The sequence below is a fragment of the Lolium perenne genome, chromosome 1 (assembly GCF_019359855.2).
Source record: "Lolium perenne isolate Kyuss_39 chromosome 1, Kyuss_2.0, whole genome shotgun sequence".
In the NCBI taxonomy this organism is placed as follows: domain Eukaryota; kingdom Viridiplantae; phylum Streptophyta; class Magnoliopsida; order Poales; family Poaceae; genus Lolium; species Lolium perenne.
In genome coordinates, this window is record NC_067244.2 from 193,558,150 (window position 1) to 193,630,238 (window position 72,089).

A 72,089-nucleotide genomic window follows, 5' to 3' on the forward strand; every position below is an offset into this window, starting at 1 on the left:
GCGATTGCGCGGCCTGGAGGAAGCCGAAAGGTTATACTTGCATATGCTAAGGAAGGCACGACCTGATCTGGCTGTGAAAGTTCAGCGAACCCTGGACGAAGAGGGTCGTCCACGGAAAATGGAGTGGCGTCCCAAGCAAAGGAAAGCCGATGATGAAACATCGGCTGGCACAAACATGGTGTTCAACCTCCTTGGAGTTCGGTGCTCCGAGGATTAGACGAGGCACCTGTGGCACAACTTGACTGCGGCCCACGGCCGGTTATCTTTGAGAAGCCACGAGAAAGAAGCTACAGACATCTGAAGGCCCTGTACTTGCGAGGTTATATCGATGGGAGGCCTGTAAATAAGATGCTGGTGGACACCGGAGCGGCAGTCAATATCATGCCATACTCTATGCTACGTCGGTTGGGACGCTCTAGCTCAGATCTAATCAAGACCAACGTGACATTGAGCGATTTCAACGGCCAAGCGTCTGACGCACAAGGTGTTTTGAATGTGGATCTGACCGTAGGAAGGAAAACTATCCCTACAACGTTCTTCATCATCGATAGCAAGAGCACTTATGCTGTTCTGCTAGGAAGAGATTGGATCCACGCCAACTGCTGCATTCCCTCCACTATGCACCAATGCATAATACAGTGGGACGGAGATGAGGTAGAGGTCGTCCAGGCCGATGACTCAGCCGAAATTTCAACGGCTGGCATGAACGCATGGGAAGCCGCAGGCCAAGAACCCCTCTCAGGTATCAATTTGGACGACTGCGAGCGCATCGACGTGACGAAGGGAAAGGTTAAGCTGGTTCTATCCACTGGCCTGACCATGTAGCTGAAGCAAAGCGATGAGCAAACGTGGCGAGGCTGATCCTTGTGATCGGCCCCAAAAATCTATGAAGGAACATTACAGAACCTTCAGTCAGCGCTTCAATCAATATGGAGGCCGATCCCAGCAATCGGCCAAAATTATCCTCACCACATGTTCTGCTTGTGTTCGTCATTGATCCTACCGGAGCCGACGTACGAATTACAGAGCCGATATCTGCCATTCCCTGACAGATTCGGCTCGGGGGGCACCTAAACACGATGAACATGTGAACATGTGCAGGAGAACATGTGTGCAGTGAAATATTGGGGCCGATAGGAAAAAATCGGCCAGTAAATTTTTTTTTTTTATAGCCGATGCAAGGGCATCGACTTTAGAACTAAGAGACGAAGCCGATGTGCAGCCATCGACTCTAGTACAATTATACGAGGTTTACCGGATCTCCACCAAATCCAGTTCAGCTGTGGGGCCCTCTGCTTCTTCGCGGGAGTAAAACAATGAGAACTTCTTCAGCTGCTTTGAGCCGATCCGGGTTCCTGAACCTTCTTGTCGAGGATTTTCAACCCTTGGTACTAGTTCAGCAGTGTTGACAGAAGGGGTATATCGGCTTTCTAAGGAAGAAAGGTGATCGGCTTTGTTGCATCCTCTCTGACATTCTCGCCCCGAGTAAGGCTCGGGGGGCAGCAGGCCTGGTGGACGCTCTGTTCAGGAGCCGATCGTTGATTGGGTGGTACCCCGCCTGGTGGTCGCTCTGTTCAGCAGATCAGACGAAAGAACATTGCCCTAAATATAATTCAAAACACATTCATGACCTAAGATTGATCTGTCTAGTGATTCTAGCGCCGTATAATTCGCATTAACCATAAGATCTATAATGGCTCTGGGAAAGTTAGCTGTATCTTTTCCCTCTTGCATATCAACAGACTTGATGGAGCCTGACTGGGTGTTGGGGATAACACTGCAGTAGGTTGGGAAATCCTTTAAAATCCCCATCCGTGTGGATGAGAGGCTCTATCGTCTATGAGAGATTGTCCATAGTACACCGAGGGTAAATCCGTATGATCGGGAGATGTCTACCGGGGGTGTACGGATGGACAAAAGGGTGGGTATGCAAGGTCGCGGAGAAGGCAGTGATTGGCTTGGATCTTACACCTGGCCCCACACCAAGGAAGTGTGGACGAGAAACGCGTCTCGGTTGGTATCAAGGATAAGTTCTCTTATGGGAAAAGTAATGCACCTCTGCAGAGGGTATCAAACTGTGGCAGTCACTCCTTGTTCCGGGAAGGGAACTACGAACGCGGCAGGAAAGGAACTCCATGAAGTTCTATTCAACCTGTGAAGACTGGCAGACATAGTTTTCTGAATAAAATAAACCTTTTGAAGAAATGTTTGCGAAACATGCATTGACCTGAGATTTCCTGGTCAATGGTCGTAGTTAGTGCATCAAACACATTTTCCCTTTTGATCTTGCTGAGTACCTCTGTACTCACTTTCTTTCGACACCCTTGCTAGACTGTGAGAATGAAGTGGAGGCCACTGACGGAGCACCAGAAGGCGACTACGAGCTGGTCTATGAAGAACCTGATCTCCGGAGGAGTGGAAGGCGTGGACTATGAGATAGTCTACGGGCCCGACAACAATGAGGCGGAGGAGTAGTGTCATACCCTAGTATCATTAAGCCGAGCAACGTAGTAGATTACCTAAATAAGTTGCTGAGCTCAGTTTACTATTTATGCTGGGTTGTAATGAACTTAAGTAGTACCTTAGGGTGTTCTCATCAGACCTGTGAGAATACCAACTTGTTAAGTCTGTGATTGTAATATAATCTCGAGTGTTATGACCTGCAATGTTTCTGTTGTACCACTCTGAGGGATGTGATATTTGTGAAGAAGTCCCTTCATGAAGATCATATCAACGACTTGTAAACTAAAACATACAGTGGTATGCTGGGTAACCGCATTAACCACCAAACATCTCCACTAGTCATCATCTAAAGCAAACTTCCTCCTACTAGAGCGCATTACTAGAACATGCCACCTATTCCTCATCGATAACATGGACCGAACATCTCCACTAGTTCTTTGATTGAAGTTGTGTCATGGATCTCTTCCCAAAATTTCTTGAATGGTTGCTTATCCCAACAAGTGTTGATGACGCCATGGAAAGTACAAATCATTGTCCTCATCCTCACTCCATTTTTCCTCTCTCTTCCTCTTGCTACTAAACTAAACGAATACTCATCATCTTCATCCGCCAAAATTCACCAAAATTCACTAAAGAAAAATGGGATAACACACACCTTAGCAGATCGGCTGCCGGTGTCGGCGTGGTACTAGTGCAGGGGCTGCTGCCAGTGCTGGATTTGATGCTGGAGCCGGTGCTGGTCCTTCAACCCTAAATCTGGTGAGTTGCAGCGGCACATGGAGGAAGAAGACGTGTCAGAGGTGCGTGGCCATGCGAATCCAGCTATACCTCGACGAATCCCAGCCGTAGACACTCAAATCCGTCGACGAGAGATTTGCTTGAGGTTGCGCTACCCGATTCCGACGATATAGGCTGACGGTGGGTACGCAGAGAAGGTAAGAGTGTCGGGTGATACGTCTCCAACGTATCCATAATTTCTGATGTTCCATGCTTATTTTATGACAATACTTACATTTTTTGCTCGCACTTTATAATGTTTTTATGCGTTTTCCGGAACTAACCTATTAACAAGATGCCACAGTGCAGGTTCTGTTTTACTGCTTTGTTTTTGGTTCCAGAAAGGCTGTTCGGGCAATATTCTCGGAATTCGACGAAACGAAGACCAAACATCATAATTCACCGAGACGGACCAGGACACCGAAGGGGAGTCAGAGGGGAGGCCTGGGGCCCCCACACCATAGGGCCGCGCGGGCCAGCCCCTGGCCGCGCCGACCTATGGGGAGGGCACCCTGTTGCCCCTCCTGCGCCGCCTCTTCGCCTATATAAGCCCTTTCGACCTAAAAACTCGATACCGATTGATGAAACTCCAGAAAGACTCCAGGGGCGCCGCCGCCATCGCGAAACTCCAATTTGGGGGATAGAAGTCTCTGTTCCGGCACCTTGCTGGGACGGGGAAGTGCCCCCGGAAGCCATCTCCATCGACGCCACCGCCTCCATCATGCTCCGTGAGTAGTTCCCCCATGGACTACGGGTTCTAGCAGTAGCTAGTTGGTACTCTATATCCCATGTACTTCAATACAATGATCTCATGAGCTGCCTTACATGATTGAGATCCATCTGATGTAATTGGTGTTGTGTTTGTTGGGATCCGATGGATGATACATTATGATTAGTCTATCTATAAAGTTTGTGAAGTTATTGTTGCTGCAATCTTGTTATGCTTAATGCTTGTCACTAGGGCCCGAGTGGCATGATCTTAGATTTAAGCTCTATACTTATTGCTTAGATTGTATCTACAAGTTGTATGCACATATCACTGTCCGGAACCAAAGGCCCCGAAGTGACAGAAATCGGGACAACCGGAGGGGATGGCGGTGATGTGAGGATCACATGTTTTCACGGAGTGTTAATGCTTTGCTCCGGTAGTCTATTAAAAGGAGTACCTTAATATCCAGTAGATTCCCTAGAGGCTCGGCTGCCACCGGCTGTTAGGACAAAAGATGTTGTACAAGTTTCTCATTGCGAGCACGTATGACTATATATGGAAAACATGCCTACATGATTAATAATCTTGATGTTCTATCTTAATGCTTTGAATCCTATCAATTGCCCAACTGTAATTTGTTCACCCAACACTTGTCACTTATTGGAGAGTTACCACTAGTGTAGATCGCTGGGAACCCCGGTTGACATAGGCATCCCAAATGGGCCTACCGAAGATAGTACCCGGGGTTTACTGAAGGCCCACTACCCGAAGAATAAGAAGATTCGGGAGCCCAAGATGTATTTAAGGAAAGATAGAGTTGTAATAGGAAGTGTCATTTGTAATCTTACGGGATGAGTTAGAAACCTTCCCGGATTATGTAACTTGTACTACACGAATCCCTCGGCTCCGCCTCCTATATAAGGGGGAGTCGAGGGACGAGGAGATCATCGAATCATTGTTTACAAACTCTAGTTTTCATAATCGTCGAGTACTTTCCGGCTGAAACCTTCGAGATCTACTTGCCCTCTACTTCCAACTAAACCCTAGCCTACAATCCATAGGCATTGACAAGTTGATACCTTGTCAATTGGCGCCGTCTGTGGGAACTAGAGGCGTAAGGATCTGATCTCGATGGCACGTTCAAGATCTTCGACATCATCAACCGCAAGCAACGCAATGGATCGAGGTAAACAGATCGCTGCTGGTCCTGTCGATTTTGTTCCTCACCCACCCTCCCGTTTGGATGCATATGCGTATCTGGCGGAGCCTATGGAGATGACGTTCGGAAGGTTTCGCTTTCGCATCGAGAAGGAAGGATCGTATCGTGTCGAAATTCCGATTTCGTCGGGATCGTCGGCGGTCGATTCCGATTTTTCAAGCTATACATCGTCAACCGAATCAGGAGAAGAAGAAACTTCGTCGACACGCTACGTCAGCACCAGAGCAAGAGAGAAACTCGCCAAGATCTTCAACGACATGTCGTTTGAGTCATCTGCGGACTCATATATAAGCGATGGCTCAAGCGATGTCGATAGTTACGACTTCATCGACAAATCCATCACAGTGGGCAAGGTCTTCATCAATCTCAACGATGATGTCACCAAACCCAACATAGATCTGAATACAAAGTATCATCAGATTTATGCCATTGAAGATCAAGAGGAAACGTCTGAGGCTTTCGACGATCTGGGAAATCCATACGTCGATCCCTCCAATCTACGACAAGGCCTGGGCAGTAAATACGTTGGGCCACAGCCGCGAGACAGAGTTCAACTTTCGCAAGCAGCATGGGATAGAGCTGCGAGAGCTATGAACGGTTCAGAACCAATGGCCACCACAGCCACACCAGAGGAGTTGCAAGCATATCAATATAGGCTCGCACGAGCTGCAAGAGAATTGGAAAAACAGACAGCTGAGTTAAACAGAAGAAAGGAGACAGCCTCTGCATCTAGCAGGAGAAGGGCAGATCTAAGTCGACAATCTAGAACTTCGGGTGATAGCCACAGGGAGGCGCGGAACAGAGCAAGATCAAGGTTGCAACATATACCCGAAGCAGAAAGAGAGCACTTGGTCCAAAACCTCGACATGTCCTTTATGTCAATAGATACAAGAGGAAACATCATCCCTAAGACACCAGAGGCTGGGTATATGGCGACACATGCTTTTATCCTTGCATCTAAACCACCTCCAGGTGATCCAAGGGAAACACTATACAATATGGCGGTAGCAGGAGTTGGAGCTATGGGGACAGCGTTTGTATCAACGCCTCCCGAAGGAGCGGCAAGGCAAAATAGTCCGCGACCTGCAGCAGCAACAGCGGCAGCACATGAAGGCCCAAGTGGAGCAAGAGACACGGCAGCACAAGCAAGGGTCGATAGAGCGCGGCAAAGCAGAAGGGAACATCGGCAGTCCCCGGAGCTCAACGACGAAGATATGTGCGGCTTGCCATGTTTCACGAGGAGAGTCCGAAAAACTCGAGTCCCTTCAGGATTCAAGTTACCCGACAACTTCAAGAAATTCGACGGCCTTCAAGATCCAGAGGATTGGCTAGTTGATTATCTCGAGACAGTGAAGCTCACAGGAGGAACCAGAGCAACAGCTATGCAAAGCATCCAGGTGCATTTGAGTGGAGCCGCACGATCTTGGATAAAGAAACTTACTCCAGGATCTATCGACAGCTGGGAAAGCTTCGAGGACGTGTTCGTCAAGAACTTCAGATCCACATGCAAAAAACCTGCGTCGTTAGAGGAGTTGAGAGCATGTCGACAAAAGCCAGATGAGCCAATGAGAAAATATATCCAAAGGTGGAACATCATCAAAAACTCGGCAGAAAATATATCTGACGAGAGAGCAATAGATGCGTTTGTCGCAGGAATCAGGCGTGGAGATTTTGTCGAGGACTTGGGAAGGACCAATCCAAAGACAGTATCCGCGTTAATGGAAATAGCAAACAGATGGGCAGATGGAGAAGATGCTGTACACAACAAACGACACAGGTCGCCAGAGGAGGACCGTGGTCGAAATTATCAACCGAGGCGACGATTTCCTTGGCAGTACCCGAACTACGATGCCCCAGGACAAATTTCGGCAGGTTTTCGGGCGAACACAGGAGGGAGCAACAGAGATGACTATCAGAGAAGCAATGAGTAGCGAAGCGATAACAGGGACGATTCTCGCAACAACAGGCAAAATAGCGGGCCTAGGTTCCCAAGGCCCTTCGTGTCTCCTGAAAAGATGATGAACGGACCATGTCAGATGCACTTTTTCCTCGACAGCAACGGAAAAAGACAGTCAGGGCACCTGCAGAAAGACTGTCGTAATTTTCAGGCAATGCTAAGGTATGCAGAGCACGCTAACGCGCGGGCAACACAGAGAAATCCTCGAGAACCCAGGAGCGAGATTCACTTGCCGCCTCCTCCCGCGATTACAGACGACAATCGGCATCAGCTCAGAATAGCGGCAGCACCTCCACCACCACCTTATGTTGATCCTAACTCCAACGGAGCGGTGTCGATGATTCAGAAGGGAAGGCCATCCAATAGAGCTCAGAAAGTAATCTCACGACAGGTGTTTATGGCAGAAAAAATGCCTCCACCAACAGTCGAGTATCTTAATTGGTCAGGACAAGATATTGGCTTTACCATAGCAGATCATCCGCAGCAAGTTCCTCGACCAGGGCAGTCAGCACTTATTCTGCCAGCAGTTATTGCGGGATTTGATGTCTCTCGAGTGTTCATAGACGGCGGCAGCAGCCTAAACCTTATGTATGCAGATACATTGAGGAAGATGAACATATCCTTAGCAAACTTGAAGCCAACAGACACAAGGTTCCACGGCATCACACCGGAGAAACCAAGTTATCCATTGGGGAAGATCAATCTCGATGTTCAGTTTGGAACCCGAGAGAATTATAGAATCGAGAGGCTGGAATTTGAAGTCGTGGATTTTCCGTCGCAATACCACGCTCTGTTGGGACGACCAGCATATGCTAGATTTATGGCGGTGCCACATTATACATACCTGTTGTGGAGGTTGCCTGGACCAAAGGGACCAATCACAGTCAAAGGAAGCTTCGCCTTAGCCGATAAATGCGATAAGGATTTTCACCGACTATCAGAAACTTTCGGGATGCAAGCGGAATACCTGGCGTCAAGGAGTATGACTGACTACGACGTGCTGCCAGACGTTGGAAGGCCAAACAAAGAATCAACTTTCAAATCAGAGAAAAATTCTAAGGAGGTGCAGATTCACCCAACAGACCCGAAAAAAACGACATCCATCGCAAACGACATGGACCTCGCATAGGAAAGCGCGCTCGTCGAGTTCCTCCGTGAGAACTGGAAAATCTTCGCATGGTGTCCAGCTGACATGCCAGGAGTACCCAGGGAACTTGCCGAGCACCACCTAAACTTGGATCCATTAGCGAGACCAATCAAACAACCCTTGCGGCGTTTTTCGGAACCAAACCGCAAGGCCATGCTGTCAGAAATCAATCGACTACGAGAAGCTAGATTTATCAAAGAAATATTTACAGAAGCCACATGGGTAGCAAATCCTGTGTTGGTGCCAAAGAAAAACACTAAGGTCCTTCGCATGTGCGTCGACTTTACGTGTCTCAATAAACATTGTCCAAAGGATCACTTTCCCCTCCCGAGGATCAACCAAATTATCGACTCCACGGCTGGATGTGAACGTCTTTCCTTCCTGGACGCATATTCTGGTTATAACCAGATCAGGTTGAAAGAAGAAGATGAAGTAAAGACAGCGTTTATTACACCTTACGGCGTGTTTTGCTACAGAACAATGCCCTTTGGTCTAAAAAATGCGGGAGCAACATATCAGTGGATGATGCAGAAGTGTTTGGCGATACAGATTGGGAAAAACGTGCAAGTATACATTGACGATGTCGTCATAACGTCGAAAAAGGGGACAACACTGATCGAGGATCTCAAAGAAACTTTTGACAACCTTGACAAATTCTGCCTGAAGTTGAACCCGACGAAGTGTTCTTTTGGCGTCCCAGCAGGAGAACTTCTGGGGTTTCTAGTCTCAGCAAGAGGGATTGAAGCAAATCCCGATAAAATACAAGCTATCGTAACAATGAGAAAGCCAACAAAGTTGAAAGAAATACAACAGCTAACTGGGCGAGTCGCAGCTTTGAGCAGATTCGTCGCCAGGCTGGGAGAAAAAGCGTTACCATTCTACGCTCTGATAAAGCAAGGAGATAAATTCCAGTGGAACGAAGAGGCCGACAGAGCTTTCGAGGATTTGAAGCGCACAATCTCGACACCACCAATTTTGGTGGCGCCGAAGGAAAAGGAACCTCTCCTGCTATATATTGCAGCCACGCCCCAAGTGGTGAGCACGGTGCTAGTTGTCGAAAGAGAAGAAGAAGGAAAACTCCATGGAGTGCAAAGGCCAGTATATTTCACCAGCGAAGTTCTGTCGCCTTCCAAACAGCGGTACCCACAGTACCAAAAACTAGCATATGGAGTAATTACAACGGCAAGGAAGTTGCGCCACTATTTTTCGGCACACCCGATAATAGTAGTCAATGAAGCACCTCTCTCAAATATACTGAACAATCCAGAAGCTACAGGGCGTGTCTCCCTTTGGGGAATAGAACTTTCCCCTCGGGACATCACGTATGAAAAAAGAAAGGCAATCAAGTCGCAAGTTCTGCCAGATTTCATTGCAGAGTGGATGGAGCTACAAAACACGGGACCCCCAGATTTGTCGAGAACCTGGACCATGAACTTCGATGGGTCCAAAAGAGTAGAAGGAGCTGGTGCAGGAGTAGTACTTATATCACCTGAAGGCGACAAGTTAAAGTACGTCCTTCGGATGACGTTTCCTAATGCATCTAACAATGAAGCAGAATATGAAGCCCTCATACACGGGATGAAGATGGCGAAAGCTTGCGGTGCAACTCGACTAAAAATCTTTGGCGACTCACAATTGGTGGCTCAGCAAGTTATGAACCAATGTGATGCAGTCAATGATAGCATGATGGCATACAAGGAGGTGTACAATGAGCTTGAGAAGCTGTTTGATGGATGCAAGGTAAATCACATCAGTAGATTGAGCAATGATGAAGCCGACGTTCTCGCAAACATTGGGTCGCAGTGCCTCCCAATCCCGCCAGGAGTATTTTGGGAAGAAATAGCGGAGAGATCCACGAAGCCAAAAAAGGTGCAGAAAAAAGCAAAAGAAGAGAAAACTTCGGCACCCCTCAAAGAAACCACGGAGGAGGAAGAGGACCAAGAGCTTGTGATGATGGTACAAATTCCTTGGATGCAAGCATATATATCATACATCCTCAGGAAAGAAATACCCGATGATCCAGTTGAGGCAAGGCGAGTTATTCGACGATCCAAAGCTTTTACAGTGATCAAAGGAGAATTATACAAGCGAAGTATATCAGGCGTCCTGCAAAGATGCGTCACACCCGAAGAAGGAAGAATAATTCTGAAAGATGTACACGAAGGAGTATGTGGCCACCATGCAAGTAGTCGAGCTATTGCAGCCAAGGTTTTTCGAGCAGGATTCTACTGGTTGACAGCAATCGAGGACGCCAAGGAAATAGTAAGAACTTGCGACGCGTGTCAAAGGTTTGCCGCAAAACCTCACTCTCCAGCAGCAGAGCTAACACCAATACCATTGTCATGGCCTTTTGCCCAATGGGGACTTGATATGATGGGCAAATTGCATAAAGCTTCGCCAGGAGGATATGAATACTTGCTGGTTGCTGTCGATAAATTCACCAAGTGGATAGAAGCAAAGCCGATAAATTCACCAGATGTAGCATCAGCAATAAAATTCGTGAAGGACATCGTTTTTCGGTTTGGAGTACCTCATAGCATCGTTACAGACAATGGCAGCAACTTTACGTCAAAGGAGTTCAAGGCGTACTGCGCAGAGGTAGGCATCAAATTGCACTTCGCGTCAGTTGCACATCCTCAAACCAATGGTCAAGTCGAGAAAGCCAATGGCATCATCTGCAATGGCATCAAGAAACGCCTATTAGGACCACTGGAAAAAGCTCGACATACCTGGCCAGAAGAACTACCAAGTGTGTTATGGAGCATCCGAACAACACCAAATACAGCGACACAGGAGACCCCGTTTTTTCTTGTTCATGGAGCAGAGGCAGTACTGCCAATAGAAATAGAGCACGACTCCCCTAGAGTCACAGAGTATAATGAAGAAGCTTCCAGGAAGGCATTGGAGGACGACGTCGACGCACTCGACGAAGCTCGAGACGAAGTATTATCAAGGGTAACTAAATATCAGCAGGACCTGAAAAATTACCACAGTCGACGTTTGAGACCAAGATCTTTTTAAGTCGGAGACTTAGTTCTGCGACTCAATCAAGAGCGCACTGAAAAACTCGAGTCGCCATGGTTGGGACCTTACGTTGTCACAGAAGTCATCGACGGAGGCGCATATAGGATCAAGGACAAGAAGATGGGGGTTCCCGAGAAAAACCCCTGGAACGTAGCACAGCTCAGGCGGTTCTACGCCTAGAGTCGAAATATAGTCCTCTTCTGTAAAAATACAATGTACTGAAATGCCCGCGAGTTTTCAGACGCACTCTTTTCCTTTTCGGGGCACCGAGTGGGGCCGGAAAGGTTTTTAATGAGGCTGGCTCGCGGTGCTGCAATATAATAAAGATAGTGGAGATATATTTCTTATTCTTCGACATGCTCGGGGGCTCAATGCCTTCAAGTTTTCAAAATACATACAATATAGATATATTAGACTTACCAAAATATTTCGCCTTGGTACACTAAATACCTCGCTAAATATCAGAAGCTAATAAAATTATAAATATAGCGTACGCGCCAAAGACTTATTGCTTTGGTCCAAGAACCTCACAACAGAAATATAGAACTTTGACATCATGACACTCGGGGGCTTTCCACCCATCAATGAAAAAACAGAGATATCTTATTATGACAGGAGGAAAAATCTTCGAGATGGAAAAAATAGTACAACTCTAGCCAGAAGGCTCGGGGGCTCCAAACAATACAGAGCAGTTTACAAGATACAACAAATTTCTTCGGGAATCAAAAAAGATATAGATATAATGTTGTTCAAAATAGTACAAATCAGTCAAAACCTAGAATACTATCTATGGACAAGCCTCTGGTTGTTTTATGCTCAGCATAAGACCCCTTGATGAAGAATTCTGAGTCCATCCGAAGGAGTTCATCTATCATCGACTCAGCCACAGGAGTTACCATCTCATTGATCGAGTCAATGTCATTTTTTCGCCGCGATTTCTTGGCCAGGCAATCAACAACAATCTTCGTCAGGTCTAATTTTGGATGGCAAATATTTATCATAATCATGGCGAACCTTGCTCCAGCAGTCAACTGAGCTCGCACAAAATTATGAATGCGGGGAGCATCTCTGAAAACCTCCAGCAATTCAGGAAGAGTCTTTGGAATTTCATTCCGAGGAAACAGAGTTTTGTAAACAAGGGTTAATGTTGTCGTGCAAAAATTGAGAAATTCACGCACTTGGCAAGCACGATCTTGAAACCTGACAATTTGCTGGGTTCGTTCAGGGGAGGCCCAGAATAAACAGCCATGGTTAAGGGAAAGATTGATGAGAAGATTTGTTCTCTCGAGTACTCTTTGATCTTCGGCGGCAGCATCAAGAACTGAGCCTATTAAAGCGACAAGGCAAAAAAAAATTTGAAGGGGGGCACAGCAAAGTAAGGAGGAGGCATTGCGAGATTAGAAAAACATACCTAACATATCTGTGCTAGCCTCTAACATTAGCTCGAGCATGCTATTTTCTCGGGTAGCGGCTCCCTTTGCTTCTAATACAGCAGTATCCTTGGCAGCCACAGCTTCTTTGGCTTGTTGGAGAGCAAGTTTTTCTTGTTCAGATGCTTTTCGAGACTGTTCAATCATTGCGAGAGTTTGCTTCTTCATGGATTGAAGTTGCTGTCGAAGTTCTTGCAAATCTTCTGACGAATGTTTGCTTGAAGAACCTTCAAGAGGGTTATCAGCGATTGGCATTTTCTTCGAGAAGGAAGAAGCGGGAGAAGCATCGGCGGAGCAAGGATTGGTCAAATAGTTGTCAAATATTAACTGGAAAAGAAAGCGCCAGGATCAATGATAGTGCCAGAAGGAATTTCATTAATTTCTAGAAATATTTATATAGGCATTACAAAAGAAGTTTCTCCTAAAGGACTACCAGGATAATTGTCGCCACAGCTAAATTGGCGACAAGGGCAAAAGAAACAGAGAACGAAAAAACAAAGAGGCATGCAACTAGACCTCCGGCCTTGATGAGCTAGGAGTTGAAGCTGGTTTGATCCCAAGATAGGCCAGGATTTTCTTCGTGTTGGGCTTGGCTGCCTTAATCAATGACCTCCATCTTGACTGCTCTATCTGATCGGTGTCGCCAACCTTCATCCAATCAACAGTTTGTTGGCTGTCAGCGACAGTGGCAACATGATACTTTAAAGACAATCTTCATGTTTTCCTGGCGCATCTTCAGTCCAAGGTCCTCTGATGAATTGAAGCTCTTGGCAAGGGCAAGGAAAGTCGGGGGCTCCTCTTTCTTCGGGAAGAAGTAGGGAAACAGCGACGACAGTCCCGCATTAGCATTCGCCACGCCTTCATGAATTTCGGATCCATGAAGCTCCAGATAAGAGAGTGCATCAAGGAGAGGATCATTGTCGGGATTCTGCAGATCAAACTCTTGGTTTGTTTGGTCTGCCACAGGAAACAAAACGTTGGTCAAAAACAAGAAACAGCGGGTCTCATAAAAATAGATAAGGATCAATAATATTACTTTGGGTGCGTCGACTTTGTGATTTCAGGCGCTTGAGGATCCCCTGCTCACGAGCAGCCTGTGCAGCTTTATGCTCGTTTAAGGCAGATTCAGCATCCTCAAGTCTTTTCTGCAGTTCCTCGACACTAGCAGCTTTTGCTTTGGCTTCATCAGCCTCGGCTTTGGCTTCGCTAGCAACAAGTTCAGCTTTCTTGCGAGCCGCCTCACTTTGCTCCAGTTTTTGAGCAAGTGCGTCGGCACGTTTGTTGGCCTCTGCAAGTTTCTCTGTCGAGATAAAAAAAAGAAAGATCAAAAATTGCGACAAACAACAGGAGCAAAAAGTCAGAAAGAACGGCAAGCATAAAAGTTGTTACCTTCAGTTCTGCTGGCATACTCACGGTACCCAATGAATTGGGATCCAATGCGGATAAGTTCTTTGATCATGGGCTATCAAAGAAGAACAAAGAAAGAGAAACATCGGCATGAAAAAAAGAGTGAAGGCGTAAAAAAGCAAAATAGAGGAAATACAGAAATCGGCAAGAAAATTAAAAAAAACTTACATCATCCAAGAGCAGAGTAGAAGAGCTACCCAATTGAGGGGCAGGCTCAGTGATCGTCTCAATCCTTGTCCTTTTTGGTGAAGGAGCAAGGGGGCTTGATGGCGGAGTAGTGGTGACGACGTTTCGTTGAGGAGGCGAGGATTCTTCTCCTTCAACTAACGTGTCCGAGGCAAGTAAAGTATGTGACGTGCTCGTCCGAGGAGCCACGTCAACAGTTGGTATTTCTTCCTCATCATCGCTGAGATTAAAAGTCGACAGTATAAAAAGCAAGACAAGATAAACATTTCGAGTATAGAAATAAGGAGAAGTAAAAAGGACTTACGAGCTGACGAGGGATTCAAGATAAGGATCGTAAGTTGCCTTCTGACGTGAAGGATCAACTTCTTCAGCTTTGGAAGTGCCGGAATCTTCGACATCTTTCCTCTTCCTTTTGCTTTTTGGGGAGACAGCGGGAGGAGGAGATTGTGCCGACGCAGTGCCTTCGGAAGAACCCGCAGATTTTCAAGAATCTACGGGTTCATTCACAAAAGATGGGGCTTCTTGATTGTCATCAGTGACAATCGCCCTTTCTTCGACTTCTCCACCTTCAGGGAGAGGAGGAAGCGAGACAAGATCTGGATGATCCTGTGCACAAAAAAATAGGGAGAGACGTCAGAAAAGGAGTTACAAAACAGTTAGCAAAGCAACACCAAGACAATAGGTAAAGATTACCTGGGGGAGTGGATTGGCGGCACTGAAAGGTTTTACACGACAAGAAGCAGGGACAGGATCTTTTTTGTTGAGAGATGAGATTTTTCGGACAAGTTTTTCCAAGCCCTTGACCTCCAAATCCACCGACAGTCGATCTACATCCTCGCTGCCAGCATATCTCCATAGAGGATATTTGCGAGCCTGAAGCGGCTGCACTCTAGTCCTAAGAAAATATGCAGTAATTTGGATACCCGATAACTCCTTGCCGCGAGTATTTTGCAACTCGTGGATACGAGTCATCAGGGCTTCTGTCGACACCCGTTCTTCTTCGGTGGCCTCCGCGTCCCAGGAGCGGCGGCGGAAAATTTTCTCGGCACCATCAAAAGGCGGGATGTTGTCCTCCGCACATCCATGGTTCTCCTCCTGAATGTACAACCACTTCTTGCGCCATCCTTGAACTGAGTCGGGAAGCTTAACGTCGAAGTAGTTGACAGTGGGTCGAACAGAAATCACAACGCCGCCTATATTATAGGCGACATTGGGCGAGCCATTACGGCGGCAAAAGAAAATGCGCTTCCATAGCGCCCAGTTAGGCTGGACGCCAAGGAAGGCCTCGCACAAAGTGATGAAAATGGAGATGTGGAGGATTGAATTCGGCGTGAGGTGGTGGAGTTGCAAACCATAGACAAAAAGAAGTCCACGGAGAAAAGGATGGATGGGGGCGGAGAGACCGCGGATGAGGTGGTCGACAAAGCTTACCCGGTACCCCATTGGAGGGGTTGGGTAGCTTTCCTCACTGGGAAAGCGCAATGCCTGGGGTTTCTTGCTGATCCCCAGCCTCCTAAGCATGTTGATGTCCTGAGCGGAAATCTTGGATCTTTCCCACTCCGCCGCTCCGAGATCCACGGCGGCCATGGAGGATTCCGGCGTGCTGTGCCTTGTCAAGCGACGAGGTGGCATCAACAATGGCGCAGGATTCGCAGTTTGGAGGTAAGGAGCTCAGGAGGTTGTGGATTGCAAGGAGAAATTTGCAGATGAGAGAAGGAAGACGGCGCGGGCGGAAGTGTCCAAGGAGGAAGAAGATGAATTTATATAGGGGTGCGGTGAAACGACGAACCGTTGGATAAGGAAAATGTGTGACAGATGATAGCCACGTCGCATCAAGGGTAAATAAGTAATTCAACGTCGCGGAAGTTACAGTGTGCGTGCCAGAAAAAGCGGAGGACGTGTGTCCCCCACTTGCACGACGTGTCAACATAGTGGATTAATTGGGCCCGCATGGCGGCGAGAAAAGGCTTGTCGCAAATTTTTGACAGGCAATCGTGGCTATCGTCAGCAACAACGTCATCTTGACAGAAGGAAAAATTCGACTCAACAGCTTCATAAAAGGCGACACGGAAAAATAATGATTGAGCTTTTGATCAAATACAAGTTTCTGATCAAATGCTCGGGGGCTACTTTGGAAAAAAGAAAAAGATCTGGAAAGACAAAATAGAAGTGGCATGAGCCTATGATCAAATACAAATATTTGTTCATAGCCTCGAGGGCTACTCCCATCGGGAGCGCTGTTCGCGCACCCGAGGAATTATAAAATTTCGGGAGACAAAAAAGAATATAGCGGCATGAGGCGTGGAGCCTACAACCAAGAACAAATCCTTGGCTGTAGCCTCGGGGGCTACTCCCATAGGGAACGCTGTTCGCGTGCCCGATGAAATTATAAAAGAAAGAAAGAAAGAGAAAAAAGAAAGATAGAAGAGTAAAAGAGTATATTTCGAGTTATAACTAACTCTACATATACTCCCATCGGAGAAACAATATAAGTCATCTTTGACTCGATAAAATGTGCCATTCCAACAGCCGGAAAAGCACTCGACAATATATTCTCAGAACGCCAAAGTTGCGATCAATTTCTGAATGCCGCAAATTTGCGAAGGTAAGACCCCAGATCCGTTCTGCTGGGCGTGGCATCGCCGAAGACTGCGCTCTGCTACTTTTATCCGTATCAACAGATACGAAGAAAAATCCTAACGGACGCGTTAGGTACCCGATAAATTTGACTGGGACTCGACAGAATGGTAAGACCTTAAGCGGCACCTGTCGAAGTTTACACCAGTATCCCGAGATCACGTCCAGGGACGTGATCTTGAAGTAGGTTTTTGCGGATTGCCACTAGAGCAGTTAACTAGTACCTGATCCGTCAGATGAACTAGCCCCAACTACCATTATCCCTGTTCAATATAGAAATTTATGTGAAGAAATATAGAAAAGTTAAAGTTGTCGAATAAAAATAAATAGTGGAGATTTTCCCTGACTATACGATTCAAGCAAAATCTCGGGGGCTACTGACATAGGCATCCCAAATGGGCCTGCCGAAGATAGTACCCGGGGTTTACTGAAGGCCCACTACCCGAAGAATAAGAAGATTCGGGAGCCCAAGATGTATTTAAGGAAAGATAGAGTTGTAATAGGAAGTGTCATTTGTAATCTTACGGGATGAGTTAGAAACCTTCCCGGATTATGTAACTTGTACTACACGAATCCCTCGGCTCCGCCTCCTATATAAGGGGGAGTCGAGGGATGAGGAGATCATCGAATCATTGTTTACAAACTCTAGTTTTCATAATCGTCGAGTACTTTCCGGCTGAAACCTTCGAGATCTACTTGCCCTCTACTTCCAACTAAACCCTAGCCTACAATCCATAGGCATTGACAAGTTGATACCTTGTCACCGGTCCATCTCTCATCATCATATACTCGTTCTATATGTCATTGGAAGTAGTATCAACTATTTTCTGGTGCCATTGCTCTCATATTCCTATTACTGTTGCTGTGTTACTATTACTATTGCTCTCATATTACTGCTACTTTCACATCACCCCTGTTACTAGTGCTTTTCCAGGTGCAGCTGAAATGACAACTCAGTTGTTAAGGCTTATAAGTATTCTTTACCTCCCCTTGCGTCGAATCAATAAATTTGGGTTTTACTTCCCTCGAAGACTGCCGCGATCCCCTATACTTGTGGGTTATCAAGACTGTTTTCTGGCACCGTTGTCGGGGAGGCATAGCTCTACTCATAAGTTCACCTGGGGAGTACACTCTACCTCTATCTCTGTTTTTATTTTATTTTATTTTGTTTTGCTTAGTTTACTTTTATCTAGTTTATTTGTGCTTAGTTTATTTCTGTCTAGTGTTATTTTGTCTAGTTTCTTTTTGTCTTGTTTTATTTTTCTCATATACCCAAAAATCCATAAAAATTTGAAAAACCTAAAAATTAAAAACTGCTGTTATGGGAGAACCCACAACCTATTTGGAGCTCATAGAATATTATAATAATTATAGAGAATCAAGAACGGGTAAAGTAATGAGTGCTATGATAGAAAAATTGAATACAATTGCTAAAATTTTGCTTAAACGCCATGATATAAATTGTTGCTCTAAAGAGGATACTAAACATCTGAAATTTCAATGTGGCTTTAGTGAAGAAGTTTTAATTAAGAACTATAATTGGAATAACTATATTCATCTTGGGTTCGAAGAGGTAGAACAATTTGTCATATTTATGGGAGCCTCTGAGATAGAATCCTTCATGGTTAAGAATTATGAAACTTGTGTTGTTTGTAAGGACCTTAAAGATTATGTCTCTTCTATCCTTAATTTTTGCAATGAAAGTTACAGTGATAATCCTTATATCATTGATTATAAAGAGAGACTCATTAATGCACAAGAATGCACTCACAATTTGCAGGAACCTGTGGAAGAAGAAATTGATGAACCTAAAAGCTCATTGGATGAAAAAGAAGAGGAGAGTGATGAACAAAAGGAGGAAGAATGGATTAGCTACCTATGCCAACCTTCTAATGAGAGTAACTCTTTATCTCTTACACTATTTGATTGTCCTCCATGCTTACCGAAAGAGGTTGAATGTTATGTTCCTGTGGATTCTCTTGAAATATTCCCTATGAGTAAAACTTGTGAAAATAATTATGCTACTGTTATCTATGATAATCCATGATTTTGATAAATCTTATGATAATGCTTTGTTTGTGCCTGATGTCGAAATGCATGATACTAAAGAGTTTTGCGTAGCAAATGTTTATGATAAAGCTTTAGATGATGGTCCTATGTTACTTGATAATATTAATTGTACTACTAATGAAAATGGGATTGGAGAGTTCTTGACTTTATCTAGGAGTCCCATATCTCTTGAGATTGATCAATCATCATGTTATATTATTGATAAAAGTGGGTTCGAAAGTTTTAATCCCACTATTTTTGAGCTTGATAAGAATTATGTGTTTATGGATCATGAAAAACATGCTTTATGTGATAGTTATATTGTTGAGTTTGTTCATGAAGCTACTGAAAATTATTATGAGAGAGGAAAATATGGTTGTAGAAATTTACACGGTACTAAAACACCTCTCTATATGCTTAAAATTTTGAAGTTTCTCTTGTTTTATCTTCCTATGCTTGTCACTTTGTTCTTCATAAATTTATTTGTGTACAAGATTCCTATGCATAGGAAGTGGGTTAGACTTAAATGTGTTACGGATTTACTTTTTGATGCTCTCTTTTGCTTCAACTCTTATTTCTTGCGAGTGCATCATTAAAATTACCGAGCCCATCTTGATGGCTATAAAGAAAGCACTTCTTGGGAGATAACCCATGTTTTTATTTCGCTACTGTTTTGTTGTGGCTTGGAAGTTGTTACTATTGTAGCAACCTCTCCTTATCTTAGTTTTGTTGCATTGTTGTGCCAAGTGAAGCCTCTAATCGAAGGTTGATACTAGATTTGGATTTCTGCACAGAAACAGATTTCTATCTGTCACGAATTCTGGTCAGATTCTCTGTAGGTAACTCAGAAAAATCTTCCAATTTACGTGCGTGTTCCTCAGATATGTACGCAACTTTCATTAGTTTTGAGTTTTCTGATTTGAGCAACGGAAGTACCTCTTTAAAATTCGTCTTTACTGGCTGTTCTGTTTTGGCAGATTCTGTCTCTGTTTTTTGCATTGTCTCTTGTGGACTTTAAGCAAGGCTTTCTAGACTTGGAGAGCTGTAGCTAATGTTTTATTAAGTTCTTGCAATGTGTCACTACAGGACCAAGGTGGATTCAAATTTTTTGAGTACTAACCCCTCTAATGAAGTTTATGAGAAGTTTGGTGTGAAGGAAGTTTTCAAGGGTCAAGAGAGGAGGATGATATATGATCAAGAAGAGTGAAAAGTCAAAGCTTGGGGATGCCCCCGTGGTTCATCCCTGCATATTTCAAGAAGACTCAAGCGTCTAAGCTTGGGGATGCCCAAGGCATCCCCTTCTTCATCAACTTTCAGGTTTCTTCTATTGAAACTATATTTTTATTCGGTCACATCATATGTGCTTTACTTGGAGCGTCTGTGTGCTTTTATTTTTGTTTTTGTTTGAATAAGATCCGATCCTAGCAATCCTTGTTTGGGAGAGAGACACGCTCCGCTTTTTCATATGAGCACTTGTTCTTCGTTTTACTTTTAATGTTCAATGACAAAAGTTGGAAGCTACAATACTTATGGTTATTTGGTTGGAAACAGAAAATGCCTCATATTGTCTTGAATAATTTGACACTTGGAAATTGTTTTGAGCTCTCAAGTAGATTATGATTAAGTTTTTTTTCATGTAGTTTAAATCTATTAGTGGAGAACTACTGTAGAGCTTGTTGAAATTGGTTTGCATGATTGGTCTCTCTTAAGGTCTAGATATTTTCTGGTAAAAGTGTTTGAGCAACAAGGAAGACAGTGTAGAGTACTATAATGCTTGCAACATGTTCTTATGTAAGTTTTGTTGTACCGGTTCATACTTGTGTTTGCTTCAAATAACCTTGCTAGCCTAAGCCTTGTACTGAGAGGAAATGCTTCTCGTGCATCCAAAACCTTGAGCCAAAACCTATGCCATGTGTGTCCACCATACCTACCTACTATGTGGTATTTCCTGCCATTCCAAAGTAAATTGCTTGAGTGCTACCTTTAAACAATTCAAAATTTATTACCTCTGATTTGTGTCAATGTTTTATAGCTCATGAGGAAGTATGTGGTGTTTATCTTTCAATCTTGTTGGGCAACTTTCACCAATGGACTAGTGGCTTCATCCGCTTATCCAATAATTTTGCAAAAAGAGCTGGCAATGGGATTCTCAGTCCCAAATTAATTAACCAAAATAGACACTCCTCCATGGTATGTGATTGTTGGACGGCACCCGAAGGATTCGGTTAGCCATGGCTTGAGAAAGCAAAGGTGGGGAGGAGTGTCAGCATAATAAAACTAAAATAAAAGAGCACTCCTTCAAGGTATGAGATTGTTGGCAGGCACCCGAGGATTCGGTTAGCCATGGTTTGTGAAAAAAAGGTTGGAAGGAGTGCCACCCAAAAATAAAATAAAATGGGAGCCGCTCTTTGAAGGTTTGTCTGGCAAGGGGGTTAGAGTGCCCACTACCATTCGTTGACAACAACAAACACCTCTCAAAACTTTACTTTTATGCTCTCTTTATGTTTTCAAAACCAAAGCTCTAGCACAAATATAGCAATCAATGCTTCCCTCTGCGAAGGGCCATTCTTTTACTTTATGTTGAGTCAGTTTACCTACTTCCTTCCATCTTAGAAGCAAACACTTGTGTCAACTGTGCATAGATTCTTACATACTTGCTTATTTGCATTCATCATATTACTTTATATTGACAATTATCCATGAGATATGCATGTTGAAAGTTGAAAGCAACTGCTGAAACTTAAATCTTCCTTTGTGTTGCTTCGATGCCTTTACTTTGAATTTATTGCTTTATGAGTTAACTCTTATGCAAGGCTTTTGATGCTTGTCTTGAAAGTACTCTTCATGAAAAGTTTTGCTATATGTTATCTATTTGTTAGCAACTATAAATCATTGCCTTGAGTCACTTCATTCATTTCATATGCTTTGTAATAGTATGATCAAGGTTATGTAAGTAGCATGTCACTACAGAAATTATTCTTTTTATCGTTTACCTACTCGAGGACGAGTAGGAACTAAGCTTGGGGATGCTGATACGTCTCCAACGTATCCATAATTTCCGATGTTCCATGCTTATTTTATGACAATACTTACATGTTTTGCTCGCACTTTATAATGTTTTTATGCGTTTTCCGGAACTAACCTATTAACAAGATGCCACAGTGTCAGTTCCTGTTTTCTGCTGTTTTTGGTTCCAGAAAGGCTATTCGGGCAATATTCTCGGAATTCGACGAAACGAAGACCAAACATCATAATTCACCGAGACGGACCAGGACACCGAAGGGGAGTCAGAGGGGAGGCCTGGGGCCCCCACACCATAGGGCCGCGCAGGCCAGCCCCTGGCCGCGCCGGCCTATGGGGAGGGCACCCTGTTGCCCCTCCTGCGCCGCCTCTTCGCCTATATAAGCCCTTTCGACCTAAAAACTCGATACCGATTGACGAAACTCCAGAAAGACTCCAGGGGCGCCGCCACCATCGCGAAACTCCAATTCGGGGACGAAGTCTCTGTTCGGCACCTGCCGGACGGGGAAGTGCCCGGAAGCCATCTCCATCAACGCCACCGCCTCCATCATGCTCCGTGAGTAGTTCCCCCATGGACTACGGGTTCTAGCAGTAGCTAGTTGGTACTCTCTATCCCATGTACTTCAATACAATGATCTCATGAGCTGCCTTACATGATTGAGATCCATCTGATGTAATTGGTGTTGTGTTTGTTGGGATCCGATGGATGATACATTATGATTAGTCTATCTATAAAGTTTGTGAAGTTATTGTTGCTGCAATCTTGTTATGCTTAATGCTTGTCACTAGGGCCCGAGTGGCATGATCTTAGATTTAAGCTCTATACTTATTGCTTAGATTGTATCTACAAGTTGTATGCACATGTCCTTTGTCCAAGAACCAAAGGCCCCGAAGTGTGAAATTGGGACAAGCTGGAGGGGATGGCGGTGATGTGAGGATCACATGTTTTCACGAGTGTTAATGCTTTGCTCCGGTACTCTATTAAAAGGAGTACCTTAATATCCGATAGATTCCCTAGAGGCCATTTGTCACCATTTGGTAGGACAAAAGATGTTGTACAAGTTTCTCATTGCGAGCACGTATGACTATATATGGAAAACATGCCTACATGATTAATAATCTTGATGTTTTATCTTAATGCTTTGAATCCTATCAATTGCCCAACTGTAATTTGTTCACCCAACACTTGTCACTTATTGGAGAGTTACCACTAGTGTAGATCGCTGGGAACCCCGGTCCATCTCTCATCATCATATACTCTTTCTATATGTCATTGGAAGTAGTATCAACTATTTTCTGGTGCCATTGCTCTCATATTCCTATTACTGCTGCTGTGTTACTATTACTATTGCTCTCATATTACTGCTACTTTCACATCACCCCTGTTACTAGTGCTTTTCCAGGTGCAGCTGAATTGACAACTCAGTTGTTAAGGCTTATAAGTATTCTTTACCTCCCCTTGTGTCGAATCAATAAATTTGGGTTTTACTTCCCTCGAAGACTGCCGCGATCCCCTATACTTGTGGGTTATCATCGGGGGAGCCTACAAGGATTCAGCGGCGGCCGGGTCTGGTTGTCGGTCTGGTCGATGAGCAGTCGGGGGCAGCGATGCAATGCTGGGGGAAGGGGGTGGAGGAGCGGAGGCAAAGTCGGAGGAGTAATTTTTTGTCCAGCGGTCGTGGAGGAGAATATTCAGGGGCCGCTGAGGCCAAGGACTAAATATGTTTCTCTTCTAAAGCCGTTAGGGCTTCGGCTATAGGCGGTTTCGGCCGTTAGCGGTGTGTATTTAGTCCTCTAAAGTCTTTTTAGGCTTCGGTTAGAGATGCTCTAAAGGGCCAACCTATTTTTGATCGATGGAATCATGGGCGGACGCATGGGGGGTGTGGCCCACTTAAAAAAATTGAGTACCCCATAGCAAAAGCCCAATTAGCGATTCCCAGTCCTAGGTCGCGATTCCCTGCCCCCGATCGGCCGAGCGCCTAAGCCCCGACCGACCACCGCCACCCCGAGCCCCCGGCCGGCGCCGCATGCCCGCCCTCGACACAACCGCCTGTCCCGTCCGGCCGACGCTCTCTTCCCTCAGCCAGCCCCGACCTCCGGCCGCCGCGCCACTCTTCGCGCCGAGTCGCCGTCTCGCCGACGACCAGGACCAGGTGACTTGCGCTGCCGCCCAGCCGCGCTCTGCCGCTCTCTGCCTCTGAAGTTTGACCCTCTGTTACTTTGTGAGTTTGTGTGTAACAAATAAATTTGCAAATATACTCTCCTTTTGGACGGTTGGTAAATTGCAAATGTATTATACATGACTGATGACTCTGTGTGTAACAAATAAAATTGCTAATGTTTTAGTGTTTCAATTGTGTAGAAATGAAGAGGGATAGCAAAATTGCGTTACTTTTTCAGCAACAAGCATCAAAGGCAAAGAAGATCGCATCTTCTTCAACACAGTTAGTCATACATGATGTAGAAATCGAAGATGGTGGGCTTGATTTCGGACCTCCAGTCCAATCCGATATTGAGAGTGACATTGAAATTGGAGATACAACACCACATCCACCTTCGTCGGAACAACCAAATGCAAGGTTATACTCCTATGATGTTCACTTTCTTCCGCATGATCCAGGGGAAAGGATTCATATTTCAAGTTATGATGTTAATATTCAAGTTGATGTTCGTAGAGGATATATCCTAAAGGTCCATGCCAACCATATGAGCATGCTTTTCCAACAACAACAAAGAAGGGCAAAAATCGACACTTTAGCTTTGTTTGGTTTCATCACTACAATTGGCTAGAATATTGTATCGGAAAGGATGCAGCATTTTGCTTTGTGTGTTACTTGTTCAAAAAGAGAGCCAATGAAGGTTCCGGAGGAGATGCCTTTGTTAAAAATGGTTTTAGAAATTGGAAAAGACCCGAATTTATCTTGTATATGGTTCATTACTTCATTATGCAAAGGTTTTTCACATTTTAAGGGTGCGTAACTTTTTTTTTTTTGAGGTGTGCCCCCCTCCAATTCTGGAAATTGTTGGTTAGTGATTATACAACGCTACCCACCATGGTTTTTATCGTGGTATCCACCTTTATGCACACCCATGTGCACCTAAGTTAGAGCAACCATGATCCTCGATCTCGGTGTTTGTGCATGTGCATCGACCCGCTAGTAACAGGAGAAACCGTAACCATGCCAGTAACAGGAGAAACCGTAACCATGTAGAAAAATGACGCAATAGTTAGGACTCTCATAATCGATTCCTTTCTCGAAGTTCCTCTATTCCTGAGATCACGATCCTAACTTCAAGTTCCTAAAAAAATCCTAACTTCATGTACTCATGATTTTTTTTTTGATAAAGAGTATATATTAATATCATAGAGATACCAATTACATCCAGCCTCTGCAACAACTCACTGTCCTAGCGACATTACGGATGCACACAACCAAAAAAAAGAAGAATTACCAAAAAAAAGAAAAGCCCCGCTACAGTGATCAAATCCTTTGAACAGCAACACCAGAAGTTCAGTTTCTCCAAAAGCGACGCCTCTAAGAAGGTAACGGTGCACCAGCGCTATCGTCACCTGATCATAGATCTTAGGTTTTCACCCTGAAGAAAATCCTCACTCTCAAAGCAATGCCTTCAACAAGGACATTTCCAGGCACAACCAATTAAGGCCAGACCTTGGATTTTCACCCTGAATGGTAAGACTTTGAACTTCTCCTGTGCAGTCGCTCCCACTCGCATGTCGTTGCCCCAAAGACACCGACCACGAAGCCAATGCCTCCTCGCCACCCAGACTCGAGTCACCATTGCAAGACCACAGATCTCAGCTTCCATGTCATTCTCTGCCAGCACCACGGAACGAAAACGTGCTCCATGGTAATAACCGCTAGCAGAGCTTCGAAGCGCTCCCTCTGTAACCAAACGGCCAGAGAACAAACATGAGTGCACTCGACCGAATTCCACTCGATCCGACAATCTCTAGGCTTGATTCGCCCAATGGAGCGCCGACGGATCCTTCCGGAAGACGACACATCCACCAGATCGATGAGGACAGGCACCGGCAGATCTGCATCTTGGCGCGAGAAGAAATCTAAGGACCGCCGCCATTATTCGCAAGACTAGCAGGTCCCCACACCGTTGGTCGTCTCCAAAGCTGAGAAGGCAGAAGAGGAACAAGGGGATCCAGTGCAGAGCACCGGCCTAACCCCACGATTACCAGATTGGGCCACAGCCTCCACCGGATCTCGCAGGTCAGGGCACCTCCATGGACGCCACACCCCTCCTCCTCAACGCCTCCCGCTGGAGATCCTCAGGCGCCTGCCAGGAAGAGCCGCGCCGCCCTGCGCCCCGGAGTCGACCTCCCACCTCCTCCCGTGAGGAGCCGCCGGGATACGCCTCCCCTGCCCACCATCAGTCGAGGGGATGGGCGCCGCCACCGCCGCCAGGGAGGGCAGCAGCGGCGGCCAGGATGGTGGCGGACGGCGGCGGATTAGGGTTCCCCTGGAGTCGCTCGGAGAGGAGCGACTCGGGAGGGACATATTGCCAAAAAATAATCCAATACTTTTTCGTGGAGGAGCGACCAAAAGTACTCACGATAGCATTATGAATTGTCTATTTTGTTCTGCAAGTAAATTGCTTTAGGGGTATATGATGGTGTTCCTTGCTAACAAGTGCTGTTTCACTTGGTTTTGAAGCTTATGCTCGTAGGCCGTATGCTATAGATTCATGTCATGGTGTCAATTATCGACACTTGTAGGCTGTAACAAGTGTTGTTTCACTTGGTTTTGGAACTCGTGTCGCAGCGGCCGACGCATCACTGATTTTGCTCATACAGTGGTGCAAGGGAGCCGATGGGTCAGAAGGTGGAGCCAAGGCACGCAATACGCGTGTGAAAGCGAGACGAAATGAACCGATTGGTCTCAATAGGGGCAATGGATTGTCTCCTCGGAACTGTGAAGTGTGATTGTGTGAACCCTTCATTAGAACGGCATACGTGTTTCAGCTCTCAAGGAGGCAGATCGAGGGGCACTCCGGAGTACGTGTTCTGAGAAGAGAGAATGTACATAAATGTACCCAGCCTCAGCTCACCCTCTGCAACTGCAATCTCCACCCTTCGGCAATCTCGTTGATTGGCTCGTTTCATCTTCTCCCACCCGGCCGTGTGTCTGGACTCCGGCCGGTGACTGTGATCCTTCCGTTCTTCGATTCGATCAGTAAGTATACATATGCAGATTCACTGCTTCTCCCCGCCGGCCCTAGATTTCTTCCACCGTGTTCTTTTCAAAGCATATGATGCCATCCGACACGAACTACGCCCGGTCTCACTTGATTCTTCTCTATATGTTTCTCAGAGATCAACCGACCGAGGCTCGCCGGACATGGCATTCGCTGGCGTGTCTCTCATCGTCGACGGCAAGCTGTGCGACTCCACCTCGTCGCCCGTCGATGCCGGCGCGGACAGCGGGTACCATCTGCTCGTGGTCCGAGGCTACTCGCGTGCCAGAGAAAAAGCACTATCACCTGCAGACCGCGGCTGCATCTTGTCGAGTCCTTTCATTGTTGGAGGCCATCGCTGGAATCTCGAGTTTTACCCTGTTGTCTGTGACAAAGAGGAGGACGATGAATTTATATCCGTTTTCCTTACCCTTGACCCATCATCTGCCACTGAGGGTGAGAGCGTGGAGACTCAGTTCGTGTTCAGTTTCATTGACCAGCCTGAGTTGCCAGCGTCGACGAGGAACCGTCAAAGCCAACGTTTTGCAAAATACGACAACGGCCATGGCGAAGAAAGGTTCGCGAAAAGGGAGGTTCTGGAGCGATCAAGGCATATGAATGACGGATTCGCCATCCGTTGTGATGTTGTCGTCGTCAAGCCGGACGCCAACACCAGGGAGCATGAGCATGGCGGCATTCAAATCCATTTCGGCGATCTCCTCCACAGCACAGAGGGCGCCGACATTACCTTTGACGTCGGCGGCGAGATGTTCGCGGCGCACCGGTGCGTGCTTGCAGCCCGATCGGCGGTCTTCAAGGCGCAGCTCTTTGGCGCCATGGATGACGGCGCCTGTCTCGTGAAGATAAACCGCATCGAAGCAGGCGTCTTTCGGGGCTTGCTTACTTTCATCTACACCGGCGCAATGCCCGACCTCAAGATGGCCGACATGGAAGATGACAGAGCCAAAGAGGATGAAGGGAAAACTGCATGGCTGCTGCAGCTGCTTGAAGCCGCAGACCAGTATGATGTCCAAAGACTCAAGTCCATCTGTGAAGAGATGCTGGCCGGTCGATACATATGCGCGACCACGGTGGCCGACATTCTTGGGGTGGCTGAGCGCAGACGGTGCTTGTTGTTGAAGCATGAGAGCTTGGAGTTCATCAAAACCCGTACTAAGTTGCCTTCAATTTTCACGCCTGATGGCTTGGAGCAGGTGATCAGCAACTGCAGCCCCTCAGTTCTCAAGGAGCTCCTCTCCAAGTTTGCTACCTAAACTTCTCAAGTTCAAAGCCGTGGCTCGTAAAGTTCCTATATTTTTTCTTATAAAACGTAATGTGTACCCTTGACGTATATGTGCTAAGACAGAAGGATCATAGTTGAATTCTACTGCTGTTCTACATTTGCACTGGTTGTGAGATGCAGTAATCTAATATAGTATTATCTCTAGTTTTTTTTTACAATCAAAACCTATCTCTAGTTGTTTTAGTGCAATACTACATCCGTTTCAAGTAATAAGGCACATGCGTATTCCAAGACAAACTTTGATCATAAAAATTAAGCAACAAAGTCTTGATTATATTATATGTAATTAGTACAGTTACATTCGTATTGAAAAGCATTTTTTAATGATACTAATTTCATACAAATAATTTTTATCTATTTGAAGTATTTTTTGGTCAAATAAAAAGCACGTAAAACGAGGACGCCTTATTCTTGAAATGGAGGTAGTATATACATACTCGCTCCCTTCTAGTAGTATTTTACTACTCCGTCTGTATTGGGCTCAACAATAGTTTCACCGGGCGCTTTAAGAAAAATTAACAAGATATTTCCTCCAATCACGTTGCCAATATTCCACATTCTTAAACCACCTATTGATTAAGGGATGGAAAACAACAACACATAATTTTTGTTTCCATATTAGCCTATACTAGTCTTCAACCTGTGCCACTGCACGGGCTAGTTTATTTCACAATACGTTAGTAGAAACTTTTTGGTAAACATAGGTTAACTATTAAAAATAATATAAGTAATTGAGAGACTTTCTATTGAGTATTTTTATTATTTAAAACACAACTTAATTCACATAGTTGCACTTTCTAATAACATTTATATTTTTCACTTTAAAAGGTTAATCCAATAAAAAGTATACATTTTCTTGTAATTTGGACAAAGCTCATGTAGAAATCAAAATGCTGAAAATTCCTTAGCTCTCAAATTCGTAGCTCTAAGTATATTAAGTGAATTTATCTATGTGGATACAATAAGTAATATTTCAATATAAAAACAATATTATGAGAAAGATATTATTCAGACATAAAAAAAGGTGCAGTAGTCTCTTAATTGTAGTGCATAATTGTTAAAAAATGTGGAGAGTACCATGATGCACATAATCGTGTTATTCTATAGAACACCTAAACAAACATGAGGCTATGAGTTACAACCATGTTTTTATACGGGGTTTTCAGCTCTATTCATGTGGATGTTAGAAAAGAAAGTTGGCAGTGAAATGCATTCCTAACAGCAAACATTAGTTCGTCGACACTAGTGAGACATAACAAGACAACTTCAAACTTCTTCTTCTTCCACGATCAACATGGTGGCATCTCCGTGGAACCTTTACCGGGAACCTCCATAGGTGTGCCTAGGTCGATCTTAGCCTGCAGAAGAAACAAAAAAAGTATCACACACCTATGGTGCAATCAGGGTCAACAATTAGCATCTACCTACATCATAGTCTCACACCAAGAATGAACAAAAGAGTCCTTGTGTATAGGGTCACACATAAGGCAATGTGATTGTCCTCAAACCAAGTCTAGTGTACAAGCAATATGTTTGCACACATGAGTAGGTTTAAGGAGAATCTCTTGCCTTGCATTGTGCCACATTGTAATCATCGGCCAAAGAACAAAGAAGAAAGAACGCCTCACAGAAGCAACCATGTAAGACCTTACAATACAAATCACAGTGAACACCTTAATTGATGATATTCAACCAAGGACAATGCAGAAGGAGGAGTGTTTGTGCAATGGAAAAGGGTGGATAGCACCATTTTGGTGTTATTAGGGTGCCACATTCAGTCACTGGCCATCTAGGGCAAAGAACAATCAAGCAATGTGCCTCGTATTAACCACCTAGCGGCACGAATGATTCTGTCTGATCGTTTGGCCACCAATATGTGGCCATATTATAATCATGGGATCATCATAACAACTGAATAATAGTTAGGACCTTATATAATCATTGTGCACATCAATCTTAGGGAGGGGGTCAGTGAACCTAGTACATTGCTAACCATTACTGTTAGCACCATGTACATAGTTCACTCACTCCATCCCTAGATTTGGGCCACGTTTTTAATCATCGGTCTCAAACACAAAACCAAAAAAAAGGCCTCATATATAGGTAGACATCATTCATATGGATGGTGTGAGCGAAATAAGAGAAATGCACACTTTTGCGTGCACATAACTCTAGTTTTGATCACACCATCCCTTGAATACTTGTGTAATCACATGCCTAATATATGAATAGCACAATGAACGAAATGTATGCCTCATAAGTGCATCGTATGATTCAACCACCATAGCAGCAATGCTCAAGGTCTATGAGATCATTGAGCATTTAACAAATTCCATGCACAACCTATTTCGATACCTGATGGAGAGAAGCTGTTAAATGTGCATCTACCCCATTGATGTATGCATTGTTATAGTTGTAACCGTAGGGAGAAGCATGCATTAGCTAAGCAATGCCAAATTTTACGGCCTCATACATTGGTTGGACACACATATGTCAGAGATGGCGTAAGCAAACCTAGTTCATTGTTAACTTTCGTTGTTAGTACAATGTACATGGTTTGGTAACTCCATCCTGAGATTAAGGTGATCACATTTGAATTATCGGCCTAGCTTGCACACATGCATGTAAAGCATCGCATCATAGATCTGACACCGGAGGAGCAAAAAACCCCATATCCCATGTTTGCATGTACAGTAAAAACATTCTAGGATGGAATGTTCATCCGATCTGGAATGATCTACCATGCATGTGAACAAGAAGTAGTTCCAGATCCAATTAAATCGATACCTTGAACTTGAAAATAGCTACGTGGTAGTCCTAAATCGTGACGACCATCAAGCAAACATCTATTGGAACCAAACCCTCACGATTACCCTAGCAGATCTAATTGACATGTCATAGCATAGTGCATAACCATGCGTGTTCGCGCAGATCCACGATGAAGAAGCTACATAGAGGATGGTTGACATTCTTACTGCCATTGTCAAGGTCGACGACGAGGTTGAGGTCACGGTTGTACTCGCGGTGCAGGTCCAGTTTGGTGCATGTACTTGTCGTCACGGTCGGTGTCACCGTCGTCTCGCCGTCCGGTCCCGCTCCTCCTCCTTGTTGCGATGCGGCAGATTCGGTAGCGGTAGTGCTACCGCCAAGTTTGGATGTGACAGGTTAGGGGTGAGAGTGGAAGAGGCAGAGTGAGGGGAAGGAGTGGAGGCAGTGAGGCGATTTATGGTGTTTGTTCCCGATGGGACGCGGAGTTTCCCTCTCATTCCTCACGTGCAGGCTAGCGCTAAGGACGGGGCAGGCCCGGTGAAAACGATCGATTCGGTTGTTCCTCCCAAGGCAGATCACGATGTGCTTTAAAATCTGTGCTATGCAACAACACAGTGAAGCCTAGCCAACCAAACGGCCTAATTTTCCGCTGAGTGCCCAAACGGCCTTCAGGCTACCAACCACACCCTTAATGAATTGCAGTTTGTTCAAGAAACCTCACAGAAGCAATGCATCTAAGAGCATCTCCACCCGCGCCCCCGATAGAGGCCCCGATAGCGATTTGGGGCCGGGAGCGAAAATGGGCTCACACTGGCGCCCAAATAGAAGCGCCGACAACCCCGTGCCGGCCCCTTCGCCAAGGGCGCGAATCGGGCGCGCCGGTGCCTCGCGATGCTGAAAATTTTGGGTGTGGTATCCGCATGTCAGTGATGCCAGGACGCCGCGCGGAAAATTCTCCAGCTGCGACACCGCGCGGGAGGTTTCCCGTCTCGCCGGCGGTCTATATTATCCCTCCTCCCCTGCCTCGTAGTGCAAAAACCCTAGAAAAATAGCACAATGTTCGATTCGTGGGACGAGGCGGCCGTAGAAATCATGGAGGCGGACCCGCAACTTGCAGAGTACGAGGCGTGGGAGGAGGCGGCGCTAGCGGCGACCGTAGATGCCTACGACGCGGGCGAGCGACAGCGCCAGGAGGCGGAGCGGAGGGAGCGCGGGGAGGCGCGGCGGGAGGCAGAGCGGCAGCGCCAGGAGGCGGAGCGGCGGCGCCATGAGGAGGAGAACCGGGTGGCGCTCGAGGAGGCGGAGCGGTTGGAGTTCCAGGAGGCGCGGCGGCGGCGGGAGGCGCTGAGCCAGCGCCGGTGGGAGGCGCGATGCTAGAGGGTGTGTGAGGAGCTTGCACTGCGGCGGTTGCAGCGGGAGGAGACGCAGATTCAGGACTACAGAGGCAGGAGTTGGATCACCGTCGGCGGCGGGAGGACCTGGAGCGGCAGCTGCGTCAGGAGGCGGTGGCCGCGGATAGAGCCACCTACTTGACGTTCGTGGCTAGAAGTGAAGCAGGTTTCATATGTCATCCGGGGTTGAGGAGTGAATAATGTTTTACTCGGATTTGCCGAAAATATTATTCATTCCTCGATCCTGAATGACATTAAAATGAAACTTTAAGCATAATATGTAGTTTGTGTAAAAAACTACTATCGGGGCCGCCTGTTTGGGGGCGCCGGTGTGGGAACAACTCTCCCAAATAGATGATGTAGTGCCGGCGTCCCCCAAACGGAGGTACCGCCGCCCCTGCGGGCATCTATTTGAGGGCTACCGGTGGAGATGCTCTAATGCCTGCAATTTTTACAGCAAATCTGTGGAATACTACCAAGGAGTAACACACACAGAAAAAAGTCATCTCCTCTCCACCACCATCATCCGTACGAATCAAAAAGATCAGCTAGCATCTGCCCCTTGGACGATGACCGATTGCCTACCACACCAACTCACCAAGGCCACGGATAAACAATACGAGGAGTGTGTACGCCGCGGCACCACGTCATGGTAACGGGGGATCAACTAAGCATAGAGTTTGCATGGAAGCACAGACAAGGGAATTTTGTTATTGCTTCTGGTGGGGAGTCCCATGTAATCCGAGAGGATCAGTGCCAATTGCCCAAAGGGGGTGGAGCGTTATCAACCGTACGCACACTAGAACTTCTTTTTCTGGTAATTTTGATTATCATATCACAGGACGATCTGTGACAATCATTGATATATAGTACTGGCTGATGGTAGCCCTAACTTGCAAGTTGCAACTTAGAATAATCAGAAATGAACGAATACAAAAGGATGTATGCCATACCCCCCCCCCCCCCCCCCCCCCCCCCCCTAAAAGAAACAGATCTAGCAGATGATGTAGATGTAAAAAACGATCCAACTTTTTTTACATCTCGATGCAAATATATATCACCTAGGAGGTGATGTATCGTATACCAACGACCAGGTGCGAGCTTCAACCGTCACTTGATCGTTTCCTAGTTTCTCACCCGCACGAGCCCGACTGCCCTGTCGATGGCTGAATCCTGGCCATGGATCCCTCCTCCAACCATCCCTAGCCTCCGCCCGCCCCGGCCGACCCTCCCGTCGCCACCGGCGGCCAGTTCCCGGGGAAATCGAGCGCCACCGCGGCTGCAACGGGCTCAAACCCTAGCGCGTTCGTCCGTCGGTCGGTCTTCGCCGCGCCCAAGCACTGCGTCGACTACATCTGGTGCTGCTCCGTTGAAGCAGAAGGGGCTGAAGCCCGCAGAGAAGGTCAAGGCGGCCGGCTCGAAGAGGGCAGCACCGACAACATCCGCGTCGGTACCGGCCGCACCCGCTCCTCGAAGAACCAAGAAGAATATTGCCGGCGGGTGTGGAAAGAACCCCTCGAACGCCATCGCCCAGATCGTGGTCCCTGCGCCACCCCCACCACTGCCCATGTCGTGGAGGAGCCGGTGTTCTCACACGCATCGCCGGCCGGTCGCAAGTTGGTCGATGAAATGACCGAGAGGTATGCATTTTCAAATTTTTTTTGCAACTGTGCAAAATCAAATGCAATGCAATGACATAAAGATGTATTACCTTGTTTTCAATATTGTAGTATCGGTGACGAAACATCATGAATGTGAGAAAAGAGATGGCCGAAGGAAGAAAGATGATGAAGAGGAAAGAGACAGAAGAGTTGCGTGTGACCAAGGAGAGGAAGGCGGTGAAGGAGGGAGGTTGGAGGCCTTGAGGAGCTCAAGGCACAAGTTGAGGATAAAAAAATTCTACGGAAGAGGCTCATCGAGCCGAGGAGAGGGAGGAAAAGCTAATGTTCATGGACACTAGTGGCATGAGCAAGAAGCAAACACAATACATAGAACTATGTCACGATCAATTGTTGGAAAATAAGCAAATGATGGGATACATGTGTCGCATGGCCAATGGCATTGGAGGAGCTTCCATGACTGGCGGTTTGGTGAAGGCATACCCAACATGGGTGCATACATGGGTGGCGCCATGCCCGGGTTTGGTGGTTACATGGGGAGAGGCATGCCCGACATGGGAGCATACATTGTTGACGCCATGCCTGGATTTGGCGGAGGCATGCCCGCCATGGGAACCTACATGAGTGGAGGTCTTTGGAGGTTCAATGGGTGGAGGCATACGAGCTTTCATGAGCGGAGACACTGGTGCTTTCAGGGGTGGTGGCATTCCTTCAATGGAGGGCAGTATGAGTGGTGCTTCCACGGGTGGTGGCATTTTTCCAACACCAGCTATGTTGGTGATGATGCTAGTGGAGAAGAGACGCCACAAGAAGATGGTACCAATGGAGACATCGGAGGCAATGAAGGCACGAGAGGAAATGGAGGGGCAACCGTCATTAAGATGATGAGTGGCTTTGCTATGGTCCCTGTGTGTTTGTGGAACTATGTTGCATTGTTGCTTGTCTATGTTTGTTTGCCAAACTTCGCATATGTTTGTGTGTATGGTGAACCATGCAATGCTTGTTGAACTATGCAATGCTTGAACTTAATGATATGTTTGTGATGAACTTGATGATATGTGTGTGTTTGATCTTAATTCGTACGTTATTTATCATATATGTGACATTTGTTTCATAATATTCATCAAAGTTCATCCATATGTTTGGAAATCTAAAACATACATCACCAAGGTGGTGATGTAAAATACATCATATGTTGGAGCACTTTCAGAGAAGAGGTGATGTATTTAACATCATTTGAGTTGAGAGCAAAAACAGTTGATATAAAAAGCTGAGAATGGGCAAAAACAGGTGATGTATTTTACATCATATGATGTAAATTATATGTTCTTAGGTGATGACGGGGTGTACTTACTCTATAAGTTTTGTACTCCCTCCGATCCATTTTAATTGACTCAGATTTAGTACAACTTTGTACTAAATCCAAGTCAACTAAAAGGGATCGGAGGGAGTACTTTAAAAAATGTATACATGAACTTTGATTTTGCAATGAAGGAGTAGATTAATAAAATTTGTAATTGCAGCACATGAGCTCATCTGAACTCAACGGAGAAAGCACCAGATTTACCAGACCACGCTACCAGTGTTAATGGAAATATCCACTTTCATTCTTCGTTACGCTAAGCATAGGAGAGGACGCGAAATCTGAATCGCTAGCTCCTGATCATCATCATCAACAAGAGAAAAAGATACAGTACTCACGCACGATCTCAGAGCTCGCGTAGATCCACGACGGCAGAGCGTGGCACGCCGGCCATTGTTGTCGCCAGCGGAGGAGAGAGTCAGTGCTCAGGAGTAGAGCGGGCGCTCGGTCCAGGCGCCGGCGACGTGTCCGTTCTCGCAGACGTATGCGCGCACGACGGGCTCGCCGTCGTCGTGGTAGCCGTAGAAGCTCCGGAGGCAGAATGCGGAGTAGAGGTCCCACGCCTCGGTGCAGCCGCAGAAGGCGCAGTCGAGGGCGACGGTGGGGCGGCGCGTGTCCCGGAGCGCGCGGCGCACCTGGGAGCGCGCGAAGTCCTGGAACACGCCGCGGAAGACCATGTACTTGCGCCGCTCCTCCGCGTGCACGCACCCGGGCCAGTCGCAGATGTAGAGCCGGTCGCCCCGGAAGCGGCTCGCCAGGAGCTTGTTGCCCTGCTCGCGGCTCAGCGTCCGGGAGCCCGACGCCAGGTGCGCGCCCACGGGGCCCAGCCACCTCCGCGGGCGCCGGCGGGTCCCCGACGCCACGCCGCGGCGGACGGCATTGGGTGCTGGTGCTGGTGCTGGTTGTGGGGGCGAGTCTGCCGGTGCGGCGGGGGCGGGGGCGGCGGGGGTGTGCGACTCGGAGGTGCAGTCGTACGCCGCGTCGAGGTACAGGTCATCGTAGAGCGACCACATGGTGGCGTCGGCGGTGGCCGGTGGGTCGCTGGGGTTCGGCAGCGCGGTGGTTCTTGGCTCGGAGGTGGCTGTGGGTTCGAGTGAGGAGGAGGAGGAGGAGGCGGGGACGGTGAGGTCGGGCCCGATGTCGAGCTCGAGGCCAAAGTCGTCGGAGGGCTCGAGGAGGATCCCGGCGCGGAGGAGGCCGGGGCAGCAGACGGACATCTTGTGGAGCGCGGCCCACGCGGCGGGGGCGCCGTCCGCCGGGAGTAGCTCGGCGGGGAGCGCCTGGGAGACGCGCGGCGGGAAGCAGGCGGCCCGGAGGAGCGCGGCGAGGCGCGGGGAGGCGCAGGAGGCGCGCGCCCAGTCGCGCGGGTCCTCCTCCAGGCGGCCCAGGATCTGCAGCAGCACGTCGTCGGCCAGCGCCGCGAGCGCCGGCTCCTCGTTGGCCGGCGCCGCCTCCTTGCCGTCCCGCCTCCTCCTGACGGCGACGGGGCCGGCGATCTCCTCCTCCTGCTCGGACGCGCTCATGGCTGGCTGCGTCGTGGTCTCTCCTGGTTTCTTGGTGCGCGGCTGGCTGCTGACCGTTCGGGTGGGAAATCGGTTTAACTTTGTGGTTGTGTGGCGGTGATGTAAGCTGGGGCAGATAGACGATGCTTTCGACCCCGTATTTAAATTCGTTTCCTGCGATCGCAACGAGTGGATGGAGGCCGTGGTGTGGTGTTCACTTGTGTCGCCAATCATGAGCGGTCACTCTCCAGCCGTGTGTCAACATGCAAGATATTTTATATTCGATCAAATATGAGGGGCTCAACATTCTTCCAGCATGCACGAGACTTCTTATTTTCCTCAACAAATTTCTGAGCATAGACTTGTCGTGTCTTATCCGGAATAACATGGTTTTTATGTGATTAGAAATAACATGGTTTTTTGCATTTCCATTATGAGCGAAAACGAGGTCTTTGGCAAAAGAAGAAAAAAACATGATCCATAGTATCATGCCAATCCTACTACTTTTCTTACTCTTGTATATCCGAAATATTACCGATGAAAGAGAACCTAGGAGCGAGTACCAGCCGAGGAGATACTCGCGGGAGGAGTTGCGTCTTTTCGAGAATTCACGCATTTAATCCATATCAACTCTTTCACCTCCTCTTATATTACACACACTGGCGAAGCTTACTGCAAGTCAAGGGGCGCTGCCGCCCCCATCCCCTCCCCTTTGTGCAAAGTTGTGAAGGAATTTTTTAGAGACGGTTTAGATGCAGAAAAATAGCATTTCACCTCCCTCCCCCGAACACTGACATTTTATCTTTCGCCCCCTGATTTTTGGTGAAGCTCCGCCACGGATTACACATGAATGAACTGTCTTATTCATTGAGCAAGCTCAACGGCTGAGGCCACACTCCATCAATGCTATACATCGGCGGATCATCTGTACTAACACGCCTATGCTCTGGAGGTCATGTTGTTGCTTCCCCATTCGGCTACATTGCTCGCTTTCCCTCTGTCCATCCGGTCTTAGCCGCACCCGGTGGCGGCTGCAAGATCTTCATTCGCGACGACACGATCTTCACGCATATCCTCCTCACTGCATCCTTCGGTGGTAATGCCATATTCTTTTACACCACCATCTTCTATAACAAGGGCTGTAAGCATCTTAAACTCTCTAAGGTGTACGTTGAATGAGTTAGGTTTATTCGAACAATAGATTGGGTCTAGAGTGATCGATCTTACATGCATGCTTAGTTGGGGATTGGTGCTCCCATGATCCAACGCCACCACGTATCTACGTGTAACTATACAAGGATGACCTCTGTACATGTATGACACCCAAGACTAGTTTAAGCCGCAAATAATGGCTATGCTTCTCTAGTCCTTCAAGCTGAAGACATGCGATGAGTTACAAGACTTCCCCTAGTGAGCTCATCTTTAATCTCGGCCATCAGAAAACATCTCATAATGGTCAGAATTTGGGGATCCTTATAAATATTCCCTTCTTCCCGAAGAAGTGGCATGACTTTTACCCCTTTCTCCTTCATTGTTCTTGAGCGTCAATCTTCCTATATCTCTCTCTCCCAAGTACATTAGCTTCCTTGATACTTTGGGATTTGAAAGAGATGATCTAGATCTAGAGTTTTACTAAAAGCAATGTTGGTCCCCTGTTGCAATCAACTGTGGATTTTGTTACTTGTGGATGTTTGGGTACCCTAGATAGTAGAGGTCACCCTAGATCACAATCATCATGGTGTAAGCTCCGTTAAATTTGAGTTTCTGGAGATTGCCCTAACCTTGTTTGTGAAAGCTCGGTTGCTGCCTCAAAGGGCACCACTTAGTGGATCATGACACCTCGCGCTGTGTGAGGGCACGAGGAGATAAGTCATCCATTGTGGCTATGTGGGCATTGTGCCCTCACGCTTATCCAACGGAGACGTACCACCCCCAAAGGTGGGGACTCCGGGATATATCATTGTCTCCACCTTGCCGCTATTTCTATCCTTCACTTACTTGGTGTAACTTGCTAAATTTGTTATTTTTCTTGGCTACTTGTATCTTGTGTATTCTCATATAGGTTGTTCACGTAGTTGCATTATCAAGGCAACCTAGTTTATTGTTGTTCCCTAAAATTGGAAAAAAATACTAAAAATTGGTGGTCTCCTATTCACACCCCTCAGCCGACCGTCTCGATCCTTTCAGTATAGTTATATGAACTTGATAGCCTATTTTATTATGATGATTCAGAAAAAAGCATACATATAGGAAAATGGTAAGATTGCAATGTCGCCGCCACTTGAGTCATACCTGATTTTGTTTTGATTGATTGCACCGTAGAGAAAACAAAGGATTATTTTCATGAGGTTTGAGTGGATGCAAAATTTAATATGACCAATACATTATTTGAGATGATCTAACTCCAAACAAACTCTAGCTAAGGCCACATAAGGCCCACTTGTCATTATACAGGGTTAAACCCCAGAAGCATTTCTCTGGTGTTTGAACTCCAGTGGTGTTTCTCTGGTGTTTGCGGCTGCTCCTGGTTGAACTCTAGGGATGCAATATATGCCATCGCCGGTGCGTCCAAGGTGATACCTTTCTCAGGGCAGACCAAGTCCCGCTTCCCACTCACCATCTTGTAGACGTTTAAGGGTGGATGGTGCATCGACAAAGAAAGTTTGGTTGAAGATATTGCTCTTTTTTGCGAATAGAACCATGGCATTAAGAGAAACATCGAATAGTACAAAGCATCCCACCAAGAACGATAATTACAACAAAATTCTTGAGATTCCCTTCGTCTTCAACCTCTAGACCGTGTCGACGGTGTGCTGCCGCTGCTGCTCCTCCCTGAGTTGGCCTGACATTGTTGGTTGTGGATGAAAAGTCGCGAACGGGTCTAGAAAGACCACATCCGTCTCGGAGACGAATAAGAAGGAATAACCGCCGATAAAGCTCCATGAAGATCAGAAGAAGTCCTCGAAAACCACACCACTCCCACAAGCTTCTCGATGTCGCCATCGAGATGAAGCTAAAGCCGGGGAGACTTTATTTGAAAATACGCCGCCGCCACCATCTGAGCGCCGAGCCCTCCCTCCGACGGGGACTGAGATCAACCCGGCCTCCATGTGTTTACCTGCTGATTTTCCAGTGTCTTTTTTGTTGGAGTTCTGTATTCCTCAACGGCATGATCAGATTATGATGTAACTGTTTGGTCGTGATAGGGAAGAGGGGGCGATTTACACAAAAATAACCCTTTTCTGAAACTATAGCACAGACTGACCCTCCGGGCAAACTATTTCACTCATCTAACCCTTTGTGTGGCGCCCCTCTCAGGGGCGCCACACATGCCCGAGTGGCGCCAGTGTGGCCGGCGCCACTATCCATCCGATGTGGCGTCCTCGACACTGAGGTGGTGCTCTAATCTAACATGGCAGGATGTGTGGCGCCGCCCACATCGGCGCCACACTTTGAAAGTGTGGTGCCCGTGGCAAGGGCGCCACACATCCTGTTATGTGTGGCTGCGCGAGCCTGCCCCAGCCCGACCCAGCCATTCTCCTCTCTCTTTTCTTCTTCCCTCAGTAAAGGCGGCCGACTCTCTCTCTCCCCCCCTCAAATCCTACTCAAATCTCTTGGATTTCGTCAGATCTGTCCGTGGAGATCGTTCCCAACCCGTTCCTTGAGGTAATCTCCTTCGTTCCCCTTCTTTTCATCCATTGATTTTGTGTATTTGGTTGAATCCACATGTGAAACCCTAGATGTGGATTTGGTTGATTTGAGGGTGGAGATGGATTTGGTTGGATGTTAGGGTCGTTGAATTAGGAGAAATGGTAGTGTGCTAGTTTGTATGGGTAGATTATGTTGATTATGGTAACTAGTGAACACATGTGTGTATGTGTTGTTCCCTTTATGCTAGGGGGATGGAAAGAATTGTTCATGTTCATCATGTGGACAAGGATGCTTTCTTGAAGGGAAACATAGAGCCGGACCCGGAAGAGGTTGATTTGGTGTTTGACCTTAGCCCTAGCTTTGCGGAGGTGGTAGCACAAGTGAGGGTTGAGTTGAATTGGAATGAGCCAAATGATGGTGTTGAGCTAGAGGGAAGACATAATGTGGGATTTGGAATGCACACCCGTTGGAAGATAATGCGTATCAACTCCGAGCAACGTTGGTCCGTTTACAAGGAGACGGTGGCCGGGTCTGTTATCACCAGAATTTGACCGAGTCAGAGGTGGGCCGCGATCAAGATGGGCTTGAAGAATATACATCGAAGAATATACGTGAATCGGCCTTGAATAACGAGTTTGGGCTAATTTGCCCGTGTATCTGTAAATATAGTAGGATACGTGTCGTTTAGATAAAACTTGACTCGTGCACAGTTGGGATTATTCCCACGTTAGAAAGTCTACGGACTATAAATATGTATCTAGGGTTATCGAGATAAACAACAATCACGTTCATCACAAACCAATCTTGGCGCATCGCCGACCCCTTGTTTTGAGGGTTTCTTCCGGGTAAGCATCATGCTGCCTAGATCGCATCTTGCGATCTAGGCAGTATACGTTTATTCGTTGTTCATGCGTTGCTCGTGCTGAAGCCTTTTTGATGGCGAGCAACGTAGTTATCATAGATGTGTTAGGGTTAGCATCGTTTTACCTTGCTACATGCTTTCGTTCATGCAACCCTTAGACGTCTAGCCGTCCTTACACCTTTCTTAGGTATAAGGGCGGCACCTTGCTTGATCATTATTTAGTAGATCTGATCCGTTATGATTGTTCCTTGTTCTTCAAGGATTAGTTTAATATCTGCATAGTTAGGCCTTGCAAACGGGTTGAAGGATCCGGTGGCACGTAGGGTGCAGTTTGCTAACCCTAGATAAGATGTTCCGGGGATCAACTTCATGTTGGTTTTTAGGCCTTATATAGGGTTGGTTTATTGACACCGTGCGTGGCTGCTAGGCTCAATCACGAGTAGGATGTTCCGATTATGCGGTGAAAACCCTAAATCGTTGTAGATCGTTTTAGCTTTATGTTGATCAAGCAGGACCACCATGCTATCGTAAACCCTTTACGAATCATGGGTGGATCGGCTCCTTGAGCCGATTCACGGGAAAACCTGAGAGCCGATCGAGGCTCGTATTTAATGTTTACGTGTATGCCATGCAGGAAACCTAAGCGAAGCAAATCCATCACCTTCACGACCGGGTATAGGTCAGAGTGGCACGCATCTGCACCAGCATCGGACGTGTGTGCAGAGTCTTTGCGGGCCGTCGCGTGAGGGACCAGGGCCAGCCGCAGCTCTGAATTGTTCCCGGCTCTTCGTGTTGCCAGCCGTTGCTCGCCGGTGGGTTTCGGACGCCAACACATTCTGGCACGCCCGGTGGGACCATCTTCGACATCAACTGCATCGCCATCTACATCTGAGATGGCGGAAGGTACTCCAGTCACGTACGAGGATCTGCCAGAGGAGCTCAAGAAGAAGTATGACGATGTCAAAGCTCTCCTCGAGGCCGACCTCATCGGCTCTTTCCACAGGACCCGCTCACACGACAATCAGGTGGAGAGGGTTCTCACTGAAGCGCGCTCGATGGAGTGGACCTGTCCACCCCTTCAGAAGAACGCACCATGTCCTTGCGTCAGGAGATCAATTTCATGGTAGCTCATTCGCTACACCGCCACTCTGAGAGCCTGGTGAACACTTTGGAGCGGGTCGCTCTTCGAGTGCTCCATGAAATCTTGAATCATCGGTACTCTCCGTCAGGACCTGCTCTAGGAACTCATCAAAGGGAGCTACCACTCCAGAGCCGACCACCGCTGCCGTTCGCGCTGGCAGCACCAGAGGTGCCGAATACACCGGCATTCGTTGTCTACAAGATCGGGGGCGATCCTAGTGATTACCAGTTCTTGTACGAGGCGCCCAAGGAGATCCCTCACGGATACACGTGCACATACGTGCCGGACAGACGATCGGGCACTCGTGAACCAGATCGCAACGGCGAGGACTTACGGAACAGCAGGAGGAGTTTCTGGATCAGATCTTGAGAAGCAGACGTGGCTGGCTAAGTATGCCGCTCCGACGAACCTCCAGAGCTCAACTCCTGTGGCTAGCTCAGATCTCGAGAAGCAAGCGTGGCTAGCTAAGTACGCCACCCCAACAAATCTTCAGAGTTCAACTCCTGCAGCTAGCACGGCGGATCAGATCAGCACGATCTTAAGAGACCAGTTCGGCATGGTGCCGAAAAGGAGGGCAATCGGCTATTCCAAGCCGTATCCCAACGACTACGATTTGATCCCACTACCACCCAAATATCGGCTCCCTGAATTCTCCAAGTTTAGTGGGGCAGATGGCTCCAGCTCAATCGAGCATGTAAGCCAATATTTGGCGCAGCTGGGCACGATCTCAGCTGCAGATCCACTACGCGTGAGGTTCTTCGCACAGTCCCTCACAGGATTGGCTTTCGGGTGGTACACCTCGTTGCCACCAGACTCGATCCGGACTTGGAAGCAGTTGGAAGAACAGTTCCACATCCGGTATCACTCGAGAGGCTTCCGAGTGCGGCATTGCCGATCTAGCACAAGTACGTCGAAGCGCGAGAAAGCGTGGCGAGAATACATCCAGCGCTTGAGAACTGTTAGGAACCGATGTTATTCGGCTCGTGTGGCGAAAAAGAAGCGATCGAGTTGGCGGTGGTGGGCCTTGCATCACCAATCAAGGATATGGCCTCCCAAGCGAGACTACCCTTCATGGCGCACATGGTTCAGAAAGCGTCGTTATATGAACAGCGCCACCCGGACTTGTACCAGGACAAATTCAAGCGTGCGGTAGTCTTGGTTGAAGCAGATGAAGATGAAGGGTCCGCGGGAGATCAAGAGGTAGCGGTAGCTGAATGGACTCGGGGGCAACCCCGTGTCCCGCAAATGGGTGAAGCCACAAGGTCCTCCTAGAGGGTTTGACTTCGACGTGACCAAGCTGAGCAAATTTTTGATCTCTTACTCAAGGAAAAGCGGTTGAAGTTACCCGACGGTCTCAAACTCCCCACAAAGACAGAGCTGAATGGAAAGCCATATTGCAAATGGCATAACACGTTCAGCCATAACACTAACGACTGCAGGGTGTGGCGTCAGCAGATCCAAATGGCGATAGAGCAAGGGCGTCTAATCTTCAACCAGTACGCCATGAAAGTCGACACACACCCCTTCCCCGCCGTTAACACGGTGGAGTACGCTTACCCCGAGGGGTGCCAGCCAGGTTTTTCGTTAAGCATCAACATGGTCGAGCCTGGGCACCACTCTGGAAAGGACAAAGGCGAGGGCAGCTGCCCTCGTAGCAAGGACAAAGAGGAAGCCGCTCCACGCGATCGGCTCCGACACGATAGCAAGCGCTACATCACAAAGGGAGAAGTGAAGAGTGTGCGATATCAACGACCTCTCTCTGATCATCTCCTCAATAAATACGTGAGTCAGTATGACCAGCGCCGGCGGTACAATAGCGACGATGAAAGGGATCGTCTAGCTAGCAGGAACGCCAGGAGACATCGTCGGCATGATCGCGACGAGGAGGGATATGAGCGCCACGCCAAGGAGAAGTCGAGAGAACAGGACAACGTGGACAAGCACTGGGACTGCCCTTTCTTCAAACACTGCTGGGATTCAGGAATGAGCCGATTGCCTACGATCGGCAACTGCCCAGAATGTAGGCGGAAGAAGAAGGGTGCAACGGACGTATCAGTGTTCAAACATCTAGGGCCTCTCCCATCTAGGAACAAGCAAACCGAGTCCTCTCAGGAAGAAGACCTCGAGGAGTTAGAAGATGACTATGAAGAAGAAGAGGACAAGTACCACCGGTCAAGGTGGTGCCCTGATGGACTCAGCCATTCCCAAAAGCGTAGGGTTCAGCGACTGCGCGGCGTGGAAGAAGCCGAAAGGTTATACCTGCATACGCTAAGGAAGGCGCGGCCTGATCTGGCAGAGAAAATTCAGCGAACTCTGGACGAGGAGGGTCGACCACAAAGGAAAGAGTGGCGCCCCAAACAAAGGAAAGCCGATGATGAGACATCGGCTGGCACAAATATGGTGTTCATCCTTCCAGCGGAGTTTTGTGCTCCAGGATCAGACGAAGCACCTGTGGCACAACTTGACTTGTTTGTGATGATGGAGGCCGATTCCAGCAATCGGCCCATATTATCCTCGCCATGCGTCTTGCCTGTGTTCAGTGTCGATCTAACAGGTGACGGAAAGCTAGGGTATGGGTTTACATCGGCTGATGAGCTGGAAGAAGTCGACATTGGTCCTGGGGATAAGCCACGACCAACGTTCATTAGCAAGAAGTTAGATCCACATCTCAGGAGCCAGATGATAGCTCTATTAAAAGAGTACCCAGATTGCTTTGCATGGGACTACGAGAGATGCAGGTTAGACAGGAGCATCATTGAGCATCGGCTCCCTCTCAAGAAAGGATTTCGGCCATTCCAACAACGAGCACGTCAGATGAAGGCCGAAATTCTCGAAGAAGTCAAGAAAGAGATCGAAAAGATGTTGGCTGCTGGGTTCATCAGGCCCTGCAGATATGCTGAATGGATCTCAAGCATCGTACCTGTGGAGAAGAAGGACGGCCGATGGCGTGTGGCTATAGATTTTCGAGATCTCAACAGAGCCACTCCAAAGGATGAATACCCAATGCCTGTGGCGGAGACATTGATCAACGCAGCTGCTGGCCACAAGGTGTTGAGTTTCATGGATGGCAACGCCGGCTACAACCAGATTTTCATGGCCCCGGAAGATATACACAAGACTGCGTTCCGAGTACCAGGATCAGTCGGCTTGTTTGAATACGTGGTCATGATTTTTGGTTTGAAGAATGCTGGTGCAACATACCAACGGGCCATGAACTATATTTTTCATGATCTGATCGGCAAGTTGGTGGAAATCTACATCGACGACGTGGTGGTCAAGTCTGTCTCCATGGAGGGACACTTGGATGATTTGAGGCGCATCTTAGACCGAACTCGGAAGTTCGGACTCAGAATGAATCCAAAGAAGTGTGCCTTTGGTGTGACGGCCGGTCAGTTCCTGGGTTTTCTTGTCCATGAACGAGGAATTGAGATCGGCCTGAAAAGTCAGGAGGCAGTACGTACCATGCAGCCACCTACCACGAAGAAGGAGCTCCAACGCCTTATCGGCAAGATCAATTTCGTCCGACGATTCATCTCTAATCTCTCAGGACGAATTGAGCCGTTCATGGCGTTGGTGCAGATTAAATTTGATGACGAATTTCACTGGGGGGCAGAACAGCAGCAGGCGTTTGATGAGATTAAGCGGTATCTAACAACGCCGCCTATGCTAGTTCCGCCTCAGCAAGACAGGCCGTTCTACATCTACCTATCAGTAGCTGACACGTCCATCGCCTCGGTAGTGGTGCAACTCTACGAGGGTGTCGAAAAGGTCGTGTTCTACCTCAGCAGAAGGATGTTGGATGCAGAGACAAGGTATCCCGAGGTCGAGAAGTTATGCCTCTGCCTGTTCTTCACCTGCACCAAGCTTCATCACATCCTCTTGACGGCAGAGATCATCGTCATATGCAAATCAGACGTTGTCAAGCACATGCTGTCGGCTCCTGTTTTGAAGGGCCGACTTGGTAAGTGGATGTTTGCGTTATCGGAGTTCGATCTCCGGTATCAGCCTGCAAAAGCAGTCAAGGGACAAGCGTTGGCCGATCTCATAGCTGAACGGATCAATACCAATATAGCAGCACTATCTATACGTGCATGGGCTATGTTCTTCGATGGATCGGCTTGTGACGATGGTTGTGGCATCGGCATTCTGCTCGTGTCGCCTCGGGGGGCAACGTACTCCTTCTCCATCAGATTATCTACCCCTTGCACCAACAATGTCGCTGAGTACGAGGCAGTACGCAAGGGAATGGAGCTGCTGCTGGAAGCCGGGGCAGAAGCGGTAGAGCTTTTTGGAGACTCGAAGTTGGTGATCAACCAACTTACGGACGAATATAAGTGTGAGAGTGAATCACTCTTCCCATATTGGATGGAATGTCGGGAGCTGATGACACATTTTCGGTACATCAATTTCAATTGGATCCCAAGATCTCAGAATACCGACGCCAATGATCTCGCACAGATGGCGTCAGGATACAAGGACATACCAGATGGGTCAGAAGTTCAGGTGCAGTTCCTGGAACAGGATGACTGGAGAGCCGATATCTTCAATTACTTGAAGGATTCGGCTCGGGGGGCACCTAAACGGATAAGATACAAGGCCATGAAATATGTCCTTATAGGAGATGACATGTTCTACAGGACGTTGGAAGGGTTACTACTCAAGTGCCTGGGACCAACGGAGTCTAATCGGCTCTTACATGAGGTGCATGAAGGCGCCTGTGGAACTCACCAATCGGCTCATAAGATGAAGTGGCTGATTAGGCGATCAGGGTTTTATTGGCCCACCATGCTTGAGGATTGCTTCAAGTACTACAAGGGGTGCCAAGCGTGTCAGATGTTCGGGAAGATTCAGATGGTTCCCGCGTCAGCAATGAACCCTATCATCAAACCTTGGCCATTTCGAGGTTGGGGTATGGATATGATCGGCAAAATCCATCCTGCGTCGAGTAAAAAACATGAGTGGATTCTGGTCATTACAGATTACTTCACTAAGTGGGTGGAGGCCGTCCCTATGAAGCAGGTGAAATCAGAAGATGTGATCAAGTTTGTGAAAGAACACGTCATTCATAGGTTCGGGATTCCCCAAACCATCACGACCGATGGAGGTTCGGTCTTTATTTCTAAAGAATTCAGAAAGTTTTGTGATGACATGGGGATTAAGCTGATCCGATCATCTCCATACTATGCTCAAGCCAACGGACAAGCTGAAGCGTCCAATCAGAGCCTGATCAAGCTGATCAAGAGGAAAATCGACGAGAACCCTAGGGGTTGGCATGAAACGTTATCAGAAGCTTTGTGGGCCTATCGCATGTCATGCCATGGGGCTATAAAAACTTCGCCATACCAGCTCGTCTATGGATAGGAAGCCGTATTACCTTGGGAAATTACGGCTGGATCAAGACGTGTCACGTTTCAGAATGATCTAACAGCTGAAGAATATGCAGCTTTGATGAGTGACACTATTGAGGATGCAACGGAACTTAGACTTTGGTCGTTGGAGAAGATTAAAGAGAACAAAGCCAGGGTAGCGCGTGCATATAATAAGAAGGTGAGACCAAAGGAGTTTCAAGTTTGTGATCTAGTATGGGAAGCAGTGTTGCCATTAGGAACCAAGGATAAAGCATATGGCAAATGGTCTCCTAATTGGCACGGTCCATACAAAGTCGTCCAGGCCTTGAAGGGTAATGCATACATGCTGGAGCAGCTGGACGGTGTTAAGTTCCCAGTAGCCGTCAATGGTCAACACCTCAAGAAGTATTTCCCAAGCATGTGGGATGACCAGTAAATGAAGTATGAGGAGGGCCGATTCAGGAAATCGGCCAGTAAAAAAAAAATTTATATACAAATCACAGCCGATGCTCAGACATCGACTTGAGAAACGTGGATACCGAAACAGCCGATGCACGGCCATCGACTGTAGAATAATGAAAAAGCCGATGCGTAGCCATCGACTCTAAAGGAACAAGCTCAATGGAGGATCTGTTGACCGTGTGAATAGGCAACTTTTATGGCCTTAAAGCATGTTTATGGCATAAGCTGATGCCCTGCCATCGGCTCTTTGTGCATCGACTTCGTTTGACAATCGGCAAAATTGAATAAGGAGCGAAATTAATTGGGGAATATTTCTTCATTAATAAAAGGATTTCTTACAAGGAAAGAGCCGATTGCTCAAGAGGGGAGAAGAACAAAAGAAGGCCTCTTGGCCAATCTGCTACTACTGCTAGGCCTATGCTACTAGGTCCTAATCTACGGGCTGTTGCTGCCCTCGTCATCGTCGAAGCTCTCGTCGGTGCTGCTGCCGGCGGGCTCCTCGTCGCTGCTCCAACGGCCCCCATTGGGGGCCTCCTCATCTTCATCATCGTCGTCGTCGTCGTCGCCGTTGTCGTCTGACCCAGCGCGGAACCGCTTCGCCGGCGGGTAATCCTCGAGGGAGTCATTGTCGTCGTCTTCCTCCTCCCCTTCCTCGGAGGAGGTATAATTGTCCCAGGAGAACGAGTCATCCTCGCTCCCTGGCTCCAGTTTCCCATCAGCGAGGAACTGGAGGTCTTCATCTCCGCTGGTCAAGGACTTGTCGTCCTCGGACCAGACGGAGGAGGCGTGGTCCTCCTGGTCCCACTCCTCCGGGGCGCACTTGTTGTACGCCGCCATCTGAGCCGCTGCCGGATCCCACTCTGGTGTGGGCTCGCGGGAGGAGGAGGATGAAGAGGAGTAGGACTGGGAGGAGAGGTCCGATGAGGCGGAGGAGGAAGAGGAGGAAGACATTGGTCTGAGATTGGGGGTTTTCTGGGTGCCGATAGCCAGAACAGAGCAAGGGGATGAAGTGGCGAACTGTTCAGAGCGGTTAAATAAAGGGGATATGGTGGAGATTCAATGCCACAGCAGTTTCCGAGGAAGTGGTGCCCAAAGAAAAAGAAAAAAAAACTGCCAAGTCACGCGGAGAAGTTGAGAAGGCAAGGCATCGTGATGAAGGATACTGCGATGGTTCTGCTCTGCTACGACATGACCCGACGAAGGAAAGACAGAGTGATTTTGGAATTATCAATTCCAAAACCAGGGGGGCATGTGTTATCACTAGAATTTGACCGAGTCAGAGGTGGGCCGCGATCAAGATGGGCTTGAAGAATATACATCGAAGAATATACGTGAATCGGCCTTGAATAACGAGTTTGGGCTAATTTGCCCGTGTATCTGTAAATATAGTAGGATACGTGTCGTTTAGATAAAACTTGACTCGTGCACGGTTGGGATTATTCCCACGTTAGAAAGTCTACGGACTATAAATATGTATCTAGGGTTATCGAGATAAACAACAATCACGTTCATCACAAACCAATCTTGGCGCATCGCCGACCCCTTGTTTTGAGGGTTTCTTCCGGGTAAGCATCATGCTGCCTAGATCGCATCTTGCGATCTAGGCAGTATAGGTTTATTCATTGTTCATGCGTTGCTCGTGCTGAAGCCTTTTTGATGGCGAGCAACGTAGTTATCATAGATGTGTTAGGGTTAGCATCGTTTTACCTTGCTACATGCTTTCGTTCATGCAACCCTTAGACGTCTAGCCGTCCTTACACCTTTCTTAGGTGTAAGGGCGGCACCTTGCTTGATCATTATTTAGTAGATCCGATCCGTTATGATTGTTCCTTGTTCTTCAAGGATTATTTTAATATCTGCATAGTTAGGCCTTGCAAACGGGTTGAAGGATCCGGTGGCACGTAGGGTGCAGTTTGCTAACCCTAGATAAGATGTTCCGGGGATCAACTTCATGTTGGTTTTTAGGCCTTATATAGGGTTGGTTTATTGACACCGTGCGTGGCTGCTAGGCTCAATCACGAGTAGGATGTTCCGATTATGCGGTGAAAACCCTAAATCGTTGTAGATCGTTTTAGCTTTATGTTGATCAAGCAGGACCACCATGCTATCGTAAACCCTTTACGAATCATGGGTGGATCGGCTCCTTGAGCCGATTCACGGAAAACACGAGAGCCGATCGAGGCTCGTATTTAATGTTTACGTGTATGCCATGCAGGAAACCTAAGCGAAGCAAATCCATCACCTTCCTGACCAGGTATAGGTCAGGTGGCACGCCCTTGCACCAGCATCGGACGTGTGTGCAGAGTCTTTGCGGGCCGTCGCGTGAGGGACCAGGGCCAGCCGCAGCTCTGAGTTGTTCCCGGCTCTTCGTGTTGCCAGCCGTTGCTTGCCGGTGGGTTTCGGACGCCAACAGGGTCACAAGACAAGGCTTTGGAGTTGTTTGCAACCAAGATGATTGATTCTCGTATCGAGCTTGACCTTAATCGGCCCTCCTCCCCCGTTCAAGAGAGGAGTCCACTGATGACGCGTGAAGCACACGTCCGTTGGGAACCCCAAGAGGAAGGTGTGATGCGTACAACATCAAGTTTCCCTCAGTAAGAAACCAAGGTTTATCGAACCAGTAGGAGATGAAGGCCACGTGAAGGTTGTTGGTGAAGGAGTGTAGTGTGGCGCAACATCAGGGATTCCGGCGCCAACGTGGAACCTGCACAACACAATCAAAATACTTTGCCCCAACTTAACAGTGAGGTTGTCAATCTCACCGGCTTGCAGTAAACAAAGGATTAAACGTATGGTGTGGAGAATGATGTTTGTTTGCAAAGAACAACAGAGAACAATGATTGCAGTAGATTGTATTTCAGATGTAAAAGAATGGACCGGGGTCCACAGTTCACTAGTGGTGTCTCTCCAATAAGATAAATAGCATGTTGGGTGAACAAATTACAGTTGGGCAATTGACAAATAGAGAGGGCATAACAATGCACATACATATCATGATGACTAATATGAGATTTACTTAGGGCATTACAACAAATAACATTGACCGCTATCCAGCATGCATCTATGCCTAAAAAGTCCACCTTCGGGTTAGCATCCGCACCCCTTCCAGTATTAAGTTGCAAACAACAGACAATTGCATTAAGTATTGTGCGTAATGTGTAAACAATACAAATATCTTTAGACAAAGCATTGATGTTTTATCCCTAGTGGCAACAGCACATCCATAACCTTAGAACTTTCTGTCACTGTCCCAGATTCAATGGAGGCATGAACCCACTATCTAGCATAAATAACCCCTCTTGGAGTCACAAGTATCAACTTGGCCAGAGCCTCTACTAGCAACAGAGAGCATGCAAGATCATAAACAACACATATATGATAGATCAATAATCAACTTGACATAGTATTCCATATTCATCGGATCCCAACAAACACAACATGTAGCATTACAAATAGATGATCTTGATCATGATAGGCAGCTCACAAGATCTAAACATGATAGCACAAGAGGAGAAGACAACCATCTAGCTACTGCTATGGACCCATAGTCCAAGGATGAACTACTCACGCATCAGTCCGGAGGCGGGCATGGTGATGTAGAGCCCTCCGGTGATGATTCCCCTCTCCGGCAGGGTGCCGGAGGCGATCTCCTGAATCCCCCGAGATGGGATTGGCGGCGGCGGCGTCTCAGTATGTTTTCTCGTATTGTGACTCTCAGTACTAGGGTTTCCGCGACGAAGAGAATTAATAGGCGTAGGGGCAGAGTCGGGGGACGCTCGAGGGGCCCACCCCATAGGGCGGCGCGGCCAGGGGTGGGGCCGCGCCCCCCTAGGGTGTGGCCGCTTCGTCGCCCCTCTTCGTCTCCTCTTCGGACTTCTGGAAGGCTCCGTGGGAAATAAGACCGTGGGCTTTTGTTTCATCCAATTCCGAAAATATTTCCTGTGTAGGATTTCTGAAACCAAAAACAACAAAAAACAGGAACTGGCGCTTCAGCATCTTGTTAATAGGTTAGTGCCAGAAAATGCATCAAAATGATATAAAGTGTATATAAAACATGTGAGTATTGTCATAAAACTAGCATGGAACATAAGAAATTATAGATACGTTTGAGACGTATCAAGCATCCCCAAGCTTAGTTCCTACTCGCCCTCGAGTAGGTAAACGATAACAAGGATAATTTCTGAAGTGACATGCTACTATCATAATCTTGATCAATACTATTGTAAAGCATATGAGATGAATGAAGTGATTCAAAGCAATGGTGAAGATAATGACTAAACAACTGAATCATATAGCAAAGACTTTTCATGAATAGTACTTTCAAGACAAACATCAATAAGTCTTGCATAAGAGTTAACTCATAAAGCAATAAATTCTTAATAGAAGGTTTTGAAACAACACAAAGGAAGATATAAGTTTCAGCAGTTGCTTTCAACTTCAACATGTATATCTCATGGATAATTGTCAACACAAAGTAATATGATGAGTGCAAACAAGCAAGTATGTAAGAATCAATGCACACAGTTGACACAAGTGTTTACTTCTAAGATAGAAAGAAGTAGGTAAACTGACTCAACATAAAGTAAAAGAAAGGCCCTTCGCAGAGGGAAGCAGGGATTACTCATGTGCTAGAGCTTTTATTTTGAAAACATGGAAACAATTTTGTCAACGGTAGTAATAATTCATATGTGTTATGCATAAAACATCCTATAAGTTGCAAGCCTCATGCATCGAATACCAATAGTGCTCGCACCTTGTCCTAATTAGCTCAGATTTCCATGGATTATCATTGCATTACATATGTTTCAACCAAGTGTCACAAAGGGGTACCTCTATGCCACCTGTACAAAGGTCCAAGGAGATAAATCGCATTTGATTTCTTGATTTTGATAGATCTCAACTTGAGGACATCCATACCGGGACAACATAGAAAACAGATAATGGACTCCTCTTTAATGCTTAAGCATTCAACAACAGATAATATTCTCATAAGAGATTGAGGATTAATGTCCAAGCTGAAACTTCCACCATGATACATGGCTTTGGTTGGCGGCCCAATGTTCTTCTCTAACAATATGCATACTCAAACCATTTAATCATGGCAAATCACCCTTACTTCAGACAAGACGAACATGCATAGCAACTCACATGATATTCAACAAAAGTGTAACAGTTGATGGCGTCCCCAGAAACATGGTTACCGCTCAACAAGCAACTTATAAGAAATAAGATACATAAGCGACATATTCTTTAACACAATAATTTTTAAGCTACTTTCCCATGAGCTATATATTCCAAAGACAAGGAATGAAATTTTAAAGGTAGCACGCAAGCAATTTACTTTGGAATGGCAGAGAAATACCACATAGTAGGTAGTTATGGTGGACACAAATGGCATAAGTTTTGGCTCAAGGTTTTGGATGCACGAGAAGCATTCCCTCTCAGTATAAGGCTTTGGCTAGCAAGCTTGTTTGAAGCAAACACAAGTATGAACCGGTACAGCAAAACTTACATAAGAACATATTGCAAGCATTATAAGACTCTACACTGTCTTCCTTGTTTTTCAAACACCTTTACCAGAAAATATCTAGACTTTAGAGAGACCAATCATGCAAACCAAATTTCAACAAGCTCTCCAGTAATTCTCCACTAATAGGTTCAAACTACATGATGCAAGAGCTTAAACATGATCTATTTGAGAGCTCAAAACAATTGCCAAGTATCAAATTATTCAAGATAATATACCAATTACCACATGAAGCATTTTCCGTTTCCAACCAAATAGCAATAAACGAAGCGGTTTTCAACCTTCGCCATGAACATTAAAAGTAAAGCTAAGAACACTGATGTCTACGCACGCTTCTATTCCTGTAGACAGTGTTGGGCCTCCAAGAGCAGAGGTTTGTAGAACAGCAGCAAGTTTCCCTTAAGTGAATCACCCAAGGTTTATCGAACTCAGGGAGGTAGATTTCAAAGATATCCCTCTCAAGCAACCCTGCAATTACGATACAAGAAGTCTCTTGTGTCCCCAACACATCTAATACACTTGTCAGATGTATAGGTGCACTAGTTCAGCGAAGAGATAGTGAAATACAAGTAATATGGATGATTATGAGTAGTAATAGCAATCTGAAATAAAGATGGCAGCAAGTAAACATGCGGTAAAACAGTAAATAAACGGAGATTCAATATTCGGAAACAAGGCCTAGGGATCCTACTTTCACTAGTGGACACTCTCAACAATGATCACATAATAAAACTACTCTACACTCTCTTGTTGGATAACAAACACCATTCATTGTGTTGGGCTACAAGAGCTCCCTCAAGCCGGAGTTAACAAGCTCCACAACATCCGGAGTTCATATTTAAGTAACCTTAGAGTGCATAATAGACCAACGCAATTTAGACCGAGTACTAACATAGCATGCACACCATCACCGTCAGGATATGAAAGGGGGAATAGATCACATCAATACTATCATAGTAATAGTTAACTTCATAATCTACAAGAGATCACAATCATAGCTTATACCAAGCACTACATGATGCACACACTGTCAACATTACATCATGGAGGAGGAATAGACTACTTTAATAACATCACTAGAGTAGCACATAGATGATATTCAACTAGATCACAAAGAGAGAGATGAACCACATAGCTACGGTAGAGCCCTCAGCCTCGGGGGAGAACTACTCCCTCCTCATCATGGGAAGCAGCAGCGGCGATGAAGATGGCGGTGGTGTCGATGGAGATGCCTTCCGGGGGCACTTCCCCATCCCGACGGCGTGCCGGAACAGAGACTTCTGTCCCCCGAATCTTGGCTTCGCGATGGTGGCGGCTCTGGAACTTTTCTCGTATCGTGGCTTATGTTTTTAGGGTTTTCGCAACAGAGGCTTTAAGTAGGCGGAAGGGCAGCCTCGGAGGGGTCCTGGGGGACCCACACCATAGGGGGGCGCCCTCCCCCCTTGGCCGCGCCGCCAGGTGGGGTGGGGCCCCCAGGGCTCCCCTCTGGTCCCTCTCTGGCTCTCTGGAAGCTTCCGTGAAATATAAGATCGTGGGTATTAATTTTGTACAATTCCGAGAATATTTCCTGTGTAAGATTTCTGAAACCAAAAACAGCAGAAAACAGGAACTTGCGCTTCGGCATCTTGTTAATAGGTTAGTTCCGGAAAATGCATCAAAACGATATAAAGTGTGAACAAAACATGTAGGTATTGTCATAAAACTAGCATGGAACATCAGAAATTATAGATACGTTGGAGACGTATCAGCATCCCCAAGCTTAGTTCCTACTCGCCCTCGAGTAGGTAAACGATAACAAGGATAATTTCTGAAGTGACATGCTACCAACATAATCTTGATCAATACTATTGTAAAGCATATGAGATGAATGAAGTGATTCAAAGCAATGGTAAAGACAATGACTAAACAACTGAATCATATAGCAAAGACTTTTCATGAATAGTACTTTCAAGACAAGCATCAATAAGTCTTGCATAAGAGTTAACTCATAAAGCAATAAATTCTTAGTAGAAAGTTTTGAAGCAACACAAAGGATGATTAAGTTTCAGCAATTGCTTTCAACTTGTAACATGTATATCTCATGGATAGTTGTCATCATAAAGCAATATAACAAGTGCAATAGGTAAACATGTAAGAATCAATGCACATAGTTGACACAAGTGTTTGCTTCTAAGATAGAAAGAAGTAGGTAAACTGATTCAACATAAAGTAAAAGAATGGGCCCTTCGCAGAGGGAAGCATGGATTACTATTTTTGTGCTAGAGCTTTTCATTTTGAAAACATAGAAACAATTTTGTCAATGGTAGTAATAATTCATATGTGTTATGCATAATACATCCTATAAGTAGCAAGCCTCATGCATAGATTACCAATAGTGCTCCCACCTTGTCCTAATTAGCTTGGATTTACATGGATTATCATTGCATAACATATGTTTCAACCAAGTGTCACAAAGGGGTACCTCTATGCCGCCTGTACAAAGGTCCAATGAGATAGATCACATTTGATTTCTCATTTTTGATAGATCTCAACTAAGGACATCCATACCGGGACAACATAGAAAACAGATAGTGGACTCCTCTTTAATGCATAAGCATTCAACAATAGATAACATTCTCATAAGAGATTGAGGATTAATGTCCAAACTGAAACTTCCACCATGATTCATGGCTTTAGTTAGCGACCCAATGTTCTTCTCTAACAATATGCATACTCAAACCATTTGATCATGATAAATCACCCTTACTTCAGACAAGACAAACATGCATAGCAACTCACATGATATTCAACAAAGGTGTAATAGTTGATGGCGTCCCCAGAAACATGGTTACCGCTCAACAAGCAACTTATAAGAAATAAGATACATAAGTACATATTCAATACCACAAAGTTTTTAAGGCTATTTTCCCATGAGCTATATATTGCAAAGACAAAGAATGGAATTTTAAAGGTAGCACTCAAGCAATTTACTTTGGAATGGTAGAGAAATACCATGTAGTAGGTAGGTATGGTGGACACAAGTGGCATAGTTTTTGGCTCAAGGATTTGGATGCACGAGAAGTATTCCCTCTCAATACAAGACTTAGGCTAGCAAGGTTGTTTGAAGCAAACACAAGTATGAACCGATACAGCAAAACTTACATAAGAACATATTGCAAGCATTATAAGACTCTACACTGTCTTCCTTGTTGTTCAAACCCTCACCAGAAAATATCTAGACTTTAGAGAGACCAATCATGCAAACCAAATTTCAACAAGCTCTATGGTAGTTATTCATTAATAGGTGCAAAGTACATGATGCAAGAGCTTAAACATGATCTATTTGAGCACAACAATTGCCAAGTATCAAATTATTCAAGACATTATACCAATTACCACATGAAGCATTTTCTGTTTCCAACCATATAACAATGAACGAAGCAGTTTCAACCTTCGCCATGAACATTAAAAGTAAAGCTAAGAACACATGTGTTCATATGCAACAACGGAGCGTGTCTCTCTCCCACACAAGCATGAATTTATTCAGAGAATAAAAATAAAAAAACGAAAAATAAAAGCACACAGACGCTCCAAGTAAAGCACATAAGATGTGACGGAATAAAAATATAGTTTCACTAGAGGTGACCTGATAAGTTGTTGATGAAGAAGGGGATGCCTTGGGCATCCCCAAGCTTAGACGCTTGAGTCTTCTTGAAATATGCAGGTATGAACCACGGGGGCATCCCCAAGCTTAGAGTTTTCACTCTCCTTGATCATATTGTATCATCCTCCTCTCTTGATCCTTGAAAACTTCCTCCACACCAAACTCAAAACAAACTCATTAGAGGGTTAGTGCATAATCAAAAATTCACATATTCAGAGGTGACATAATCATTCTTAACACTTCTGAACATTGCACAAAGCTACTGAAAGTTAATGGAACAAAGAAATCCATCAAACATAGCAAAAGAGGCAATGCGAAATAAAAGGCAGAATCTGTCAAAACAGAACAGTCCGTAAAGACGAATTTTTCTGGGGCACTTAACTTGCTCAGATGAAAATGCTCAAATTGGATGAAAGTTGCGTACATATCTGAGGATCACGCACGTAAATTGGCAGATTTTTCTGAGTTACGTACAGACGGGGCTGCTCAATTTCGTGACAGTAAGAAATCTGTTTCTGCGCAGTAATCCAAATCTAGTATCAACTCTACTATCAAAGACTTTACTTGGCACAACAATGCAATAAAATAAAGATAAGGAGAGGTTGCTACAGTAGTAACAATTTCCAAGACACAACAAAATAGTAGCAAAAATGAAAAAAAAATGGGTTATCTTTCAAGAAGTGCTTTCTTTATAGCCATTAAGATGGGCTCACTAATTTTAATGACGCTCACATAAGGATGAGAGTTGAAGCAAAGAGAGCATCAAAAAGCAAGTATGAAACAAATTTAAGCCTAACCCACTTCCTATGAAAAGGAATCTTGTACACAAATAAATTCATGAAGAACAAAGTGACAAGCATAGGAAGATAAAACACGAGTAACTTCAAAATTTTCAGCATGTAGAGAGGTGTTTTAGTACCATGAAAATTTCTACAACCATATTTTCCTCTCTCATAATAATTTCCAATAGCAGCATGAACAAACTCAACAATATAACTATCACATAAAGCATTCTTATTCACATGCATAAAAGTATCATTACTCTCCACATAAGCATAATCAATTTTATTAGTAATAGTGGGAGTAAAACTATCACAACCATCATTGTAATCATCATAAATTGCAGGCATGGTATAATCATAATAAACTTTATCCTCCATAGTAGGTGGCACCAAAATACCACTATCATTATAATTATCATAAATGGGAGGCAAAGTATCATCAAAGAAAATTTTCTCCTCAAAACTTGGGGGACTAAAAATATCACAACCAGCTTCCCCAAGCTTAAATTCTTCCATAGCTTTAGCAATAATATTGTTCAAAGAGTTCATGCTAATATCATTGCTACTATCATGCAAATAAGGTTCCATAGGTTTTTTAATTTTCGCATCAAACAATCCATGTCTTAACTCAGGAAATAGATTAAAAAGCTCACTGTTGTTTTCCATTATGCCTAACTAGTGAAAAACAAAAACAAGAAACAAAAAGATGCAATTGCAGGATCTAAAGGAAATAGCTTCGAGCACTCACACACCGGCAACAGTGCTAGGAAATAGCTTAGTAGTCGGAGGATGTGAATACCTTTTACCTTACCTCCCCGGCAATGGCGCCAGAAAATAGCTTGATGTCTACGCACGCTTCTATTCCTGTAGACAGTGTTGGGCCTCCAAGAGCAGAGGTTTGTAGAACAGCAGCAAGTTTCCCTTAAGTGAATCACCCAAGGTTTATCGAACTCAGGGAGGTAGAGTTCAAAGATATCCCTCTCAAGCAACCCTGCAATTACGATACAAGAAGTCTCTTGTGTCCCCAACACACCTAATACACTTGTCAGATGTATAGGTGCACTAGTTCGGCGAAAAGATAGTGAAATACAAGTAATATGGATGATTATGAGTAGTAATAGCAATCTGAAATAAAGATGGCAGCAAGTAAACATGCGGTAAAACAATAAATAAACGGAGATTCAATATTCGGAAACAAGGCCTAAGGATCCTACTTTTACTAGTGGACACTCTCAACAATGATCACATAATAAAACTACTCTACACTCTCTTGTTGGATAACAAACACCATTCATTGTGTAGGGCTACAAGAGCTCCCTCAAGCCGGAGTTAACAAGCTCCACAACATCCGGAGTTCATATTTAAGTAACCTTAGAGTGCATAATAGACCAACGCAATTTAGACCGAGTACTAACATAGCATGCACACCGTCACCGTCAGGCTATGAAAGGGGGAATAGATCACATCAATACTATCATAGTAATAGTTAACTTCATAATCTACAAGAGATCACAATCATAGCTTATACCAAGTACTACATGATGCATACACTGTCAACATTACATCATGGAGGAGAAATAGACTACTTTAATAACATCACTAGAGTAGCACATAGATGATATTCAACTAGATCACAAAGAGAGAGATGAACCACATAGCTACGGTAGAGCCCTCAACCTCGGGGGAGAACTACTCCCTCCTCATCATGGGAAGCAGCAGCGGCGATGAAGATGGCGATGGTGTCGATGGAGATGCCTTCCGGGGGCACTTCCCCGTCCCGGCGGCGTGCCGGAACAGAGACTTCTGTCCCCCGAATCTTGGCTTCGCGATGGCGGCGGCTCTGGAACTTTTCTCGTATCGTGGCTTATGTTTTTAGGGTTTTCACGACGGAGGCTTTAAGTAGGTGGAAGGGCAGTCTCGGAGGGGTCCTGGGGGACCCACACCATAGGGGGGCACCCCCTTGGCCACGCCGCCAGGTGGGGTGGGGCCCCCAGGGCTCCCCTCTGGTCCCTCTCTGGCTCTCTGGAAGCTTCCGTGAAATATAAGATCGTGGGTATTAATTTTGTCCAATTCCGAGAATATTTCCTGTGTAAGATTTCTGAAACCAAAAACAGCAGAAAACAGGAACTGGCGCTTCGGCATCTTGTTAACAGGTTAGTTCCAGAAAATGCATCAAAACGATATAAAGTGTGAACAAAACATGTAGGTATTGTCATAAAACTAGCATGGAACATCAGAAATTATAGATACGTTGGAGACGTATCAAACACCAGTGTTCAATATGAAAAAGCGGAGCGTGTCTTTCTCCCACACAAGGAATGCTAGGATCCGAATTTATTCAAACAAAAACAAAAATAAAAGCATACAGACGCTCCAAGTAAAGCACATAAGATGTGATGGAATAAAAATATAGTTTCACTAGAGGTGACCTGATAAGTTGTTGATGAAGAAGGGGATGCCTTGGGCATCCCCAAGCTTAGATGCTTGAGTCTTCTTGAAATATGCAGGGATGATCCACGGGGGCATCCCCAAGCTTAGACTTTTCACTCTTCTTGATCGTATTATATCATCCTCCTCTCTTGATCCTTGAAAACTTCCTCCACACCAAACTCAAAACAATCTCATTAGAGGGTTAGTGCATAATCAAAAATTCACATGTTCAGAGAGGACACAATCATTCCCAACACTTCTGGACATTACCCAAGATTACAGAAATTTAATGGAGCAAAGAAATCCACTCGAACACAGTAAAAGAGGCAATATAAAATAAAAGGCAGAATCTGTCAAAACAGAACAGTCCGTAAAGACAAATTTTTTAGAGGCACTTAATCTGCTTAGATGAAGAAGCTCAAATTGAATGAAAGTTGCGTACATATCTGAGGATCACTCATGAATTTTCGCAGATTTTTCTGAGTTTCCTGCAGAGAGATCTACTCAAATTCGTGACTGCTAGAAATCTGTTTCTGCGCAGAAATCCAAATCTAGTATCAACCTTACTATCAAAGACTTTACTTGGCACAACAATGCAATAAAGTAAAGATACAAAGGTATTGCTACAGTAGTAACAAGCACCTTGACTCAAATATAAAGCAAAAATTGCAGAAATAAAATAATGGGTTGTCTCCCATAAGCGCTTTTCTTTAACGCCTTTCAGCTAGGCGCAGAAAGTGTAAATCAAGTAACATCAAGAGAAGAAGCATCAACATCATAATTTGTTCTAATGATAGAATCAAAAGGAAACTTCATTATCTTTCTAGGGAAGTGTTCCATACCTTTCTTAAGAGGGAATTGATATTTAATATTTCCTTCTTTCATATCAATAATAGCACCAACAGTTCGAAGAAAGGGTCTTCCCAAAATAATAGGACAAGATGCATTGCATTCAATATCCAAGACAACAAAATCAACGGGGACAAGGTTATTTTTAACCGTAATGTGAACATTATCAATCCTCTCCAAAGGTTTCTTTATAGAATTATCAGCGAGATTAACATCCAAATAACAATATTTCAATGGTGGCAAGTCAAGCATATCATAGAGTTTCTTAGGCATAACGGAAATACTTGCACCAAGATCACATAAAGCATTACAATCAAAATCATTGACCTTCATTTTAATGATGGGTTCCCAACCATCTTCCAACTTCCTAGGAATAGAAGTTTCAAGTTTTAATTTCTCTTCTCTAGCTTTAATGAGAGCATTTATAATATGTTTTGTAAAGGCCAAGTTTATAGCACTAGCATTAGGACTTCTAGCAAGTTTTTGCAAGAACTTAATAACTTCAGTGATATGACAATTATCAAAATCAAAACCATTATGATCTAAAGCAATGGGATCATTGTCCCCAATACTCTGAAAAATTTCAGCACTCTTATCACAAACTTGATTTAATGATTTCAGGCAATTTTGCATGCTTTGTATTAGAAGTAGAAACATTGCCAACACAAATTATTTTACCATTGATAGTAGGAGGTTTAGAAACATGTGAAGCATTAACATTACTAGTGGTGGTAATAATCCAAACTTTAGCTACATTATTCTCTTTAGCAAATTTTTCTTCTCTTTCCCACCTAGCGTGCAATTCAGCCATCATTCTAATATTGTCATTAATTCGAACTTGGATAGCGTTTGCTGTAGCAAATGACTTAATATCTTTATCTTCATTAGGCATAACTTTCAGTTTTAAAAGATCAACATCAGCAGCAAGACTATCAACCTTAGAAGTAAGAACATCAATTTTACCAAGCTTTTCCTCAACAGATTTGTTAAAAGCAGTTTGTGTACTAATAAATTCTTTAAGCATGACTTCAAGACCAGAGGGTACACTCCTACTATTGTTGTAAGATTTACCATAACCATTACCATTATTAGAAGGATATGGCCTATAGTTGTTACCAAAATTATTCCTATAAGCATTGTTCTTGAAATTATTACTTTTAATGAAGTTCACATCAACATGTTCTTCTTGAGAAACCAATGAAGCTAAAGGAACATTATTAGGATCAACATTAGATCTACCATTAACAAGCATAGACATAATAACATCGATCTTATCACTCAAGGAGGAGGTTTCTTCAACAGAATTTACCTTCTTTCCTTGAGGAGTCCTTTCAGTGTGCCATTCAGAGTAGTTGATCATCATATCATCAAGAAGCTTTGTTGCAGCAGCCAAAGTGATGGACATAAAAGTACCTCCAGCAGCTGAATCCAATAGGTTCCTTGAAGAAAAATTCAATCCTGCATAAAAGGTTTGGATGATCATCCAAGTAGTCAGTCCATGGGTAGGGCAATTCTTTACCAAAGATTTCATTCTTTCCCATGTTTGGGCAACATGTTCATTATCCAATTGCTTAAAATTCATTATGCTACTTCTCAAAGATATAATTTTAGCAGGAGGATAATATCTACCAATGAAAGCATCTTTACATTTAGTCCATGAATCAATACTATTCTTAGCCAAAGATAGCAACCAGTCTTTAGCTCTTCCTCTTAAGGAGAAAGGAAACAATTTCAGTTTTATAATATCCCCATCTACATCCTTATACTTTTGCATTTCACAAAGTTCAACAAAATTATTAAGATGGGCAGCAACATCATCAGTACTAACACCAGAAAATTGCTCTCTCATAACAAGATTTAGTAAAGCAGGTTTAATTTCATAAAATTCTGCTGTAGTAGCAGGTGGAGCAATAGGAGTGCATATAAAATCATTATTATTGGTGCTAGTGAAATCACACAACTTAGTATTCTCAGGAGTATTCATTTTAACAGCAATAAAAATAAGTAAAGCAAACTAAATTAAGTAAAGTAAAACAAGTAACTAATTTTTTTGTGTTTTTGATATAAAGAAAGCAAACAAGACAGAAAATAAAATAAAGCAAAGAAAGACAATAAACAAAGTAAAGAGATTGGGTGTGAGAGACTCCCCTTGCAGCGTGTCTTGATCTCCCCGGCAACGGCGCCAGAAATTAGCTTGATGACGCGTGAAGCACACGTCCGTTGGAAACCCCAAGAGGAAGGTGTGATGCGTACAACAGCAAGTTTCCCTCAGTAAGAAACCAAGGTTTATCGAACCAGTAGGCGATGAAGGCCACGTGAAGGTTGTTGGTGAAGGAGTGTAGTGCGGCGCAACACCAGGGATTCCGGCGCCAACGTGGAACCTGCACAACACAATCAAGATACTTTGCCCCAACTTAACAGTGAGGTTGTCAATCTCACCGGCTTGCAGTAAACAAAGGATTAAAAGAACAACAGAGAACAATGATTGTAGTAGATTGTATTTCAGATGTAAAAGAATGGACCGGGGTCCACAGTTCACTAGTGGTGTCTCTCCAATAAGATAAATAGCATGTTGGGTGAACAAATTACAGTTGGGCAATTGACAAATAGAGAGGGCATAACAATGCACATACATATCATGATGACTAATATGAGATTTACTTAGGGCATTACGACAAAGAACATAGACCGCATCCAACATGCATCTATGCCTAAAAAGTCCACCTTCGGGTTAGCATCCGCACCCCTTCCAGTATTAAGTTGCAAACAACAGACAATTGCATTAAATACTGTGCGTAATGTAAACAATACAAATATCCTTAGACAAAGCATTGATGTTTTATCCCTAGTGGCAACAGCACATCCATAACCTTAGAACTTTCTGTCACTGTCCCAGATTCAATGGAGGCATGAACCCACTATCTAGCATAAATACCCCCTCTTGGAGTCACAAGTATCAACTTGGCCAGAGCCTCTACTAGCAACGGAGAGCATGCAAGATCGTAAACAACACATATATGATAGATCAATAATCAACTTGACATAGTATTCCATATTCATCGGATCCCAACAAACACAACATGTAGCATTACAAATAGATGATCTTGATTATGATAGGCAGCTCACAAGATCTAAACATGATAGCACAAGAGGAGAAGACAACCATCTAGCTACTGCTATGGACCCATAGTCCAAGGATGAACTACTCAGGCATCAATCCGGAGGCGGGCATGGTGATGTAGAGCCCTCCGGTGATGATTCCCCTCTCCGGCAGGGTGCCGGAGGCAATCTCCTGAATCCCCCGAGATGAGATTGGCGGCGGCGGCGTCTCAGTATGTTTTCTCGTATCGTGGCTCTCGGTACTAGGGTTTTCGCGACAGGGAGAATAAATAGGCGAAGGGGCAGAGTCGGGGGACGCTCGAGGGGCCCACCCCATAGGGCGGCGCGGCCAGGGGTGGGGCCGCGCCCCCCTAGGGTGTGGCCGCCTCGTCGCCCCTCTTCGTCTCCTCTTCGGACTTCTGGAAGGCTCCGTGGAAAATAAGACCATGGGCTTTTGTTTCGTCCAATTCCGAGAATATTTCCTGTGTAGGATTTCTGAAACCAAAAACAACAGAAAACAGGAACTGGCGCTTCGGCATCTTGTTAATAGGTTAGTGCCGGAAAATGCATCAAAATAATATAAAATATATATAAAACATGTGAGTATTGTCATAAAACTAGCATGGAACATAAGAAATTATAGATACGTTTGAGACGTATCATCCACCACCCATGAGCCAAGAAGAAGCCACCCAATCTCCCATTGTCCAATCTTCCATTGCCCAACAAGCTCCGTTGGAGAATGAGTATGACGAGCATGACGATGGTGATGATGGTTTCGAGATGAATGACAACAATGTCGGTGATTTGGATAAATATTTGACGCAAGAGGAGATGGACCACTCCATTCCTTATTCCCGATGCTATGCGTCGGACTCGGATGATGATGGACCCGAAGAGGAAGTTGACGAGGATGGCTTGACGGCTAAGGAAGCCGAAAGAGGCGGTAAGGACGGTGCAGAAGAGGGAGAATGAAGAACTTGAGAGGAAGAAGAAGGAGGAGGAAGACAACAAGATGGCCGAGCGTGCCCGTATGCAAAGGGAGTATCAGCAATACATATGGCGCGAGAAGAAGAGGAATGAGAAGATCAAGGCCGGACGGGACCGTCTATGGAGGGAAAAATTCCAGAAGAACTGGCAACTTGCTCAAATAGCGAGGGAGAGGGCCAATAGGATGCACCTTTATGTTGTCGAACCATGATGTTGTGTGAACCTTGATCTTCTCGAACCTTCATGTCGTTGAACCTTATTGTAATTGGAATGTCGTCGAACCTTATTTGTTATTTCAACCATTATGTTGTGTCGTACATATTCTGTGCAATGTTGTATTCAAAACTGTTGGAATATGGTAGGATTTTTCATGGTTTTAACACAAGTCAATGTGTGACGCCCGTCCCACTGGCGCCACACTGCACTGTGTGGCGCCCATGGCGTCGGCGCCACACATGTCAACTTATATCAACTTTTGGGTCGAAAACATCCAGGGGCTTCGGACGATTAGTCCTTAGCCGTTTTTGCGAGCCTCTTTGTGTGGCGCCCGTGCCTTCGGCGCCACATGGTGAGGTGTGGCGCCCATGACATCGGCGCCACATAAATAGGGTCGCCAAAACGGCCAAGTCCCTAGAGAAATGTCTTACAGTATGTTTTGTGCACACATAATAGGATGTGTGGCACCCTTGCCACGGGCGCCACACTTTCAAAGTGTGGCGCCGATGTGGGCGGCACCACACATCCTGCCACGTCAGATTAGAGCACCACCTCAGCGTCGAGGACGCCACGTCGAATGGATAGTGGCGCCGGCCACACTGACGCCGCTCGGACATGTGTGGCGTCCATGGGAGGAAAGCCACACAAAAGGGTTAGATGAGTGAAATAGTTTGCCCGGAGGGTCAGTCTGTACTATAGTTTCAGAAAAGGGTTATTTTTGTGTAAATCGCCGGAAGAGGACTAGCCTAACATGCGAGTTCGCTGAGCCGTTTATGTGGTTCCTGTGCTTGGTTACTTTCGACGGCCATGTGCAGTGGCGTGAAGAGGCGTACTCCTCGCTGTGTGCTCTGTGCTTTTTCCCCAGTTGGATTGGACTTGATGCTGCTGTCTACTCCCAACTATCATCAACAGGTCAACTACCTTGTACTCTTTCCTCCGGTACAGTGTGTTGACCAAATTAATTGTTCAGTGCAAGGAGCCCATGACTAGAGGTCATGAATCTCTTAACTCTACAAGAAGTAAGACTAAAACACAGGACTTTGCAGGCATAATTCTGTAGGCGCTACACACGTGCTTTGCACGAACTTACTCATGCAAGATGCAAAATCTTCTTATGGAAGATATTTTCAAAGGACACATAGAAGGAGAGACCGACAACCAATACAAAGCCTTTTGGCTTACAACACTAATCCCAAGACTAGCAACCGCACACACAATACAAACACGATACAAAGAGGGCCTCGCCTAAAACCAAACAACAAAGCCGTGTCAGACTCGACCAAAGCCGGACACCTCTAAAGAGCAATATCTTCACACTTGAGTGTCCTGAACCGGTACGTCTCTAGAGCCCAGAGACCGCCGGTCTGCCCCAGTTCTGTGGTCTTTGGGCCATCCCCTATGTCCTCTTATGAACATCTTATCGGAACGAGCTCTAACGTGTCACTGCCAAGTCGTACAATCATGCATGGGCTATCTTCCCAATCTTCTCGGCCAGTCGTACAATCATGCATGTGCTATCTTTCCAATCTTCTCCCACAGCCGGCCAGCCACATAGGGCCATCACTTGAATGCGACCAGAGGCACATATGATCAGCATACATTCTTTTCTCCACTTCATGGGGAACAACATCCGGGCAGGCAGAAACCAGCCACGCACCACTGGAGCACCGGAGGGGAACATAGATCATGGAGCCAAATAGCAACAACCCAGGCGAGCTGAATTATGCCCATAAAGGCCACACCAGCACATACCAAAGCTTTTGCACAATCAATGATCCAAAAACGCAGCAATAATAGACCAAGGCAGTTGGGTTTTTCGTGACAAGAAACCACAAAAGTCGAAGTAGATTATTAAAAGCATATATAAACTCTACTGTAACATAAAGTTTTTGTGACAAGATACAATAGCATAAAGTTTAAAGCCACGAGTTAACAACTTTGTATACTGGCAACTGCTAAGTGCAGGAGTAAAACATAGTAGCGAAGAACCATATTGATCTGGAACCACAAGGCTGACAACTCTTTTTCTTAATATAAGGAATAGGTATGCTATTTCTTAGAACAGAGGATTCATAATCGATATTACATTCTCTTAGTTCCAGTGATATGATTTTTGACGCTTCAGATGCATTTGCCTTCAGTCAGATCTCACCTGCAAGGAAAAGGAATTTGATCACTACACTACATTCTTAGAAGATTATAAAATTTTGATGAGCGTCGAAATATGAAGTACACTGCATGCAGGAGACTTAGATGGGGATAAACTTCTGCTCCTGGTGGGGCTCCTGCTCGCAGACTTGTCGTGAGGGGGCTGCAACAAACTCGAGTCAAAATATGGAAATAATTATTGAATAGAGGATTCAATTCTCTCAAACACTTACAGCAGCTGGTGATAAGGATCTTGATGATGACCTGCAAAATATTCCCATGGCCAAAAAATTGTGAATCAGCAAATTTGCATTCATATGGTATGATCACAATATATTTGCACCTATGCATATGAGAGCAACAGAATGTACTGCAAAATTTTGGGTGGGAATCTGGGCAGGTCCTCACCCCACACCACAGTTCATGTCTTTTTGTACCACAAAACAAATTCGAAAATACATGCTTTTTTTCCTTTCAAAAAGGAGTTAACTGCATGTGTTTAAGGGAATATGCAGCCACCACGGATTGATGGTTTTGATCCAACAAGGAAAAACCTTTTTTTTTTGGTTGCACAGATGTGTGATCTAAAAACAAAATCTAAGGTTTATATTTGAGAACCAGGGCAGGTGTATATTTGAGTATGGAAGTGCTAAAGTCAACAGTAGTAATACCAATATACCACAAAATCCATAGCATACATGCTTAGTGCCAGCCCTCCTAGCGCTGGTTGTAGTCCAGTTGCCATCTCAAAAGGCCGTGTCGGGAAAAACAATGTACAGCAAACGTAAGACACGGAGCAAACCAAAACAGAATTCTAGAAGTTAAAAGGTAAAGGCCATTTTCCTTTTTTCTTTTTATTTTGCGGGTCATTTTTTACTTCTTGTTAACAGCTCTTTTCGTTGCAGTTCCTTAGTGGGACCACACAAGCTCATCACATCATTCAAAATACTTACTGAACAAACAGTAAGAACCTGACAGCATCATTTCTTTAGTGTGCTTTCTCGGTACCAAAGATGCAGATAGCTAGCGTTGTCAAACTTCAATCCCTACCGGAATGAAACTGGCCATACCTTGCTTTAACAGGTGTCGGAGACCGAGAAGCAGCTCTAGATTTGGATCAACGAAGAATATGCACATGTTAAGATCTAAGCTGTACCATCATGAACTAATTTGAGCATGAAGAAACTAAACCATACCTAGGACTCCTGCTATAACTGCGACTTCTGCTTCTCGAGTAAGAGCAGCTGGGGCTTCTGCTTCTCGAGTAAGAGCGGCTACGCTTAGTATTGTACTCCCTCACCTATTAGCAGCACAAGTTCATTAAGACATGTAAATCTTCAGTTCAGATGGGACAAACATGAATATATTCCAGTACAGCTAAAAAAGGGGAGAACAGAAGACAATCATACCCTGATATACGATCGTGAGAACGCATTACGGAACTCTGAATCATCAAGCTTCCTTATCTACAAGATACAACTAGTAAGCATATATGGTCATGAGCATGTCTGATTGTGTATAACATACCTCTTTGTCAGTTACTAAACCAACCATCTACAAGACAACACAGAAGATACATTTAAACTTACCGCATGTTTCATATCTTCATAATTGGTATATTCAACTATTCCAGTAATTGCTGCAGCATGTAAAAAAAATTTAGCAGCTATTGAGATTTCTATAGGATAACACGGGTTGAATGAACTATGAGTTTCATACTATCTAAGCAACCAGCCCCAAATTCATACAAAAACTCATAAGGGGCAAAAGAGGAACTGAAAAGTGGTCATTACTAACCTCCAGCCTCACGATAAACATCAGAGAAACAGACATCACCAGCTCGCCGCATATGATCCTGAAAAACGGAAGTAAATTTAAGATTCATGAAGGATGAACTTCAAGAGCTTATGTTCACATACAAACCTTGAGATCTTGCCATGATGCTGAAGAAGGTAATCCAGTAACCATAACTGTACTCCGTGAATAGAGATAATAAGAGCAGGGATATCTCAAAATCAATATTGTGAAGCTTAAAGTAAGAAATGCAAACCACGGTAATCAGAACGTCTAGCTGCACCACGGCGTCCAGAACTGCTATAGCTGCTTGATCGATCAAAAGAAGCGCCTCTTCCACCGTGAGCTAACTCCACCTGGATAATTCACAAAAGAAGAAGTAAAGATAGGAAAAATTAAGATATATTTTCCATCTTTAAAAAGGAAAAAAGGACACTCATACAAGGTCCACCTACCCGCAACCTCTGGCCATCAAAGTCATATCCATCACGGCCATAAATCGCATCGTCAGCATCACGTGGGTCTTCAAACTGCAACATGCCACACTTCGGTGTTAACTCTGAGGTGCTATCCAAAAGATTTCTTTCAATGATTTTAGAAGTATATTAAGTAGAATGCTCAGCAAAACTGATGTATCCCATTGGTTAAATTTTGCATACTGGAAAGCATGTTGTTTTGCATGATGTGCCAATGAGGGTTTCAGGCTTTCCTTTGAAAAGGAGGTACAAACGAGTAGCTGAATTTTTTTTTTGAAACGGAGGCAAAAGCTTTGCCTCATCCATTCATTAAGAAGAAGGTGCCCGGTTTTTAGGAGAAAATCGGGCAAAAACCAACAACAACAGTGCCAAAGCACACCCATAACCACACACACTCCGCCAGAAGGGCACACCCAGCCACCCTGGCTACCCACAAAAGCTAAGAAGCTCAAGCCGGCCTATGCCAAACAGATGGCTAATCGAGGAGAGACCGGCAGCTCCGCTTCTGACGGCGAGCCTCGGAGAGGAGATGCGCAAGACAAGCGCCGAAAAGGACCTTCATTGAACCGCCCCTCGAGGGTCATCGTACACCGCCCGAGGGTGGCTTCGACTTCACAGCAAGGAGAGACCACCACGAAGACATTCGAACACGCCGGAACGGAGCCGACTAACATGACCTTGCCGCAACCAAACCTTGGTCACCACCATCGTCGTTGCCACTCAAGCCTCCACCCGGAACACCCGCATCTCCGGTTGACATCCTGCCAACCCAGATGCCCTGTGTGCCGAGGCCGCCGGAGGGCGCGAAAGGGATCACCAACTTCAAGACGACGCCCTCAAGAGGGGAAACGACGAAGAAACGACGCCGTCGTCCGATCCCACGGGATCAAGGCTTTCACCCGAAGATGTGAACCCGAGGCAGCGAAGGTCGTAGAGCTCCACGACCACCCCCCAAGAAGGATGGCGACATCCGCAGACGCCGCGCGGTCAGGCTTTCGCCCGGAGCAAACGAACCACCACAACCTCACGCGGCCGGACAACGAGACGAAGACCGAAAACGCTGCCAGCCCGCACTCCGCAGACACACCTCATGTGCAGAAGCGGCGCCACCGCCGCACACAAGCCACCACCGCCACCAGACCAAGGAGCTCCGCGAACTCCGCTACCACCACCCGCACCACGTGGGGCTGAAGAGCCGAGTCACACCATTACTGTCGGCCAAGCTCGCCGAGAAGATCTCCGCGGGCGCCGCCAACCGCCACAGAGAGGGAGCTTCGACGAACGCCAACACGGGGGTCCAAGGCCGAGCCGTCGACCGCAGCAGCGCGAGCTCCCCGGTCCAGCCGCTATGCCGCCCTCGCAGCCACAGCGGCCGCCACGCCGCCGACCACCACGCCAGCAGCCACCCAGCCCGGGGCCGCCGTCCCGGCGTCCACCCATGCAGCCATCGAACCCCGCCGTCGCCTGCGCCAACCAGAGCCACGCCATCG

At 45.7% G+C, this 72,089-nt stretch overlaps 3 protein-coding genes across 5 annotated transcripts in view; 1 reads left to right on the forward strand and 2 right to left on the reverse strand.

Moving 5' to 3' along the window:
- The first annotated feature begins 27,398 nt into the window (after nt 1–27,398).
- LOC127335956 (BTB/POZ and MATH domain-containing protein 2-like) lies at nt 27,399–28,508 on the forward strand. The gene has a single exon (XM_051362696.1). It carries the CDS (start codon nt 27,399–27,401, stop codon nt 28,506–28,508), a length of 1,110 nt encoding a protein of 369 aa, XP_051218656.1.
- Nucleotides 28,509–35,792: 7,284 nt separating this feature from the next.
- LOC127317269 (phytochrome A-associated F-box protein) lies at nt 35,793–37,329 on the reverse strand. The gene has a single exon (XM_051347799.2). It carries the CDS (start codon nt 37,200–37,202, stop codon nt 36,105–36,107), a length of 1,098 nt encoding a protein of 365 aa, XP_051203759.1. The 5' UTR covers nt 37,203–37,329; the 3' UTR covers nt 35,793–36,104.
- A 30,686-nt stretch (nt 37,330–68,015) lies between these two features.
- Nucleotides 68,016–72,089, reverse strand: part of LOC127317288 (serine/arginine-rich splicing factor SR30) — a 7,851-nt gene continuing 3,777 nt past the window's right edge. Inside the window, exons 4-14 of one of the 3 annotated variants that reach the window (XM_071821244.1) lie at nt 70,579–70,653; nt 70,380–70,479; nt 70,253–70,299; nt 70,127–70,184; nt 69,919–69,968; nt 69,739–69,795; nt 69,526–69,629; nt 69,400–69,435; nt 68,563–68,593; nt 68,424–68,492; nt 68,016–68,333 (exon numbers count right to left, since the gene is read on the reverse strand). In XM_071821244.1, coding sequence (XP_071677345.1) covers nt 68,319–68,333; nt 68,424–68,492; nt 68,563–68,593; nt 69,400–69,435; nt 69,526–69,629; nt 69,739–69,795; nt 69,919–69,968; nt 70,127–70,184; nt 70,253–70,299; nt 70,380–70,479; nt 70,579–70,653 — 642 coding nt within the window. In that variant the 3' untranslated portion in view covers nt 68,016–68,318. Of the gene's footprint in view, nt 68,334–68,414; nt 68,493–68,562; nt 68,594–69,399; nt 69,436–69,525; nt 69,630–69,738; nt 69,796–69,918; nt 69,969–70,126; nt 70,185–70,252; nt 70,300–70,379; nt 70,480–70,578; nt 70,654–72,089 lie in introns of all 3 variants that reach the window. The other 2 variants (XM_051347819.2, XM_051347828.2) reach the window with 2 other exon arrangements.

Bases quoted from the DNA above. Each gene is read 5' to 3' on its own strand.
- LOC127335956 (XM_051362696.1), top strand. From the start codon at position 27,399: ATGGCATTCGCTGGCGTGTCTCTCATCGTCGACGGCAAGCTGTGCGAC.
- LOC127317269 (XM_051347799.2), bottom strand. From the start codon at position 37,202: ATGAGCGCGTCCGAGCAGGAGGAGGAGATCGCCGGCCCCGTCGCCGTC.